Here is a 71,865-nt window from a genome sequence, read left to right on the forward strand (position 1 = left end):
GCGTTTATTGCAGGGCACCAAGCAAGGAGTACAGGTGGCTAATGCTCAAAAACCCCAAACTCCACGATGGCTTTCAAGGAAAGATTTTTAAAGACAGGGTGAGGGAGAGGTTGCATGGTACATGATCAACTTGTGGACATTCTTCTGATTGGTTGGCGGTGAGGTAATCAGGGATTAACATCATCAGCCTTCTGGTTCCAACTAGTCTGGGGTTACGTGCTTGTGGTCAGCATGTAGTTCACATCTTCCATCTGGTGGGGGTTTCAGTTATCTGTGAAATATCTCAAGGACATGGCTCAGAACATGATCTATAGCCCTTGAGGAGGGACTAAAGTTCCTTGACTTTGTTTAATTGCTAAGCTACTGTTATTTTGTCTTACTTGACTGTTTTCCCTGATTTTTGCATTTTCTCACTTCTCTAATTAAATTTGTTATTTCGGAAGGTCTAGGAGGCTGAAGTTTTTCGATAACTGAGAGGCAGGTAGAGGACATGTTGTGGGGGGAGGGGGGGTTGGTCTTCCCAGGAAGGCCCCACCGGGTCCTGCTTGGTTATAATCCCCCCTTTTCTTTGATACTCCTCAATCTGGAAGGGTAATAGGTGTAGGACAAGAAAGGGAGTGAAGTTTTGGATAAGGAGGTTAACCATAAGCTTGGCAGAAGAACTCAGTTTTAGGGGAATTCAGTTTTAGTTGCTGCTCCTTTCTGTCTCTGCTCCAAACTTTCCACAGGGCCTCCCTTGCCTCCCATAGTGCCCTCTCTCCATCTCCCACTGCCCTTTCAGAACCAGCTCCGATACCACACTTCTGAAGCCTTCCCTAGTGTCTGCACACAGGAAAGTTTGTTTCCCTCCCTTGACTCATGGGACCATGCATGTGGCCTTTGGTAGAGACAGTCAGTGCCTTTCTCTCCTCTTTCTCCAAGGGCCCAGGACCCCCTCCTCTCTGAGTGTGCTCCATTACAGGACTCTCAAACCGTCAGTAAGTGTTGAAGGAATGGGTGGAGATCTGTCACTGGCTCCTCCACCTCTATCTACCATCTTTTCTGGAGGAAAGGCAGTTTGTTCGTGTATTTCTGAGTAAGAGGTCCAAGAGGGAGCCAGGAAGAAATGTTCAGGGCAAATCCTGCCCCTCCCCCATCCCACCCCAAGATTTAGGAGAGCTGGAATCTTATCAGGGTTAGGGTCAAGGGCACCCAGTCAGGGTGATTTGAAAATGACAGGGCGGTTCACTGATCTGGGCAGGAGGAAATGGGCAGAAATCTTTGCCAGCAGGGTCTGGGCCCTGGAGGAATTTGCTGGCCTGGAGGCATGGGGGAGGGGAGAAGTCAGTTTCCAGATGAGGCCAGGGAGGCTCCATCCAGGTGTATTCCAGCTTCTTCTGGCTTTCTAGGGCCAGAGACGGAGGTAAATACAAGGAGCCAAGGTGCTGGGCAACCTCCAAGGGGGCCCCCTTTGACCCCAGAACCATGTTTCCAAATGGATAAAGCTCAGGGACAGAGTCAGTTCAACCACTAGTCAAATGTCCCAGTTAATTACCTACTTCCTTCTCTTCAACCCAGGGGAAGCCTAGGGTCCTAGGCCGCTGGCTGGAGACAGTGTGATGGGGATTCATTGGCATCCCTGGAGTCTTGAAACTGGAGGAACAGGAAGCATCCTGTTTAAAATGGACTTAAACAATCTCACACCTTTTGTGAAGTACCAAGGAGGAGTGGGTGGAGCCTGTGGTATGTGGGAGGAGCTATGAGGTACTGGACCCACCTTCCCATCCCCCGAGCTGGGCCCTCACCCTGAGGACCCGTCCCTCCTTAGTCATCCGAGCACCCGCCTCAGGGCTATAGCAAGTTGTCACTCAGCTTAGCTCAGCCCAGCAGCTGAATCTGTCTCCATCTCTTCATTTTGATGGCAGCCTGGGATTGTTTTCCTTCAAAGATCATCTCTTGGAAGGACACCAGCTCTTATTACATCTCCCAGCTTGCCTGCAGCCCAGCTCAGCTAATCCAGCATCTTTGGCCACTGGATTCGCTTCTGGCCTGGGTGTTACGACGCCACCTCTGGCACCAGTTGGGTGGGAAGACGGACAAAATAATTAAGCCCCAGGAGTTGAAAGGAGAATTAATTCCCCTGTACAGGCTTTTCTTTCTTCTCTTCCTGGGTAACTTCAGATGTGTTAATCCAGGACTGTTCTTTTTTTTCTTTTGTAACAGGTTTAATTTATAGCAGCACTGGGTTTTTTTTGTTTGTTTGTTTTGTTTTTTTTTTAACTGTAGTTTTTCACTAGAATGTAGTCCACGTGAACTTTATAACACTAAAGATATTTCCCTTGTTTATGGTGAAAATGACTTAACTGTACAAAACCCAGTTTTGCCAAGAGGAATAAAAGATCACCCCTAATCTTACAAACACACTGGATCTGGTTTCTGTGTTTTCCCTTCTAGTTTTTCTCTGGATGCGTATTTAATTGTACAGGAATATGATCCCAACATACATTTACTTTTTGAAAGAAACTAGTCTGAGAGTGTTGGCTACCCAGGTGGCTCAGTGGTAAAGAACCCACCTGTCAATGTAGGAGACAGGTTCGATCTCTGGGTTGGAAGGTCCCCTTGAGGAGGAAATGGCAACCCACTCCAATATTCTTGCCTGGGAAATCCCATGAACAGAGGGGCCCGGCGGGCTACAGTACATGGGGTCGCAAAAAGTCAGACACACATTTGAGTGACTGAGACAGAGGAAGCAATCTGAGAGTGTATGTATAGCCCCACCTTGTTACATATTCTTTCTTACCAGCATTAACTCGGAAAATACTTTCAGTATCATAATTTACTTAGCCAACCTCCTCTGGCTAGCAATTTCCTGGGCTCTGTCAGTCAGGGGTCAGGCAGAGAAGGTGGGCTAGCTTCAGAGCAGAGTTCAAAGGACTCCAATGAGCCGTCTTATGCTCCTCTGCCCCCTGGCCCTGGGCCTGACTCCTGCCAGTCAGTTCCTGCTGTGCTCAAGTACCCACCAAAAGGAGTGCCTCACTCATTGCTCTGTAGGGAGAAGGCCTTTCCAGGGCACATTTTTGCCATGTCTTTGATTCATGCAGGTGTGCATCCGCTGGGCTCTGACCATTTGGGCAGACATCTCCTCTACCAGACAAAAGGCAAGGGGTCATGTCGTGTTGGATCTTTATTAGTGGTGCCTAGGACTTAGCAGCAGCAGCAGCCGCAGGAGGATTCTTGGAACATAATAGATTTCAGCAGCTGTTTGTCAAGTGAAGGAAAATCAAAAGAATGATTGACAGCTCACAAGGAAACATGTAAGTCTCCAGTTCCCCATTCTTCCCCCAGCCTGGGCTGTAGAATCTGATACATGGCTCTGCTTTAGGGCTGAGAGCTTTGACTCAGGGCAAAGAGCCTCATTATTCAACAGCTTATTTCTCCTTGCTAGGTAACCTCTGTACCTCTTTCATCCCGGTCTATGTTGTCCCTTCCCCATCCCTGGACTTCAACCATAAAGTGATGACGACCATCATGCCCCTACAACCAGATTCAGGTCCCCATTTATTTAATGGTGTGGCCAGTGTATCTTAGCTTGCCCAGGACTTTCCCAGTTTTAGCCCTGAAATCCCTACTCAGTCCCAAGTAAAGGGGGCCGGTTTTGTCCTTGTTCCCAGCATCCAGTTCTTAACAATGTCCTGTAGAGGGCGCTGGAGGCACAGCACAGGTGTACGATGGATGGAACATCTGTCTGCTCTCCCAGTTGGGAGGTAATATCACTCGGAAACCATCGGACAAAGGGTTCTGCCTCCGGCCAGGGTGAGTCAGAAAACAGCCCATCCCTTCCCCTCCTGGAGGGGAGCGCCAAGTGTCAGGGAACCGACCCCTTTTGGAGAAGAGGGAGTTACGTGGTCCACAAGTCTCCTGCTCAGAGCCCTCTCTGTTTCTTGCTCCCGAGAAAGCAAATCATGGATAAACAAACTGCGGTTTAGTTTCAGGCTATCAAGCTTCCTAGCACTAATTGTCCTGATGGCAGGACACCCAGGTTGCATGGACCTAGAACACTTTCAGCCACAGCAGAACAAACCTGTCTGTCAACTTCCACCTGGATTATAGACCTACCTTAGGAGGGCTTCCTTGGTGGCTCAGATGGTAAAGAATCTGCCTGCAATTGAGGAGACCCAGGTTCCATCCCTGGGTCAGGAAGATCCCCTGGAGGAGGGAACTGGCACCCCACTCCAGTATTCTTGCCTGGAGAATTTCATGGAAGGAGGAGCCTGGTGCGCTACTGTCCATAGAGTCACAAAGAGTCAGACATGACTGAGCGACTAACACTTTCACTTTCACAGGAGCTTAAGTCAGAAATCATAAAATTTACCTTCAAAGTGGGTGGTGACAGTAAAAAGAAAATCTTGCTACAATAATTCTAGTATCAATACAAGGGGAGGTCTTTTTCCCTGGTGGCTCAGCGGTAAAGAATCCGCCTCCCAACAAGGGTTCAATCCCTGGTCCAGGAAGATCCCACCTACCTTGGAGCAGTTGAGCCTGAGAGCCACAACTATCAAGCCTGCGCTCCAGAGCCCGGAAGCCGCAGCTACCGAAGCCCATGCATCCTGGAGGCTGTGCTCTGCAACAAGAGAACTCACTGCAATGCGAACCTGTGCATCACAGCTGGAGAGTAGCCCCTGCTCGCTGCAACCAGAGAAAACCCTCACAGCAGTGAAGACCCAGCAGGGCAAAAATAAAATAAATTATTAAAAAAACACACACACAAGGGGAGACCTGTTCAGATCCTCCTTTTTGCATTAGCATGGCTGCAGCCAACTCAAAGCAGCTATTCTGATAAGCACGAGTTTCCTGGTGCCTCGTTTGCATCAGCCCCCCTGCTTCCACATATAACGCCTATTGCTGATGTGTTGAGTTCAGCTGAGTTGCAAAGTGTTTGGGACAGATACCATTTTGGTGGGATCTTTTACCAGTTATCTCACTTGCTCCCCGTTTGTTGTTAAGTTACATACTTTGGACGATGATTATAGTTCATTAGGTATGCTGTGAGAACTGTTGTGTAAGGCTGAAGATACCAACAAAATGATTTAAATACGCAGAGCTACTGTTTTTGACTTGGAATGCCATATGTGTGGATGTTTCCATCTACACAAATATCTGGGAGATGACTAGATTATCAGTCTGTTTGTGCATGTGTGTGTGTGTGTGTGTGTGTGTTAGTTGCTAAGTCATGTCTGACTCTTTGTGACCCCATGGACTATAGCCCACCTGGCTCCCTCTCCATGGAATTCTCCAGGCAAGGATACTGGAGTAGGTTGCCAGTCCCTTCTCCAGGAGATCTTCCTGACCTGGAGATCGAACCCTGGTCTGCTGCTTGCAGGCAGATTCTTTACTGTCTGTGTTCTTTAAAGAGAAGTTATTTTCTTCTAATCCTTTCTCCTTAAAAAATCATTTTAAGGTTTAGGAGAAAAGCGTTGGTGCTTAAAAAGAGTTGAAGAAGAGAGGAGGCCAGTTGGCAATGAGTCTGTATCTCACGGGTGGGATTTTACTCATCACCCATGGTAGTGGAGTCAGACAGATCTAGGTAGGAATCCCGTCTCCACCGTAAATTAACTGTGTGATCTTGGACGAGTTATTTAACTTCCCTGAACTTCAGAGTCTCCATCTTTAAAATAAGGATGATAAAATAGAATATCCTATAATTAGGGAGTTTGGGATTGACATGTACAGACTGCTATATTTAAAGTGGGTAACTGACAAGGACCTGCTGCTGCTAAGTCGCTCCGACTCTGTGCGACCCCATAGATGGCAGCCCACCAGGCCTCCCTGTCCCTGGGATTCTCCAGGCAAGAACACCTACTGTATAGTAAAAAAAGAAAAAGATATTATATTATCGTCTCATAAGGCTGTGGTCAGGGATAAACGAGATGATGTGTCCAAAAGTCCTAGCTCTGAGCCTGGCATCTGGTAGGCATTCAACAGTTTGAGTGGCTCATTTTTTCTTCACTCCAACATGACCGTGTGGTCTGTTAACCCAGCATTGCTTCAGCTAGAATCCTATTGCAATTGATCAAGTTGTGAGTTTCTTTGGATTTAGATGTACCTATCGAACGGGTTTAGATGTTTCCAAGTTTGCTCAGGTATTCTGTCTTGAATTATTACCATCATCAACACAGCAGCTTTTACTGAGTGTTTACTGCATACCAGGCATCAGGCAATATACTTGAACCCAAAACTGCATGAAGGTCTGTGTTCTTAGCCACCCCTCCCCACTGCCTTTCAACATGGCTAATTCCATCCTTTATAGGATGGAATTTAGGAGTTCTCCTAGGTTAGATTTTCCAAGTTTTGCTTTTGGAGAGTGTATCAAACTCTAGGCTCCCGGTCACTGGTTACAACTGGTTTTTGGATTTCTGATGACACTGGCAGTGATAAGACAAGTAATGGTTTAGCCATGTGAGGTCTACTAAGTCAAGTGGCATAAAGAGAAACATGAAAAAGTACCAGGCGGTGGGGATGTCAAACTCTTGGCAGAGTTCAGTCCAACTGGACTGGGAGGGGTTTTTGACTATCCTGAGGATCTGTTTCGAGGAACAATTCTTGTCCTGATGCTGAGACAGCTGGATCTTAGGTGAGTCATTTACTTCTCTTGGGCCTCAATTTCCCCTTTTGGAAAATGAGGGGATTAAACCAAATTGCTGGTTCTCAAAACTTTGATGTGCTAGATTCCTGGGCTCCACCCTGGTAGACTCGAATTCAGTAGGCTTGGGTGGGGCCTGGCAGCCTCCTTGGGGATAATCTAATCCCCATTAATCTGAGAAATGTCCACCTAGACTGTGACTGACATTTGATTTTAAAGCTAATGTCTCAGGAAATGTGAAGTGTCTTTTGAGGAGGAGGAAGATCCATTCAAGGCACCCACACAGGAAGAGACAAGTGAAGTTCAGAGAGTCCGTGTGTGTGTGTGTGTGTGTGTGTGTGTGTGGTTAATTGTTGTGTCTGATTCTTTGCGATCCTTTGGACTGTAGCCCATCAGGCTCTTCTGTCCACGGGATTTTTTCAGGCAAGAATACTGGAGTGGGTTGCCATTTCCTTCTCCAGGGAATCTTCCTGACCCAGGGATTGAACCCTCATCTTCTGTGTTTGCAGGCTGATTCTTTACTCGCTGAGCCATCAGTAAATCTGCGTAACAGACATCTGAGATTGGTGCTTGCTAAAATTCTGAGACTCAACCAAGAAGGTCTTCTAGAAGGTTCCCCAGGGCTCACAGATTGACAGGAAACCACAACAGGGGTAAAATGCAAACATAACACACCCTATCAGACTTGAGGGCAGTTCCGTATGTAGTACAATAACTCGTATCATGGAAAAGTTTATAAGTCATTTGTTTTAAATCTGTGTGTGTATCACTGCTATGTTAGGATCTACTGTAGAGCACAGGGAACTCTGCTCAATATTCTGTAATAACCTTAAATGGGAAAAGAATTTGAAAAAGAACAGATACATGTGTATATATAATTGAATCACTTTACTATACATCTGAAACTAACACAATATTGCTAATCAACTGAACGCCAATATAAAGTAAAAATCAGAAAAAAATGTGTGTATATGTATGTGTATTTTTTAATTTTGGGAGTATGGAGAATTCTGGAGGAAAAGGAGGTGAGGATTCAAACAAGATTGCTTTTTATATTTACATCTCATTTTATAAAAACACTGATCTCTGAGTAGATTCTCTTGAGTCTTTTTGATTACTAATCCACAGTGATGAAATCCCTAAGACAAATCTTCAATTTCCATAACATTTACTACATCGTGCTACAACTCGAGGCCAGGGTTTTTTTTTCACAAGAAAAAATATTTGTAGGAGTTGATTGAGTCCAAGATTGTAAATATAGATTTCATTGGTAAAGTGATCAACTCTTATATTGACTTCAGGAATTAGATATAAGATTCAAAAGCATGAAAAGCACAAGGGCTATAGTAAGTGCTCAACAAATGTTGGCTTTATTATTATTCAGCATTAGGTGATCAAGGGATTGACTTTCACTAATTTGCTCTTGAGCTATAAACTGCTATTGACCCAGGGAGAGTTTCTAAGAAAACAAAGTTCTTGACATTCCAGGGACTATAAGGGAAATATAACTTCATCACTGACTCAATGGACATGAATCTGAGCAAATTTTGGGAGACAGCGAAGGACAGGGAAGCCTTGCATGCTGCAGTCCATGGGGTTGTAAAGACTTGGATATGACTTAGGGAGTGAATGACAACAACAAAAATAACCTCCCTTTATCACACTTGAATCCAAAGAGCTTTATCCCACACTGCTATGTGGGATCCTTCAGCTGCTTTTATTTTTATTTATTTATTTGGCCTCTCCATGTGGAATCTTAGTTCTCTGACCAGGGATCGAACCCTCACACCCCCAAAGTGGAAGCATGGAGTCTTAACTACTGAACTGCCAGGCAAGTCCCTTTCAGGTTACTTTAGATGATGCTCTTAAATAATGTTCTTTAAAATACTTTATATTTAAGCATAAACATAATTGTGTTTATGCTTAAATAAATATCTGTGCTGAAATATATTTTTATGACAGGCAATGGTTTTGCATGTGTGCTGATATAAAATTTTCTTGTAAAATAAATTATTCAAGTGGAATAAATAAGTTGATTCAAAGAAAGCTGTTAAGTAATCATAGTACAGGCAGTACCCAGAAATGATAAAAACTGTGGCAGTGGAATGCAAATGATCAAGCCTTGAGAAGTGTTGTGTGATGAACTGAATCTGCCTGTTCCCTGTTTTGCTACATATGAAAATATTGACCCTCATTTTATAGAGTTTGCATATGTTACACAGTTATAAAATTTTCATTCTGGGCAACACTGTGAGATCATCACAGAACAACCCTCCTTGCTTCAGATAGGTGGATTCTGAGGTCTAGAGATGCTGTGCCTTGATTAAGTGCAGTACACTGCAGAGGAACTGGGGTTTGATCCTGTTAGAGAAAACGTTCGTACTTTCTGGTGGTCTAGACCTCAAGAGTAGAAGAGGGATAGTCCTTTACCCCTAGTTCATCAACAGAGACACTGGAAGAGAGAAATTGTGTTCTCTGGCAGGACCTCAAGGGGCATCAGTGTTGGAATATTCCAAGGTCTTTTGGTACACCTGAAACTAACATGATACTGTCAATCAACTATACTTCAGTTTAAAAAAAAGGAAAATAAGAACAACAAAAATACATCATCCTATCAACATGAAGATGCCCAAATGCCTAAAACAGTGTTATCATATGCATTCACTTCATTTTTTTCTCGCTTTTCTTTTTTTGTAGATTTATCTTCTCTTTGCTTTATTCATCGAAACCAGTGTGACTTCTCAACCACACCTGTCCACAGAAGTATTGCTAATCATTTGAGATGACTCAGGAAAAAAAAAACAAAACCATAACCCATCTAGACTCAACTGTCTTAAGAAATCCATAGGATCATATGTCTATTCAGTTATTTAGGAAGAAAAAAATAGAAATATTTAGAGATCTTTTATTTGGAAGAGGATTACATTTATTCTCTTTGACTCCAAGGTATAGAAGCAGAACCAGGAGGGTGAGATAATGGAAAGACAAGTTTTAGCTCAATGAGAGGAAATACTTTTAGTTAATTCAAGAAGTGAGTTGTCCTAAGAGAGGATGGACCCTCCTCCCTACACCCTCCCTCCCCTCCCCATTCCCCACCCTCCCCCCCACCCCCCCCACCACCACCACCAAGACTAGAGGTGTTCATTTTAGGTAACAATCCTAGAGGACTTGTGGAAGGGAATGGTCCTATCTAAGGATGGGTGGGTGAGGTGGCTGACCCAAGGTCTTTGCCACTTCTGAAGGTCAAGTCTGAGGTGGCCTTCCTTGCCTTTCAAATGGTTCGTATAGGGAGGTGGCCATGATCTGCAGTCACTGTCTCAGTTCTATGTAAAAAGCAATTAAATCATTTGGGAACTTTCCCTCCCTATATGTCTTGAATACATGCAAAAAATTACATGTTTTTGTTGCTAAATGGGAAAACATGTGAACACAAGCCAGCTAATTTAACTATCTGTTATTGTGTTGTATTTTAAAAATCAGGCTGTTAAATACTTAATAGTTTAGGATTTGCATCTTAATCTGGATTTTAATAATAGGCAGTAATTTTTAGAGAAGTGTCAGCCTGGAAAGTCCAAAGTTTTATCATTTCACACTCAGAAAACTGCTATTAAGAGCTTATAATTTGGACTATAAAATGCAGAATTATTACGTTAGACCAGGTGAAATGGTCATCTTGTAGATTAAAAACTTAACACTGGCAATTTCATACGGTTTAACCAGTCCATCCTAAAGGAAATCAGTCCTGAATATTCATTGGAAGGACTGATGCTGAAGCTGAAACTCCAATACTTTGGCGACCTGATGTGAAGAACTGACTCATTTGAAAAGACCCTGATGCTGGGAATGACTGAAGGCAGAAGGGGATGACAGAGGATGAGATGGTTGATCACCAACTCAATGGATGTGAGTTTGAGCAAGCTCCAGGAGTTGGTGATGGACAGGGAAGCCTGGCGTACTGCAGTCCATGGGGCCGCACAGAGTCGGACATGACTGACAGACTGAACTGAATATTAAGATGTTTATAAACAGTTTTATGATTACTAAAACCTGTAGACATTTTTGACTATACTCAGAATTTCCCCTGCCGTGTTGATCAAAGAAACAACATTGTAAGCCAGATGATAATCCGGCATGATTTCTTCTAAAAAGGCTCAAGAGTTCCTTTCAGCTTGTTACACAGTGGTTTTTTTTTGTAAAGACACTGAGCCCTCTAATGTGCAAATCAGTAAGAAGGTAATTGTTCCAGCAAGTTTTGCCCAGCAATGAGAAGCAACAGGATAAAACTCCTGCCCTTGTTGAAGCCAGGCAAGGAGACTGTGTGTGGTAGTGCTTTGGGGTAGAAGGGAGTGATTTCTGAAGTGACGGTTTAACACAGTATAATCCCAGCATCATTGCCTGTTCACACGAGAAGCCACAGCTTCAATTTAATGGCAGGCAATAGGAATTTCACACGGTCAGCACCAGTTGTTCAAAACCTAAACTAGTCTCTAAAAGGGAAGGATCAAAACTAAAAATTTGGAGGGATTTAAGCTCCAGATTCTCTTTCAAATATAGTGAATCAAGCATCTTATCTTTTCCATAGGATGTTTCTATGTTAAAACGAGCTTCCCTCCAGTTACTTTCCTGAAAGCTCTGCTTTACAGAGTATGTCATTTTCATGTACTGCAGGAGAGCTACTTAAAAAGTCATGCTTGTTGATGAATGGGGAGATATGACATTTCAAACTCCTGTAAGAAAACCGGGAGACTGTTGGGGATTCCCCTCTGCCATTTGTTAAAAATGAATAAAAATGTAAGCCCTCAAACTTTATATGCATTTTAAAAATAATGGCTGTGGGACTTCCCTGGTTGTCCAGAGGCTCAATACAAGGGGCTCAGGTTTGATTCCTAGTCAGGGAACTAGATCCCACCTGCTGCAACTAAAGATCCTGCATCCTACAATTAAGAACCAGTGCAGCACCACCCCACACCCCCGCCCCCCCAAAAAAATCATGTCTATGTGGAGAAGTAGGGCACTGAAAGTAGTTCAGTCTATTTTACGTTGAAAGAGGCTCAGAGAGTTTCGGTGACATGCCCAATGCCTACTGGAAACAGAAGACAAGGACCCTGACCACATGCCACCTTCTTAAATAAACTAGGAAAACAATCAAACATCAGTGTTTTCTGCATGATCACTCTGACAGGAAAGAAGTTTAATTTGATTTTCCTGCCCTGTGGTTAAAAGCTGCCAAATCCCATCTTAGTTTCTGCCTGTTGCTCTAGCATTGCATGGGCAGGCTCAGTCTAGATAGACTTGTTTTCCCTGCCATCTCCAGCTTAACAAAGGAACCACTTCCATTTAAGAGACTTTAATACCAGAGCAATCTTGACCTAGCAGTTTACCACCCACATTAACCACTCCTCTGCCCAGTTTTGACAATGTACTAAAAAAGATACCAAGTTTGTTGGGGCTGACCTGGTTGAAGTTCTTAGCCCTACAATACCCTACACCCAGAATATATTATTTAAAAAAAACTATTTTTGAAAATTTAGCTGTGCTGGGTCTTCACTGCGGTGCACAGGCTCTGGAGTGCGCGGGCTCAGTAGTTGCCGTGAGGGCTTGTTGCCCCAGGGCATGTGGGCCCTGTTTGCTGACCAGGGATTGAACTTGTGTCCCCTGCTTTGGAAGGTGGATTCTTAACTGCTGGACCACCACCAGAAGTCCCTGATAAATTAGTTTTTGATTCAGAAAGAAACAGGAGAAAGATTTCATGTGTTTTAAAGAAAAAACAGATACCAACGGGGTGTTCCCAGCTTTGTTTCCTTTCCTCCTCACTCTCAGGCAGCTGGACAAAGTCATAGTCACTGTGGGCTGTGAGCTCAGTCGCAGTGAATTCACTATAAATCAAGTCTTGTCCATACAGACAAGCTATCTACATGTAAGTAAAGGGTTTACCTTTACTTGGACTTTTTTTTTTTTCAGTGTAAAACTTTTTTCTCATATGTGAATGTAGAAATTTACTACTTTTGGGGTTGAAAACCATGTGACGTGACTACAATATAAGGAAACGAATTTTCTCAAGTGTCTTGTGCAAATGTACTTACAGTAGTTTACGTACTTTGGTGAGACAGGACCTTATCTGGATAAGCAAATTCATTAACAGCTGTGAAAGGCCACTCCATATTGTCCCTACATTATAATAACAAAATTATAAGCTTGCCTTGCATAAGAATATTTAGTGCATTAAAAACACTGAGACTCTTTTTTCCATTTTTTTATTACATTTGGACCTTTAAGAAACATATACCATCAGTTATACCACTATTCAGTAAAAATCTATTCTAGTTTTTAGAACGCATATGTGTCACAAACTATCTTGCTTCTAGTCTCTAAGACTTTACTAAGAGTTTATCAAAAAGGTTGGCTCTGACCTATGGGATCCTGAGCCTTGAGGTTTTAAATGTTTTGATTATTGTAAAACAACTTCCAGTGGATGAACCTTAATTCCCAGCTGTTTTCTTTCTAGAATGGGCTAATCATTTTGAAGTTACATATTCCTTTACAAGAATATTTACTTCCTTCAGTTTTCTGATCTATTCTGTCTTTGGAAAACTCAGGGAAAAAAAGTATTTTTCCCCCTGTACAATAAAGATGAGTTCTCACCAGAACATATCCAATATTAATGATAACAAAAGGCAGTATAGATAAGTGTATATGTGCCATGTTCACTTTAATGACTATTCATAAGCCAGTAACTAACTATGGAGACTATTTCTGGATCAATACAATCCAAGTGTGGTTGTAGGTACACTCAACACATTAACACAACTCTTGGTATCTGACACTGATGAAAAATAAAAAAGGGTAGGTGAACAAACACATACTCATACATTATTACGTTCTCCAAAAGCTGTTCTTTGTGGAAGGAAACAAGAAAGGGGACCTTCAGGAAGCTATTGACGGGGACTGGGAAGGCTTAAAGCTATGGCTTTGGTAAGCACCCAAGTGAGCTGTAGGAAGGCATTTGTACAAGTAGATTCTGCAGCATCAAAGGATAATTCTCTAAAAGAGGTGGGCATTTTCTCAGTTAATCTAAATTCTGAGGCTCTCAGCAGTTGAGGGCTAGAAACAAGATCCAAAGAACCATCTTTGCAACCGCTTACGAAAGGTGACTGTGCCATTCAGCTCGTGATGCTAAATGGTCCAAAAGCCTTTGGTGGTGTGATATGGACAAGAACAATATTAATACACAAACCACATAACACCATTAAAACTCAAAAAACATTTTTTCATTTAAAAAAGTTACTTAGAACACATAGAACAAGGCAGCATTCATTCCTTTTTCTCGCCCGCGGGTGCGGGGTCTGTCGGCGGCTCCTCCACGGCGGCGCTGTTGCTCTCTGAGCCAGTGTTGCTGTCGCTGGTGCCTTCCTCTGCCAGACTGTCCACCCCTTCCTGCCCACTCTCCTTGTCCTCAGGAGTAGACGTGCCTTCTTCACCATTCTGTTGGCTTTCTGTCGTATCTTCAAGGTGTGTCTCCTCTGTAATCACACATTTGTCACTGTTAGTTCCCAGACAAAAACGTACTCTTCTGTGCTGACAGTCCAGAGCTGCAGCATCCAATGATAAGGTAGTCGCTCAGTACAACTGAATACACATACCAAGCCCTGAGACGGGCTAGTGTGACCAAGGAACTTTCAGCATGTTTAAAACAAATTGGAATTTGGAAAAAAAAAAAAATCTACTTTTTAACTGTAAATTTTGAATCTAAATACAAATCAAGTATTTCTGCTGAAAATTTAGCTTCCAAATTTCAATGTGCTTTAAGTCTAAAGTGCACACTGGTGTTTGAAGAGTTATGAAAATTAATTTCATTTAAATTTCATTAAAAGGAGTCGGTAGCAGAACATTTCTAATTACACAGGGACATATTTCTTTGGACAATGCTGTGTGAAGTACTTGGATTTAATGAGTGAGAAAGCAGGTAAGGAAATGGTATAAGACTGATAAAGTATTTTGTTATAAGTCATGGTAGGCTGTTTTCTGTTATTGCTCCAATAGTCTGAAATGATTTTCTTCAGTTTTTTTTTTTTTTCTTCAGCTAGGAAGATAAAAATTTGAGTAAAGACCTATGGTGGTGGTGTTTTAGTCACTAAGTTGTGTCTGACTCTCTGTGACCCCATGTACTGCAGTCTGCCAGTCTCTTCTGTCCAGAGGACTTCTCAGGCAAGAATACTGGAATGGGTTGCCATTTCCTTCTCCAGGGCATCTTCCTGACCCAGCAATCGAACCCAGGTCTCCTGCTTGGCAGGAGGATTCTTTACCACTGAGCCACCTGGGAAGCCCAAATACCCTCTCCTGCAGGCGTACTCTATTCACAGATGACAGAACAGCGGCAGGGGACTGAGCACTGTCCCAGCTGCCGAGGGAGTGAAGGAACCATGCTGTCATTCTCATGCTCTGGCTTTAACCACAAAACGTGTTCATGCTCCAAATTTGTTAAGATAAAAAACACGTTCACACAAAACAGAAAAAGATTCAGATAATTAAACTTAAAATCTGACTATCTGAAATGTTAATATGCTGATACATTCTGTAGAAATATCTGGTAAAGATAGCTAGCATATTCCACTTCATGTTTTCCAGATGTCAAATCAGAAGCTGTCAGCAGAGCACCCAGGGTGACTCTGGGCCCTCTCAGCCCTTGTAATGACAGTCCAGGGAGCTTTTGGTTGTGTTTCCCATACTTCAGCTCAGTTCTGTTTACTATCCAGCGCACTGGGCAGGGTCAAAACAGCGTGCAGGGCGATCCCAAGATTTCAACCAATAATTGATTTAATCAGTACTTCACGTAAGCTTTACATGTTATTGTTTGCCTTGAGGCATGCTTTTAGTCAGGAAAATCAGTAGAACTGGAAGTATGAATTTTTCTAGGATGGAATCAATAAATACTTTCTGTAAAGACTAGATAGAAAATTTTCAGGTTTTTTGAGTCAGGCTGTCTCAGTTGCAACTACTCAACTACACTGCTGGAGCCCCAAGGCAGCCACAGATAATGTGTAAACAAATGGTTCCAATAAAACTTTATTTATAAAAATAGGTGGCAGGCAGGATTTGGCCTGCAGGTTTTATTTGCCCAACTCTGTTCTAGGACACCAAAGAGGACTGATCTTAAGGGCAAGGACCACATGCTGTTTAAACAATTTTAGCAATAAAGGTTAAAACACTGAGTGCCAATACCATGTCAAAGCCAGTAATGATGATTTTATGTACATCTGCTTCTTTATCCTTGGGAACTCAATTTCAAGAGGTGGGTGCTAGAATATTTACAAAGGAGGAAACTGAAATTAACTTACCTAGACTGAAGGTCACAGTGCTAGCATGGGGTGAAACAGTACCCAGATCTGTGGGCCCTCCAGGCCAGCACCCTTAACCATTAAACCACTACATTCAGTACTTTATATCCCAAGTCAGGGAATGATATGACTCAATCTGGGCAAATACCCAAGACCTCAAACAGCCAGACTAAAGGCAACACATCACTGCTATTTTGTACCAATACCAACACTTTAAGTGAATCTATTATAAGAGATTAAGATTTGGGAAGAAAGAATGCGCATGTAATATGGAGAATAATTCAAGAGGCAAGATTAACAGTACCTCCAGAAAGCACTGAGAAAGGAAAGTCAGAATTAAAGACAGCTGTAAAAGCCCTCAACATTTACTCTGTAATCACCTGGCAGGCTACCTGTCTCCATCGGCATGCTCTCGTCCTCCTTCTTGTCTTCGGTCTTGCTTGCTGCTGGCTCCTCCTCAGGGATGATACTGCTCTGGCTGCGCTCGGCTTGCTCTGCTGCCTCTTTTTCCCTTTCCTCCTGCCTTTTTCGAGCCTGCTCCTCAGCTTGTGCAATTTCAGCCGCAATTTTTTCCATATCCACTTCTACTTTCAAACCACACAACTAGTAGTCAGAAAACAAAACACTCTCTTAGTCATGTTCTTTTCTTACAATCTCTGAATCAGAGAAGTTATTTCACAAGTGGGTTTTCATGGCTAAGAACTATATTCATATATACGGCAGGAAAAAAACCAAGCTCCTGTGTCTACAGGAAGGCTGCCCTAGCAGCCATGTAGTACCAAGTGTTACGAATAGTTGGTGAAGCAACGCTGAAAGCACTGGCTTATGCTCAAAGCTTCTATTTTATATTTCAGGCTGCCAAACACTATGTTTACTTGTTTTCATGTGAAGTGCAAACTGTGAGCTACAGCTAATGAAGACATTTGATGAATAAGTTGCAATGAAAATAATTCACAAGTGTATGAGAGTTTAAAATATCAGAGGGTTCTAGAGTCTCAGGCCTAGTTCACTGAACGTGTATACTATACAATGTTTCAAACCTATTGCAACGTTGCCAGAAAATGGAAATTATTTTATAAAGTAAAGATCTTACCAGCTACAGCAAAGTTAACCCTGTTTCAAAGTGAATGACACTACATAAAAACACTATTTTGGAAAAAAGAATGAAAAAAAAAAAAAAGAATCTATACACAGCGATACAAGTATAGTTAACACATTAAATCCATACCCTTTTAAGCTCATTGTTAAATGAGTCTGTGCTTTCCAGGAATTTCCTCTTCTTTTCTTGGTGTCGCTCCTCTATTTGAAGAAGTTCAGCTTCTAATTTTCGCTGTAAAAGATAAGATCAGGTTTTGTTATTTACTATTAAATTATCTTCTCTAAAGCTAATGTCAAACACAGAAAATATGTCTCTTTTTTTTAATGGTCCACACTTTTTCACAGTGTGATAAGTGTTTTGCTTTTTTAATTTAACTTATTATATAATGTGCTAAAATTTAAAAAATGTAAAAAGGCAGCACAGAGAGAATGACTCATTAACAAGAGTAAGTTAGACAATACTGTCAGCTCTCAGCAATGTTTTGGAAGAAAAATATTTAGTATGCTAGTAAAAGTTGATAGGATGTCTCAAAATTCTTAACAAATACACTTTCTGTCAAAAGGCTCCCTGTTACAGTTTTAATGACAAACTTACTAAATCTCTGGGAAGGGTCTACTCCCTCCAGCCTCTTCCCTGAATCAGGAACAGGTTAGGTTGGACATAAATATTTAACAGGCACACTCATGCATGGTATACAATCAGGGCACCGAGCACCTACGGCACAGGCCCATCTTACTGTAACAAGTGTTTCTGTCTTTACCTGATGAACCATCAAGGACTGGACCTGTCGTTTAAGAACCTGCATTCTAGCTGTCGTGACAACTGACCGAACGTCTGGCACCACACTCTCGCTAAGGATTTCACTGATGAGGCGGTGGTTTCTCTGGAAACGGGCGGTGGCTGTATGCTTCATTGAAAAGCCATCATCATAATCTGGAATAAACAACATGATCTGGAAATCAGGTCGCCAACTGCCATCATCAGGAGAGTGTAACAATGTTAACACTTAGTTACCACGGAGCCATGGTCCTCACTGGTCTAATAAGTGGGTTTAAAGGGCATCAAAGGAGCACCAGGGCAGTCACTTGATAAAAACCATACACAGGATACAATGTGTTCACCGGCCAAGACGTTGGTTTTGCTCACAAAATCTTTTAAGTGAGGATGTGCATCTGATATTTGGCCGGAACTCAAATGAGATACAACTAAGTGTCTCTGGCCCGGAAATCAACACGAAGGCTGCACGTGCTGGCAGTACAGACTCTGCCAAGCACCTCACTCTGGATAGTAATTCAAAGCTCTTACAACTGATGCTGCACAGGAACTTTCTGGTGTCTCTGTCACTACAGCACTTCAAAGTAAGGAAAACGCCCACTGCAGAAAAGACATCACCTCTAGTAACAGCAGTTTCCCAGATGGGCATATACATATTTTATCAGATTAAAATAACACTAAGGCCTTAAAAAATGTTTAGTTCTAAATTTCACTTTGAATTTTTATCAATTTATACATGTATACATTTGTTATCAGTGTATAAAGGTATCACACATTATTTCTATTCACTCAAGTTCATATACATTTAGTATGGGTCTAGTTTACAAGCCTATTTTTAGTAGCTATTACCTTTGCTCTTACACTATTACACTTTGCCTAAGTGGGTCTTAGGAAGCACCACTACGAACAAAGCTAGTGGAGGTGATGGAATTCCAGTTGAGCTAGTTCAAATCCTCAAAGATGATGCTGTGAAAGTGCTGCACTCAATATGCCAGCAAATTTGGAAAACTCAGCAGTGGCCACAGGACTGGAAAAGGTCAGTTTTCATTCCAATCCCAAAGAAAGGCAATGCCAAAGAATGCTCAAACTACCGCACAATTGCACTCATCTCACATGCTAGTAAAGTAATGCCCCAAATTCTCCAAGCCAGGCTTCAGCAATATGTGAACCATGAACGTCCAGAGGTTCAAGCTGGTTTTAGGAAAGGCAGAGGAACCAGAGATCAAATTGCCAACATCTGTTGGATCATCAAAAAAGCAAGAGAGTTCCAGAAAAACATCTATTTCTGCTTTATGACTATGCCAAAGCCTTTGACTGTGTGGATCACAACAAACTGTGGAAAATTCTGAAAGAGATGGGAATGCCAGACCACCTTACCTGCCTCCTGAGAAATCTGTATGTGCAAGTCAAGAAGCAACAGTTAGAACCAGCCATGAAACAACAGACTGGTTCCAAATAGGAAAAGGAGTATGTCAAGGCTGTATATTGTCACCCTGCTTATTTAACTTATATGCAGAGTACATCATGAGAAATGCTGGGCTGGATGAAGCACAAGCTGGAATCAAGATTGCCAGGAGAAATATCAATAACCTCAGATATGCAGATGACACCACCCTTATGGCAGAAAGCAAAGAAGAACTAAGGAGCCTCTTGATGAAAAGTGAAAGAGGAGAGTGAAAAAGTTGGCTTAAAACTCAACATTTAGAAAACGAAGATCATGGCATCCGGTCCCATCATTTCATGGCAAATAGATGGGGAAATGTGGCAACAGCGGCAGACGTCATTTTTTGGGGCTCCAAAATCACTGCAGATGGTGACTGCAGCCATGAAATTAAAGACGCTTACTCCTTGGAAGAAAAGTTATGACCAATCTAGACAGCATATTCGGAGAAGGCAATGGCACCCCACTCCAGTACTCTTGCCTGGAAAATCCCATGGATGGAGAAGCCTGGTAGGCTGCAGTCCATGGGGTCGCTAAGAGTCAGACACGACTGAGCGACTTCACTTTCACTTTTCACTTTCATGCATTGGAGAAGGAAATGGCAACCCACTCCAGTGTTCTTGCCTGGAGAATCCCAGGGAAGGGGGAGCCTGGGGGGCTGCCGTCCATGGAGTCACACAGAGTCGGACATGACTGAACTGACTTAGCAGCAGCAGACAGCATATTAAAAAGCAGAGATGTTACTTTGCCAACAAAGGTCTGTCTAGTCAAGGCTATGGTTTTTCCAGTAGTCATGTATGGATGTGAGAGCTGGACTATAAAGAAAGCTGAGCAATGAAGAACTGATGCTTTTGAACTGTGGTGTTGGGGAAGACTCTTGAGAGTCTCTTGGACTCTCTTTGATCTCTCAAGGAGATCAAACCAGTCTATCCTAAAGGAAATCAGTCCTGAATATTCATTGGAAGGACTGATGTTGAAGCTGAAACTCCAATACTTTGGCCACCTGATGCGAAGAACTGACTCACTGGAAAAGACCCTGATGCTGGGAAAGATTGAAGGTGGGAGGAGAAGGGGATGACAGAGGATGAGATGGGTGGATGGGATCACCTACTCAATGGACATGAGTTTGAGTAAACTCCAGGATTTAGTGATGGACAGGGAGGCCTGGCATGCTGCAGTCCACGGGGTCACAAAGAGTTGGACACAACTGAGTGACTGAACTGAACTGAACCTTTGCTCTTATCACTACCAGTTTTTGACATATCTGCTAACAACATGTGCTATTATTTGTTAATATTTTTATTTAAATCAACTAACTTTTAAAATTACTGGAACAAAAGCTACCATTAAAAAATTCTGTGACTTTTTTTACTTCTTAAGGGAAAGTTTTTCATATTCACACTTAGGATTATGTACATTTGTGCTAAGTTATCCATCTAGGTTTCCTTTTTATTACTGTTCTTCTTTCATATGTCCCCAGTGTTGATCACTGGTAAATAAAGTCTTAGCAATATGGGCTTGTCTTTCCTTTTTTAAAAAATGTATTATTTTTTGGCCATGCTGAACAGCACGTGGGATCTTAGTTCCCTGAACAGAGCTCGAACTCACACCCCTTGCATCGGGAGGGCACAGACTTAACCAAGGAAGTCTGCACCTGTCTTTCCTTGCACTTGAGTTGGCTGATTCATTTCTGGGTAAGGGGAATGTAGGTTTGCTGCTGCTAAGTCGCTTCAGTCGTGTTTGACTCTGTGCGACCCCACAGACGGCAGCCCATCAGGCTCCCCCGTCCCTGGGATTCTCCAGGCAAGAATATTGGAGTGGGTTGCCATTTCCTTCTCCAATGCATGAAAGTGAAGTGAAAGTGATGTCGCTCAGTCCTGCCTGACTCTTAGCGACCCCATGGACTGCAGCCCACCAGGCTCCTCCATCCATAGGATTTTCCAGGCAAGAGTACTGGAGTGGGGTGCCACTGCCTTCTCCGAGGGTAGGTTTATATTTTCTAATTCACCAGGTATTTACTTTATCTCATGAATATTTTCTTTCTAAAAAAAAGAAAGCCTTCACTACCTTGTGAGGATAACCGCCTATGTCCTGTAGGCTTGCAGGTCTCTGTTAGAGTGAGCAGCTGCTGTACTTGTGGACCTTCTGCCTTCCTCTTGGTTTTATGTACATTTCCACCCCCAAGTCTTCCTCTTTCTACTCTGTTCTGAGGGATAAAGTCCAAAGTCTAAAGTCATCCTTATCCTGGCATCTTAATTGTTACTGTCCTTTCTTACTGCCAGCTCTAGTTCTAATACCCTATTTTCAACTTAAAACACATAATGGGCAGAAGCTGAGAAACAGAGAAGGGTTCTCTTTTCAAGACTATTCCTTAGTGACTCTCTTTCAGTCCCTGTCCATGTTCATGCTGTTTGTCGCTTCACCTAGTGAAAACTTCATCTGATTCCTACTTATGGCTTCTACGTTGCAAGTCTTTGTTCCCACTTATTACTGACCTCCCATCCTTCCAATTATTTGTAAACTGGATCTCGTCGATTTGTTTAGTTCTGTGCTTTTTTCTTGCATTAATCATTCAATCTGAGCAATTAAGAGTTTGCACGTGCTTGTGTGTCTGAGGCACTGCTGACTCTGCTTAATATGCTTTATTGTCTCTACTCCCTATTCTAGTCTCTATGTTTATTAGATTTGTATTTATGAGGATATTTGTCAATATTCCAGTCCTTTCTTTTAAAAACTCATTTTTGGTTTTCTCTCCAAGTATTTAAGTTTATTCATGTCTTTAGGTGGTATTAGTGCTTCTTTTCCTAAAGGTCTCTTCTTTAAGGCCCTATAAGCTTCTTCTTTGTTATTACTACTTTAAAATGGGATCTTAAATTATTTTCCTAATGTTTCTGTTGCTTGCAGCTAGAGCTTCCAACCTCTTCCACATCACAGCAGCACATGAGGAAAATGGTTTGTATAGCATGCGTGCTATGTGGATGAGTATACTCATAGCTGGAGGTGGCTAGCTCTGAAGCTCCTTGCAGCCTCAGACCCCGCCTGGCTGCAGAGAAGCAGAAGTGCACAAGCACACCTGCAAACTCTTCGTGGGAGGCCAATTAGGAAGCTCTGCTCCACGTGCACGTGTGTGTGTGTAACACTTGTAGGTGTGCACCCTCGCAGGGCTTCTTAGGTGGCTCAGTGGTAAAGAACCTGCCTGCCACGCAGAGACGTGGGTTTGATCCCTGGGTCAGGAAGATCCCCTGGAGGAAATGGCAACCCACTCCAGTATTCTTGCCTGGGAAATCCCACGGACAGAGTCTGGCGGGCTACAGTCCATGGGGTTGCAAAAGATCCAACGTGACTTGGCGACTAAGCAGTAAAGCACCCTTGTAAGTTTGGTGACTGAGCAATAAAGCATCCTTGTAAGTATCATTATCAGTTGTACTTATAAATTCTAGTTGGATTTCTGAATTAACTAGAGCTCAAAATGTCTCTTCCCACTCATTAACTTTCTCACTTAAGAGCCTTTAACTCAGCTGATTTAAGGAACCAATAACAATAACCTGAAGGCATTTAACTTTTAAAAGCAGCTGACGTAAAATTCTGATTATAACTAAAAAAACCTTTCATGCATTCTGAGTACAAAGATTTTGATAAACAATAGGTAGTTTTTGCTATTGTCTGCACTAAAAAGGGTATTTCTTTTTCTTTGGGAAATTTACACACAAATCTTAATCAAAATAATTATTTAAAATATTGAAATGGCACTGAAATTGTGCTGTTTTCCATTTCGGATAGGAAACAAAACTTCAACTTAAAGAGATTTCTCCTATTTTAATTCTCAGAGAAAGCATAAACAAAGCCCCACTTTTTTTTTACCATCTGGGTCTTCAGCAGGCTGAATGCTCATGTAAGGTTCTCCTTTCTCCATGCGAGACTGTCTCTGTCGACTTTCTTCCTCTAAAGCAGCTTCTGCACGACTTTTTGCATTTATGTAAGCAAGGTACGCGGGGGAATTATGGTAGGCCTTCATAGATTCATTGTATTCTATCTGAAATTCAAATGTTTCTCTGTTTTAGAATTAATATTTTGCAGGTTATAATGAATACTTACATTATCTCATTTGAACATCAAAAGACAGGATAACTATCTCCTTCTTACAGACAAGGACTCTGAAATCTATAGAGAAATTGAGTGACTTGACCCAGGCAGATGAAGCCTCAGCTGTCTGATTAGATTGTATGTTTCTTTTATAAGTAACAACAAAGTGTTTACGAACTTTACCTGGTACCTGTCCCACCGTAGTTCCCATCCTACCTTTTCTGCTTCGTATTCGTTTAAATATTCTTGTTTTTCTTCATCAGTGAGATCTCGCCACATGCCACCAATAATCTTGCCAATCTCCCACAACTTTAGGTCAGGGTTGGAAGCCTTTACTTGGTCCCAGACCTTGAAAAGGAAACAGTTCAGATTTTAGTATTGATGCCTAAAAATACAGACTTTTACAAATACTTTTTAATATAGAAACCTTTACTTTAATCGTCAATAAAGGCACAAGGAATAGTACCAAAACCCATGTCCCAATCAGCCTGCTGCAACAATTATCAAAGGCCCGCTGGGTTACTTTAAGGCAGATTTCAGAGACCTCCAAACACTACAGACACTTATGATGAGATGACTCTACACAGTCTGTCTTTCTAAAAATTCACAAGTTTAGAAGGAATGAGGTTACTGTGCGTAATACAACATAACATATTGTCAAATTACACATATAGTAATTATGACCAAAAATTTCAAAATTTCTAAGTAGTGGTGAAATAGGTAAATGCTCATCTTTAATAAAGATATCAGCTATACTTGTTATTTTGAGAGTAATGGAGGTTCATCATCTGTTCCACCCACCAAAAAAAAAAAATTCAAGAAAAGTATGAAGAAAATAAAAGTACCATAAGTTGATTGTTTAGAGATAACCATTGTCTTCTAGGCTTTTTTAAAAAAATTCAAACTAACATGTATTTCCTATTATTTTTATAAAAATAAGATACCAGTACTTGTAGTCTTGCATTCCTTTTTTTCACCTGTTTCTCGTCATTAAATATTCTCCAAAAGACTACACAATGTTGGCTACACAACTTTAAGTATTTAAACTGTTTATTGTATACACATATATATTATTGTTATTTTGGGGTTATGCTGGGTCTTCACTGCTGTGCAGACTCTTTCTAGTTGCACTGAGAGGGGGTACTTTCTAGCTGCAGCGCGCGGGCTTCTCGTTGTGGTGGCTTCTCCCGTTGTGGAGCACAGGCTCCAGGCACGTGTGCTTCCGCAGTTGCTGCTCGGTGGCATGTGGGATCTTTCCGGACCAGGGCTCGAACCCTTGTCCCCTGCCCTGGTAGGCAGATTCTCAACCACTGGAACACAAGGGAAGCCCTTAACTGTTTATTAAATCATTTTCTTGTTGGATTTTAGTTCTGGAATTTTGAAATCATAACTAATATCTTTAACAACTGCAATCCTGTATCCTCTCCTCTGACTATACACAAAACGGCCAGCTAAGTCCATTGAACCTTGATGTAAAGCAAAGAGCAAAGACTGTAGTCCTCATTCCTTTCTGGCTCCAGGGCACCTACCTTTCTGCTGTACCTCATGTAGGGCATCAGCGGCTTATCTGGTGGCTTTGGGGGTTTTGGAATCGTGATACCAGAGGACGCCTAGAAAAGAGTTAAATACATTCATTACTCAATTGCTAGAAGTTCACCAGCAAACTGAAAAGAGAGTCCCTTTAAAAATTCTAATGCGCCTTTCTTCTACTCGTCCATGGATACAAGATTCCTATATTTTCTCCACTGAAAATAGCTATCACTGCAAATTCAGAAACGTTCACATCAAAAGAAAATAAAGAAAATGACTTTAAGCACAGAGCTTTTTAATATGTTACTTAGCAGTTTATTGCCACTGCTTTGACAACCTGGCTGTAAGAACAAATAAAATATTACACAATTATCCATACAGCAAAAATATATGGTTATACATCAGATGTCCCACATTTAGGACATTACCTGGCATCCTTTTATTTTGCTTAATTTACCATTACATATACAGTCAACACTTGATTATCTCACCAGAAGCTGAACCCGATCAGCACTTACCACATCTCACACTGCCTACCGGGGACTATTTACTATTTGTACCATCTCAGGAACACGTTTCCACATGAACACCTGCCACCACCACAAAACCTACTCCCTAGATTCAAAAATGAAAAACAAACGAACAAAAAACCTTCTTACTCCTTTGTTATCACTAGAGATTTTATTTTTCTTTTACCCATATCTAGTTTTTGTTTTAAATAAAGGAGATTAGGAAGTGTGCACTGAAGTCATGTCTTTTTTGTACTCCTAGTCACAGCAGAGGAGTGAACAAGTTTACCAGGAACAGAGAAATGATAGAAACAGGGCCTGATTAAGTTATTTTGAGACCATATGTTAAGAAACTCCACTTAATTTTTTAAAAATGCTGATTTTTGTGGGGGAAGACAGAGAAAAAAGAAATGGGAAACAGAAGGTGAGGAGACTGAAAAATAGTTTAAAAAGGTAAAGATGAAAGTGGGCGAGAGAAGGCAAAAGGGCAAGAAATAGAGGAGATGAGCTCTTTCTAAAGGCTAAGTCCAGGCAGGAGACCAGGCAGCCCGTGGGCACCCCCCACACCTCCAGTACAGGAAAGCTGCTTCTGAACCTACTCACATCTCTGCACACCCTGCTGCATTTGCTCAAGGGCCCAGCATCAAATCATGGCTGAATTACATTTGTTTCCCCCACATTTCTGGAAGACTCCTGATATTGATTTTCCTGCCAGGCTGGGAAGGAAGAAGGCTTCCTTCTAATTATCAAAAGATAGGAATCAACAAATCTTTACAAGAAAACTAAGGTGACACTTTGCTCCCTTGCCCTTATGTGTTCTTGTGGTAAAACCAGAGGGAACCCCCCCCCGCAATTCTCAGCTGAGACCCCAAGTCTAACCTTATTTTTCATCCAAGGGCTCAGGGAAGAGTGTGCCTGTACCCCTTCCACCACTTTCAAACAATGTTTCTTCTTCCTACGAGGAGGGTCTCCCTCCAGCCCTATATACTTGTCAGTAACTCTGCTTCTTCATACATGAACTTATAAGAAAGCATTTCATCTCTGCAGCAGTATTCCTCTCTCTCCACATCGCCCACGTATTCTTACCACACAGGATGCTGATGCCTGTGTAGACAAACCCTGCTTTTAGCCAGCAGTGGTCAGCAGGGTGAAATGAGACATGGGGGATGGAAGCTGTCAACAGCGGCGGTACGAATAGCCAACAGGAGATCTGTCTTAGGGCTGTAGGAGTTTTCTGGTGGGTGGGTGTGGATTTCTACAAAGCTAACCTTCTGTCATGAGTTCAGAGCAAGAAACACACAAAAGTCTGATTCTTCATATATAAAGTTACTAGAAAGCACTTCCAACTCGCAGCCAACACAAACCTTCAGAATTTCATGAAGTGGGTTCTAAATGAATTAAAACACTAAAAACAAATTACAATAATATTTGCTCCTTGATATTTTTCAAAGAGCTGCATTTTATAACAATGAATTTGCTTCTTTTTTTTCTCCCAAAGGAAGGTACCTGGATTGTCTGCATGTTGAGGTCATATTTTCATTACACTGACCAGTCAGTTTACAAATACAAACAGAACTAAACCAAAACAATAACAACAAAGTTAAATTCTAGCTGGTTTTCATGACATTAAAGGTTAATATCACTCAACAGTCTTAATTCATTAACCATCTCAAACGGACATCTTTCTAAAATGACTCAAACATTACTTTTCCCCCCACCAAAAAAAAAGCAGTTTGCACTGTACATAATTATAACCACTGCTTTGCTATAATCCCCTGGCTTGAGGTAAGAAAAACTGTCGGTTCCTTTATTAAATGACCTGATAGTTATGATTTTGGAAGGCATGTCTCCTTTTTCAGCTGTTTCCTTCCTTGCTGCTGTCAGGAAACCTACCTCCAGCAGCAAGTGTCCCCCTCTCCAAATGGCAATGAGTCGGGAGAAGACAACTAATTATGCCAGTTAAAACTGCTTACAACAGAGGAAGGTCCCCTGTGAATAATAAAGTCTATGGTTTTGTGAAATTTTGGCTACTTGAGAGATTTGTGTTATTTCTTCCCAATTTTCAGCTGCTTCTCTGGTAAGATCTTACCCAAGGTTTTCTTCTGGGATGAAATTCCCATTAAAGCACAGAAATGAACTGTTCTTAACATTCTGTCTCAATCTGTTTTCACATAGGTACTTAAGAGAATGTTAATCAGCATCTGATGAAGAACTGACCAGAAGTGAATTCCACTTCATAGTTACCATAAGCACTCCAAAAGGTTTCAACATGCTTATACACATAAAGTGTTTATTGTCTGAAAACTCTTCAAGTTTACTGAAGTCATCGGGAAAACCACATGTTCGTAGATCCTATGGGAAGCTACTCCACAGGGTGTCATCAAATCATTCCTTCAAATCAACGACTTAAGGTAATTTGCGGACAATAATACCAGAGAAGCTCTGCCACAAAGTAACACATAAATGGGGTCATATTAAAATAACACTTTTATAAAGGTCAAAATCAGATCTATTGAGTCCTAACAGAGCTTAAATTGGATATACAGACAAAAAGAAAAAGGTAGTTTAAAATTTTAGGCATAATTTTTGTAAAGAATGATTACCTGAGAGGTCACTAAAAGTTGAAGGATTAACACAGGCTAAAAGCCTCCACATTTCCTAGTCCCTTCAGTTCAAGTCTACATAGCACCTGGATTACACTTCAATATGGTGTTGAGAGGACAATAATACAAATAAAACAACTATAAAGAACCAGAACATCAACATTTCCATGTCCAACAGCCTTCCCATACTAATCTACCCTAAAGCTAGTGCTTACTCCAAATACTGGGTTCCAACGTCCCCAGGAAGGAATGGGGAGAAACAGATAACTGCCCAAGGCCCTGAGACAGCAACTGTACTTTCCTATTCCTGGTATGTCTCCACTGAATGATACGGCTTTATTAACAAAGGATTCCCAGCTACATCCTGGTTGAGAATGAAATGCCTACAGAAAATAAAATACAAATTATTCTAATATTACCGTTACCACCATTACTTTTCCATCAACATAGATAATCAAGAGCTGACTGTATAGAGCTATTAAAATGTAATCATTCTTTTGATTATTACCCATGAATAATTTTCTGTATTAACATAAACAATCCAAAATTGATTCTGCCCCTTAATTAAATTAAAATGTTCTTTATCATTTGATAACTTTGCCACCCATTACACTTGTCAAACAACACATTCAGGCCAGGGAAAAACAAGTACCGATGCACATAAAAACTGTATGCATTGTAAAATGCATACATACACACACTTTGTCAGAATTCTTTTCAGATACCATGAAATATGCATGGCACATACAACTTGATATGCTTATGAAGTACAAATTATGCAGAAACAATGAAATATTTAGACAAACAAAACCTATCAAGCTAAGCAATATGCTTACCAAGATAGACATATAGTTTGGTAGTTACAAGCTTTCTGCTCTAGCTTGACTACAGGGTGAGAGGGCTTTTTTGAAGTCACACTAAATGAATTATTTTTGAATACAGCAAACAAAAATCAGGTATTAAAAAGTTTACAGCCATTCTGGGTTGTATAAATTCTTACCAATATCACATTCCAATGTATGTAGGCATTTGGCTTTTGGATTTATTTATCTATTTTTGGTAAATCATTTTTATAGTTATTTGTTTTTTGGGTACCTTAAATTTCCTTAAATGAAGTTAAAGATAATTTTAAAATAAAAAGTCTGAAGTTAAAAAAAAAAGTTTGAAGCACATCATCCAATTTTGGTATCTCAGGCTGATTATTTAAGTGAAACATCTAAGTTTCAGAAATCATATCCTTTACCCTCTGAACTATAAATGTACTTCTGGTTGTAAATATGTATAGTCTGGTAACTCAAATTAATTTCCTTCAGCTTTCATGCTGCAATTCTTTGAATTGGCACAAGTATCTTTTTAACTAGAAAGAAACGAATCTCAGTTACGTCAACTGTTAAATCCAAAAGACAAATAATTGTGTGCAGCAGTTCAAACTGGTAGGATAGCCCAAAAAGGCCACGTCTATAAGCCCAGTCTCTATTAAGAAAATAGTTATTGAACCTAATGCCAAATACCTTAAATCAAAGATACTCTTCGCCTCAAAAAGGACATCTTAACCATAGGAAATCCTAGGTTTGTCTACATAGAGTACTAGCATTAAGTGCCCAAGGCTTTATCTCTACCAATCACCAAACAGAATGGATTCTCCTTCTCTTCTATATACATATCCAGATCTCACTATTTTTTTTTGTTTTTCAGTATAAGATTGTACAATGAATATTTAAAATAATCTGAAAGCCAGGTTAAATTTTTTTTTAAATGGCTGTGCTGATGATTCAAAAGGACCTAAACCTGAAGGCATTTCTGGTCAATTCCAGTTGTTTGCTGGATGCTGTAAGAGTTGATTCTCCTACCGTGACCCGGCTGTTGGTGCCCGGGTTCCCTCCCAGCCTGTAGTTGTTGTAGGCGAGATGACTGTATGGATTGTATCCCACAAACCCTGGTGTGCTGGGCATTTGCTGATGGAAACAAATGAGACAAAAACACGAATGAGAAATGAGCTCAAACGAGGAAAACACAGAAATGAAAAATGATCTGCATATGGCATGCAAAAGCAACCTGAATTTAAACAAGCAATGATGTGTTGTAATTGTTCTTTTTTTTCATTGAAAAACCAGTCTGCAAGTGGTTTTTGTTTTTTTTTGTCTCTTTCTGTCTCTTTGCAGGGGCCAGTGGTGTTTGTATGTGTGAATGCGTGTTTGTCTTTCAGGATAAGCAATACACTTAAGTGTCTCAAACATTCAGGATCACTTTATGGTCAATATATGAAATAACAACTTAGCGATATATGTCTGAGATTAAAGCTTGAAATGTGATAAACTGGGAGTCTGAAAACACTTTACATGCAAAACAAAACATGATTTATTTGACAGTCATGTGAATGCCACCAATGCACTTATCTACCAAAAACAAAAACAAGAAATGGATTGCTTCCAAAGACAGCTTTAAATCATTTTATATAGTGTGAGAAATGAGAAGAGATTCAAATCAGGAAGCCAGAAGTCATCAATAGAAAAAAACATATGTGGGATTCAATGGATGTCACATACATGATTTCAAAACAAAGACTTGTAAGAAATGCATGGATTTCATTCTGGGGGTACTGTCTGATCTTTTTAACCCAGTCATTTTAAAGGCTTTCTCTTCCATCTCTTCTTTGATCCATCTTCCACAGGTCAATCACGAACAATTTCTGCATTTAGTTTTAATGTGAACTACTTCTCTAGTAGACAGACTTGAACTTTTTTTCCTCATCTGATTTCCTGATAGCCCTAGCTCTTTCCAACCACAATTGCTTGTTGGAGCAACAGAATTTTCAGCTTTTGTAAATTATGTGTTGATGTGATCACAAATGGGCTCTTACATAGCAGTGCCCTTCGTGGTTAATAAAATGACATCCAATGTTCATGAGAATCAGAATATAGTGCATAAAAAGGATGTAGCAAAGAGAGACCAAAAGTAAAGTATTCGACCTAATGAAATTCAATCAAAACAAGTGACAGTAATTTCATTTTAACATGCAATTAATACCAATGCTGAATTGGATAATGTAAAATAAACAACACATCCCAACTAAGCTGTAGCTATTATCAACACAATTTTCTAAAACATGCCACTGCACATATCCTTAGTGTCCAAAAAAGAGATATTCAAGCAGATCAATCATTGGATATTCTTTACAAGAGAACAAGTGATCAATTTCTAGTCTATGTAGTTATAGAAGACGCAAATCAAGCATATATAAGTAGGCAAAACACAGATGAAGTATCAAAGGCACAAAAGAAGTGTATATTACTTGGAGTGGTGGTACATTTGGGTGGTAGTGGTGGGTGGAGGTGGTGGTGGTGGTGATGGTGGTGGAAGAAGAAATGGAAATAAAATAAAGGAGGATAACTCATTTAATATCCATTCTGTTGGATGTACTAACCCCTAGTCTTCTGTATATTATGTGTAATGTAAAATTATAATGGTACAGAAGTATGATTAAAGAAAGGTAAAAATATCCCTTTCTACATTTAAGAAATCATAGGGTTGGTTTCTGAGCTATTTCTATCATCTCAAAAAAATTAATGTCTTCAAGATAATATACGCTGTTAGAGGCAGTATTTGCGTCAAAATGACACCTTCAAAGACTGCATACGCAATGATAATCACTGTTCAATATTATGAGGCAATAATGTAAGAAAATTAAGTAAGGGAACTTAAAAAAAAATTCAAACTAAAACACTGCAATTATACCATTTCCAAAAATGAAGTACATGGTTAGCTCTTTGAGGTCAGGAATCTCAATTGCTCAACTCCACCTGTATAGCCACTAGCAGAGTGCCAAGGAGATGGAAGTAAGAAATGTTCTTTAAGAAAGGAAATAAACCGAACACAGGACTTTACGATCTACTGGAAGTAACTTTAGAAACTGTACGTTATATAAAGTTGAGATGTGATATAGTATTCCTTTTTAAAAGCATCTTACTAAGGAAAAACAAATTGTTGATAAACTGAAACATACAGCAGAAGGTTAGTAAATAAAAGTTTATCTAGTGGAGAAAACAAAGTTATACAAGGCCCTAATTAGTAAGCTAGCCTGAAATTTAGGGGTAGGGAGAATGGAAGGAGGGCTAACAGCTTTAGTTAACTTCTTTTGTAGGATATGGTCAATGTTAACAGTGTTTTTTGTTTTTAAATAAAAAAATAACAAGGAGTCCATTTCAGCAAGGCTTGAAGAGTTACTGTTAAATCTGTTTTGTGGACTGGGCAATTATTTTACATGCTGACCAAGGTGGGCCAGAGCTTGCCTGGTGAAAAAAACTAGTTCACTATTATTTATACACTTTGAAACATATCAAGTCTCAATCCAATAAAATATTATTTATGGCATAAAACTCAATAGCAGGATCTGACCCACAGATAATGAAATCCTTACTTGAACAGCTTGAAAATAAAGATTTACAATAAGGTAGTATAGAACTGGAAGCTTTATTGTTTGATTTAATGTGAAAATTATATACAGATAGGAAGAGAAAAATGTAACCAATTGAAGGTTAGGTTTAAAAACAATAAATGCCAGAATGAGCATTTTTTTCATATTAGCTTTCAAGAATCTTAATAGAGATGAACAAGAAAAGTGTTAAACTTGCCACTTATTTCTAATTAAAAGAAGAACTGAGCATAGGAGGTTGGCATTTCAGTAGTATGTTTCTTTAAATGTTGGGGTTGGTTCAAGGTAAGATGCAGAGTTATTTTATTTAGTAGGAAGTGCTGTTTTTTAGCTGAATTTTTCATCCTGTTGCTGTGATGACTGAGTGACTGTCACTGGAAGACATCTGGGTTTTTGTATCAAGGCCAGACTCGGCTATTACATTAACAAGAAAATTAAAACTTACTGTTGCAGGAGCTGGGGTGGGAGGTGGGGCATAAGATGGTCTTTCTGTTTGAAAGAAAATAAATAACTTCTTGTAAACAACTGAGATATAATACTATGCAACAAAACTACCAATGGTCCTGTTTTGAAGAAAAAAAAATGAGAGTATTTTGGAATTCCCATTTGCTAGGGCATTCGTCTCTTATTAATATAGATTGATAAATATAAAAAATGAAACTTACTTGACATTTTGGAAGATTAAGTTCTCAGTTCCTTAAGAATGAATCTGAGACACTAAAATAAAAAAAAGGAAAAAAAAAAGAAAAATAAAGATAATCAAAACTCAGCAAGCATAAGAGAATGTTTTTCTAAAGAATAGGGTAGTTTGATATTTCTTTGTAAAATTACATTATCTTCTAGTAATCAAGCCTTTAAATATTTTCCTAGTTCTTTAGGTCACTTAGTTGATCAGAATTAAATGACTATGAGAGGGGATATTAAAAGTAAAATTAGACATGTACTTGCAAGCTTTTTTGTTTTGTTTTTTTGATTCTGAGCCACCTCTTGTATGGAAAACGTCTCGCTGATGCCATGTAAACGTTTAGTCAAACTGGTAAAAACAGAGTGACCAAAGAATATGATGTATTATTGGGGCCTACCTCAACAAGGCCTACCAGACACCGACAGCTCCCTGATCAGCCACAGCCCTGCCTTCCTTTTAAGATAACTTCTTTCTAGTAAAACAGCATTTTACTCCTGAAGGCAGTGGAAAAGGTAACTGGTGTGACAATAAACTTCACATTCTCTTATAGTGGTAAAGGGAGCTTCCCTGGTGGCTCAGCGGTAAAAGAACCCGCCTGCCAATGCAGAAGACCTGAGTTCAGTCCCTGGGTTGGGAAGATCCCCTGGAGAAGGAAATGGGAACCCACTCCAGTATTCTCGCCTGGGGAATCCCATGGAGAGAGGAGCCTGGTAGCCTATAGTCCATGGGGTCACAAGAGTCAGACACAACTGAGCGACTAAAAAACAACAACATAATGGTAAATAGCTTCATAACCGCTGGGAATAAATTTCCAGAGTCTACTGGAAAAAACTCTTATTGATCTTCCTTAGCTCAACTCAAAATACATCTCCTCAATGGAGATTTCTGGACATATCTGTACAAAATTAAATGTTTCCTCATGTGTACTCCAATTTACACAGATCAGTGATATCATATTACACCTGCTAAATGGGGGCTGAATGGCGACAGGGACCAGCTAATTCATTATTGCTGTCCCAGTACCTAGCTCAATTCTTACCAACTTCAGTCCTAGTAACACTAGCTCAGGACATGACCACACACACATGAACTTGTTCCTTACCTCACTATACACTACACACAGTGTGTACAAAGAGACGAACATTCATTTTCATAAAAAAGGCAAATAACTTCTATGACTACTAGAGTGTTTTCATCCAACATTATGAGAAACAAAACGTGATTTTTTTTTTGCTCCTGTTTTGTATTTTAAGGGCATTTCTGGAGCATTATGAGTAAGAGGCCTGGTGTGGAAAGGAAGAAATCATTTATTTTCTCAATGGCCCAACCTGGGTCTCCATTCTCTCCTTAAGGTACAGGCAGGAAACCAGTCTGGTGCAGATTTCCTTCCTGCTCAAGCTTGGGTGGGCTGTCAACATCCAGTAGGCCTTGCTGCGGGGGGCCCTGATAATAACTGCCACAAGCTCCCAGGTGTGTCACATTTTATTGTTAATACTTTAAAATTACTGATCTCTTTTGCTATACCATAAATTTCAAGAGTGATCTCGTACATTTGTCCACCACTGTATGCATCTCCGGTGCCTGGCATAAAATCCTGGAGAAGTTATTTGGTGAATACCTTATACGGGACAGGTTTACTACTTTAACACCATCTGGTTTAACAGTCACACTACCAACGAGATGTGTACTGCTATTGCCATTTTACAGAGGGAAAAAAGGAGTCTCGTTCAGTGTAAGTAACTTGACTCAAGACACAGAGTCAGGAAGTGTCCGAGATGGGTTTCAAACCCAGGCCAAACTGTTGCCGAGCTTTCGCTTTTCACTCCAAGCCACACCGTGAGTCCTCAGATAGCTGCCTGGACAAGGGGAATCCACCTTCCTGGGGTTGAGGACCACGGGCTTAGCTTGCCCCAAGGGCTTCCTCTGAGATCGATTCGTTTAGGTTTGATGTGAAGGTGCACTTTGCCCGCTACTCTACTGAAGAGGAGCATGCAGAAGCGCTTTGACCACTTCCGCGGGGTTAGTGGAAGGGGCACTTCTGGCCGCCCAAGAGGAGCCCCAGACGGGACTCTCTCCCCACCCTCGCTCCGCTAGGCCTCAAAGAGGCCGCAACCGGCCCCCGGCCCTGGTCCCGCGGCCAAGTCTGAATCCCAGCAACCCTCAGCAACCCCAGCCAAGCCGGGACCCCACGCCTCTCCACCCTCCCGACCCAGTCGGGCCCAGTCGGAAACACTCACCCGCGGGCAGAAAAAGCGCCCGCAGCTCCGGCCTCGCTTCCCTTTGTCCCGCGCACGCCCCGCCCCTCGCGTCCCGAGCTTCCGCGCTCGCACTTTCAACACTCTCCTTAATTCCTTTCCGGGCCCCAACCGACTCTCTTCAGAAAAATAAACGTTCTATTGGGGACGCGGTGGTGTTTAGTACAGTCAAGGATTTTTTCCAGGCTCCATACGTTCCTCAAAACTCCCCGAATGTCAGTACTTTGCCAGCCGGGCGCCGATTCGTCACTCCGGAGAGGGAGGAGGGGGCCCGACCGAGGGTAGGCCCGGACCGCGCGGCCCCCAAGGAGCCGGAGCGGGGACGGGTGACGCGGCGGGAGGTGCGAGGCTGAGCCGAGGGGAGGTGGGAGCTCGGCCTCAGCTTCCCCGCGCGGGGCCGGAAGGCGGCGGGAAGCGCGCCCAGTCGTGAGTCCCGGAACCACTGTGGCCGCGCGACCCGCGCACCACCCCGGCCGGACTCAGGCCGCGCACGCCCCGCGTCTCTGCCCCCTAGAGTTTCTGTTTTTTTTTTTCCTTCCGGTCTTTTTCTTTCCTCTTTCTCTGGGAGCTGGAGTGTATATACTTTAGCAAGCCGAGGATGGAGACGTGGAGAGCCGGGTTTACAGTTTCCGTCCTCCTGCGCGCCTCCCAGGGCTTCCTGCCTTAACCGCGGGCAAAAGTTTTGGCGAAAGCAGCACAGATCCTTCCAGTAGTTCCCAAGCGCAAGGCTGGTGTAATTGTCACAGGTTTCTGAGCCAAGGCCCGGAGATGTAAATCTCCTTGCCCCAGGTTATGTGTCCCAGGCAGCGCCGGGCAAGGGGTCTATGTCCCAAAGCGCCTTGGCTTATTCGGTTTCCTCTGCCAGGAACGACAGTTCTTCACTTTTGGGCTTAAACTCATCTGTCCTTCCGGATCCAGCTCAAATTCTGTCTCTGATGCCCTCCGGGAACTCCCCGCCTCACGCGCCCCTCCTCCCCCCGAATTTCTTCTTTTGAACGCCCAAGATTCTTTGATAACTATTATGGCCTTTACCTAATACCTTGTATCAGATAGTGTTTGTTATTTTCAGTACTCTATGAGAGCCTTGAAAGCAAAAGTTCAGCCGTCTGCATTGGCCATCTTCCTATAGCCAGTGTCCAGTAAGGCCTTGAACCATTGTAAGCTCAGTAAATGTATATTGAGGCAGGCTGCGGTTTAGTCCAGGACTCTTTTCACTAAATCATGACTACGTTGATGTACTAGATAGCAGCCTCTCCTTGGATATATAAACACTTGACCGATGTGGGCCACTGCAGAGGGGGAAGGATCTGAAATTACTTGAGAATGGTGTTGACATTTAGAATGATTGGATTCTTCAGCTACCCTTAGCCACCATCCTGGGTGTGCCAGCAGGGACTAGGGCATCTCCAGAAGTACGCAAAGCCAGGGACAAGTGACCCTCTGTCCAGTTCTTCCACCTCCAATATTTTCATGTTCATGAATAGAGATTAGTGAAACCAAAGAGCATATTAAAGGGAAACGAGGTCATCAAAGGATAATGAGCAGCCTGAGTGGGGCTTGAGATAATGTACCTGAAATTGCTTTTTTAAAATATAAAAGCATCAGATATATGGATTAATGTAAGATACACGAAGGCTTCAGCAGGGAATCCCGGTACCTTCTTCCACTGGCTTTTATGGTGGAGGATAGGGCAGGCACCATGCTGGGGCAGGTGCTTGGTTATTCATCTCTAGGCAGTCTTCTGCAGAAAAAGTTCTGGGTGTTAGCAACAAAGCATACTGTAGTGGGAAAGGGAGGACTCAAAAATAGTAGGAAAGGAAAGGAGTGGTGACACTGATACACTGTCTCATCTCCTGATCTTTACTCAAATGTCACCTTCTCAGCACGTTTTTCCTGATTTATATAAAACTGTAACCCATTCCCTAACCTCCTATTCATGTTTTTTTTCTATACTACGTATTACCACCTAACATACTCTATTTGTTGTATTTTTATGTTGGTATCTTTTTCTTCCCATCAAGAATGAAAGCTCTGTGGGCCGGGGGATTCAACATCTGGAACAATGCCCATTCTCGTGCCCATTATCTGTGGAGTAAATAAATGATCAGCTATCTCATTTTCTTCCCTTTAGTTCTGTCTCTGCTCTGAAGATTTGCAAAATTAAGAAAGGAAGAATATAGGCAAAATATAATAGAGAAAGTCCTAGAGATTAAGACTGAAGAGTGAAATAGCCAACAGGATGGACTCTACTTACACTGAGTTGCTGTTGATTTTTTCCCCAAGCAGACATTAGGACATGTGATCTTGCATGGGCAGGGATGTTTATGGGGCCTGCAGGACAGGATATTTTGAATGGTGATTATTCCTGGAAGATGTGGGATGAACAGTTAATATGACTGTTCATACTACACGTAAAGATATTGGGAACCCTCACAGGCACCTGATGGTAAAACCCAGAGATAGGACCAAGCAGTTTAGTTTTCTTTCTGGCAGCAAGATCCAGGAACTTTACCTGCATTGCTCTTTGACACTACTCATACTTCCTCGAGGTTCTTCTTCCTCCCCAAATTAGTAAGTGATTAAGCTGGGATTGAAGTCTCTTTGATTTCTTTCCCTCGTGTTGTGGGAAGATGCTGGAAAGGAAAAAACAGGGGTAGAACTAGAACCACGACTGGGAAGGAAGAAAGAGGAGAACATGGGAGAGAACAAGGAAGCAACCATAGTCCTTGGACACCTACTAGTCTGTGATTTGGCTCCAGGAGGTTTATTCCTTTATAACCTTTTAAGATTGTACACAATTTTCAGGTGCTTTCTCCCAACCCTCTTCCAGATAGAGGTTTTGACCTTTAACAGATTTTCAAAGAGGTTTGTGACTCAAAAAGATTTTGAATCCAACACTGAGCCATGCAGTTTGTCTAGAGTTTGTTCTAATGAAGCATTTTTAAATGGATTCCCCCCTCCCCTACCCCACCCCCCCACTTAAAATAGGGAAAGGGAGGACAGAACTCTGTCTGAACCACTTATAAAAGTCTGGCTAATAAAAACCAAAGTGTGGCTATAAGAAACATGGTGAAATAAGCTAGTTTTCTCAGCCCTTTCTGTGAAAGCAGAAGTTATGGCTGTTCAATTGCTATTACTAGAAGTCATCGTGAAATATTGAAGTATAGTAGATTTCCAGGTCTGAGTGATTCACCATGTTGTGTAGACTTTGACAAAGTATGGTTTGCTTTTACAGTCTTCTGCCTTATCTTCAAAATATCTGGGGATTTGGGACAGGAACATGAATTCTTCTCTCCCAGTGACTGTTTTCATCCATATATTCTTGTATATTTGAGTAGTGCTTTGCCAAATATTTTTACATGTGTATTATTTCAAACAGCTCTGTGAAGTAGGCAGGGCAGGAATGATGATCAAGTGCCACCTTTCTCTTCATTTTCAGGTGTGAAAACAGAGACCTAGAGAATTTAAGTGACTCCTTCTTGGTTGCATGGGTCATGAGTGACAGTCCCAGGGCTGGGATTGTGCAGTTGTTGGTAACTGAACTTATTATTTACTTTTCCCCCCCCAAACTTTAAACTTTTGATTTTGTATTGGGTTGTAGCCGATTAACAATGTTGTGATAGCTTTGGGTGAACAGTGAAGGGACTCGTAGTGTTTACTTTTGTATTTTGTTATGGAAGCATACATTTGAACCATTTCAGAGAGATTGAAGAATGTTAATTTCTATTCATCCATCAAATGAGGATGATACTGTTCATCTTGTAGGATTGCTGTGAGGATTAGAGATTGAGTTTGAGGATGCTGATTACAGGACCAGGAGCAGAGTGAGCCCTCTGCAAATGGTGGCTGCTGTTATTATACTTTTCCCAGGACTATGAGATTATTTTTATTTTTTAATTAGAGTATATCATATATTAGAATATACCATTCTTAATTTTTCTGTTGTTAAATAAAAGTATAACAATTGTGCTTTTATGCACCTTGGTTGTAGTTTTCTCCATTCTGCAATGAAGCTAACAATATTGGAATAATTCTACTCAATACAATGTATCAAACTCAAATACAATACAGGTTTGCAAGTTCATGTTTCATTTTTTTTTATTGTAATGGTATCCTTTACTTTGGTAAACTCATATCCCAATTTAAAATGCAAATACTGAAGCAAATAAAGCTGTTATAAATTCAGGTACTGTATTTTAAAATGTACATGTTATACATACAAGAGCTGCATAGTGGAATTACTATCACGAGCAGTTACATTCATGATGCCGGGTACTGTTTTTAACACTGTGTATAGATGATATTAGATATATTCCTTTATTTATGATACTGTTGCTTAGTACAGTAACTTTTAGTACAATAGCTTACATGATTGCATTTCCAAAGCTTTAATAAAGTTAGCATTTAACTAATATTTAATGAGAACACTTTGATGTACAGGATGTATTTTAGGTCAGATGCTTATGCAAAAAGACGTACTTCACATGCTGTTGTGTCCTTGACGAAAGAAAATCATCCCTTTCACGAAATAGAATAAGCCAGGCTAAAATAAAGCTGTACTAACCGAAAGAACATTTGAATGTTATTCCCTGTATTATGTTAAAGATTATTTAACATAATTTTCTTCTGGTTAAAATTACTTTTTTTTTTGGTTGAAAGAAAGAAGAGAGAGAGAGTTCCAAAGGCTGTATTAATATGCTAACAGCTGTAGCCCTTTAGGTGATACTTTAGCTGGGAAAAAAAGTATGGAGAGTTGTACTCAATGTTTTTTCTGCTTAGAAAAAAATTGATAGCCTATAAATTTCTAATGTTTTAAAACAAGTCTTTATTATTTAAGGTCTTTAAATATACCTGTATTAAACAAATTAGGCTGTTTAAAAAACTTTGCAACAATACTTGACTTATTCACAAATATATTTTCTCCATATTTATTAGGGTTTGAACAACTTACAAACATAAATCCTGCAAATACTCTTTGCTTAGATAACAATACTGTTATCTTAATTCACATGAATGTTTGCAAGAAATATTTATAATACTTTATATAGTATCTTTATCTAATGCTCACATCAGAGACTCAAATTAAAATCATATTTAACTTTATACAGGTGGAAAAGTTGGAATGATGAGAGGTTGGATCCAGTTCCAGTAATTGTAGTAACTAGATTTCCTCTTTTGCTTGTGCAGCTGGCCCTCTGATTTTTGTGTGGGAGGATACAACCTTTACAGTTCTTCGAGTAAAGTTACTCTTCAGGAAATCAGATAATGATGACAGAAAACTTTCAGATGAAGATTAATCATCAGATGCGCCTGGGGGTGTCTTCTATTGTTTGCTCAAAACATCTGGTAGAAAATAACTCTTATTTTCTACCTGCACAAATTATTATCTCAAAAGGAAAGAATTCGGTTAAGTGAATAGTGATTCCTCTTTAAAGGTTTGTTTATAATTGCTTTCTTTTTTAAGTAGAAAAATAATCAGTCATGGAATAATGATGACTCAATGTGTTTCTTGATATAATACAATCATTTAAACTGACCCTTCCCTTTTCCTTAGAATGTTCAGCCATTGAGTGAAATTTTAAAGACTTAACTAAACCATCTTAATGCTTACAGTTTCTGACAAAAATTCAAGGGAAAAAGAAGACTATTTGGATAATAAATAAAATAGAACCTGTACTTAATTTCTGATTTTAAGCTCCCTTTGTCCAAAAAAAAAAAAAATACACCTACAATTATATTCAGAGGCATTTTGTCCCTCCCTCTTTTTTTTTCCTGATGAGTCACACATTGGTCATAACATACATACTTAATAACTTACATTTTGGAACAGAAGGTGGCCAGTAGGCCTACCCTGGTCCATCTGAATGTCATTTTCACATCAAGTCAAATACTGTCTTTGGATTAATTAGTTGTTGATGGACGTTTGATAGAGGGGATACTGCATGATCTTCTCATGATAAGCCTGACTTCTATATCCGGTAGATTATCCTGCTTAGTCTGTGAACACCCTTCATCAGTGGCTGCTAAATGAAGATCAAATCGAAGAGAAACTGATTTTTTCCTTAATCGAGGGTTATCTTTAAAGAAAGAGCCTTCCCATTCTTTAATAACTTCATCCACTTTCTCTGTCCTGAAATGATAAAGTAAATCTTCCTATATGAAGAAGTACAGCTATAGTAAAAAAAAACATGTAATATGTATTGTATATGAAAAATAAATCAAGAAATATATATAATTTATATTAAAATTTAAATTACAATTTATAATTTACATTGTGACAGTTAAATGTGTAGTCTTTAAAAATCATATGAATAAAATTTCTAAGGGGTTCTATGGAATTTTCATGTTTTGGCTATATTTTTTGGAAAAATGATGAATTAAGGATTGAATACTTCATCTGAGTTTTTATATATTTATTAACGTCTGATTAGAAATCACAATATGTAAAATTATGTTTAGACACATTCAAAGATTACTGAGATTATTCAATTGAAGTTAATTTTTTTTGCATGTGTTCATTATTATTTCTAAGTCAAAATTATTTTACTTACTGAATAGTGCCATGAGCTTCAGTGCTTTCTTTCACAATATTTCCATTTAATATTGCCTGTTTGGTCACTGTTTCCACTTTTTCATCCTCACACTTTTGTGGGACTTTTGTTGAAAAAGAGATTTCATTTATAATGGCTGTGAAAATATTATTTATGAAATATTAAATTACAACATTCACAGTACTATTCACAGTACTATTATATACTAAGTACTAGTCACAGTCAATGTGTATGTCAAACTTTATTAAAATATTTCTGGTTTTGCTACTTTAGAATATTTATAATAAATTCTTCTTATTATACATTATATAATATATTATAATATATAGTATATAATTGTATATATTATTATTATATATAAAATTATATATTATTAATAAATAATAATAATTAAATATAATAAAGTGAAGTGCCTATAAATGGCACTTCACTTTTCAGGTTAGTTAAATCAGAAACTCACCTGAAGGTAAAACAAAACCGACTCTACTTGTGGTAGGTTTTTGTTCTTTTTTCCCACCTTGGATACTACCATAATATCTGAAATTGGAAACAAAATTATAGAAGCAACATTATATTAGCATGTAATTGAAACAAATGTTCTCCAATAAGAGAATGGATAAATTGTAGCTTAGTCAGTAAAGAATCTGCCTGCAATGCAGGAGACCTGGGTTTGATCCTGGGTCAGGAAAATCCCCTGGAGAAGGAAATGGCAACCCACTTCAGTATTCTTGCCTGGAGAATCGCATGGACAGAGGAGCCTGCCAGGCTACAGTCCATGGGGTCACAAGAATCGGACAGGATTTAGAGACTAAACCATCACCAATACAAAGGAAGTACTATCTAGCAGTGAAAATAAGTGAACTAAAGATACACTGTTTATCTGTAGGGAACAATCTCCCAAATATAACATTGAGTAGGGGGAAGAAAGATTGTAGCTAGCTAATTTTACAAAGATTAAAATATATGCAAAACAATTCCCCATTTTGCTTAGGGATATATATATATATATATATAATGAGACTTACAAGCATCAGACCTGGAAGCCACGTTAGACTGATGGAGGGGGATAAGATGGGTGGGTGGGGGTGTGGTTTAGGTGCTGGGGTGGGGATTAGGGGGACTTCAGTAACATTATAAATATTTCACTTCTTAAATATAGGAGCTCATTATATTTTTCTTGATAACTTTTGTAACTTTATCTTAAATAAATTTAAGTGAATGTCGTTCAGTCATGTCCAACTCTGCGACCCCATGGACTGTAGCTTGCCAGGCTCATATGTCCGTGGAATTCTCCAGGCCAGAATACTTGAGTGGTTAGCTGTTCCTTTCTTCAGGGGATCTTCCCAACCCAGGGATCGAACCAGGTCTCCCACATTGCAGGCGGATTCTTTACCAACTGAGCCACCAGGGAAGCCCAAATACCTGTGTATCTTAAATATAGGATAATAAAACTTTAAAAATTGTGTTAAAAGAATGTTAAAGACCACTTTATCAACATCTTGAATGATTAGGCATTAAACCAAATCTATAACCATTTTATTTCATAAAAAATGAATTATATGTATACAGCTATATAATTTATTTACATAGCACTATTTTAAGCACTTTACAAACATTAATTCATTTAATCCTTAGCAATTCTGAGGTAAGCATTTTATAGATGAGAAACTGAGACAAAGAGATTCAATAATTTGCCCAGCATCACTTAGCTACTAAATGGTATTTTTAATTCAATTTGTGTTTTTCAAAGATTTGGTAAATGTCAAGACTTATTATAGATGATGGTAGTTTCACCCAGTTTTATAGAGGACTCAGAATTCTGACGGAGCAGGCAATGGCACCCCACTCCAGTATTCTTGCCTGGAAAATCCCATGGATGGAGAAGCCTGGTAGGCTGCAGTCCATGAGGTCGCTAAGAGTCAGACACGACTGAGCGTCTTCACTTTTGCTTTTCACTTTCATGCACTGGAGAGGGAAATGGCAACCCACTCCAGTGTTCTTGCCTGGAGAATCCCAGGGACGGGGGAGCTTGGTGGGCTGCTGTCTATGGGGTTGCACAGAGTCCGACACAACTGAAGCAACTTAGCAGCAGCAGCAGCAGAATTCTGAAGCAAGCACAAATAAGGCTTTATTTTTCTGGGAATATTGAAAATTGTAGGTTGTGCTGTGCTCCAAGTCACTTACAAGTGATTGCAGATTATGAAACTGTGTGTGAATTATTAAGAATCCCTCTTTTGATGCCTTTTGTTGTCAGAATATCTGGAAGTCTTTCAAACCATGTACATAGAACAATATTGCTTTCCACGGTTGTAATATAATAATAACAGTAACAACAGTATTACTAATAGTATTATTATTATTTTGGAGTTTGATGTGTGCCTGGAGTGGGCCATTATGGGAGGGGGAAAAGCAGTAATGTGTGAATTTTTCAAACTTTCTTCGTGGGTGGTCTATTGGAGGCACTAATTCTATAAGGGGTGAATGACAGGGAGAGTAAGAATGTTAAGGAAGGTCTTCTCTTGTAGTGATGGAGGATCATTTCATTTTCTCCAGGCTTGCTTGTACTCTTTCTTGTAGCTCAAGTCTCTGACTTTGGCTCGTCTATTCATAATTTGGTGTGTGCTTAGTTGCTCAGCCATGTTTGACTCTTTGCGACCCCACAGATTATAACTTGCCAGGCTTCTCTGTCCATGGGATTTTTCAGGCAAGAATACTGGAGTGAGTTGCCATTTTCCTCTCCAGGGGATCTTTCCACCCCAGGGATCAAACCCATGTGTCCTGCATTGCAGACAGATTCTTTCCCTGGCTGAGCCATCGAGAAAGTCCCTGATAATTTGAGGGGGCTGGAACTAGTTCTCCCACTTATTTTTTTGCAGTGCCGATTGTGTGGTAGGAACTCAGTGATCATGCCTTAGTAATGATAGGTTTTTAGATTTAATTTTTCCGACTACATCAGTGACCTAAGTGGCTCTGTATTTCTGGTCATTCACTATATGGAAATTAGGTACCTGATTTCTTCCTTTTCTAGGAGGCGGCGATACGTTGCGATTTCCTGTTCCAGCCTCATCTTGGTGTTGAGGAGCATTTCATGCTCTTGAAGCTGCCTTTCAATGCCACGCCTTACTTCCTGTAGCTCTTTTTCTAGTCCTTCAATCACTGCCTCTAGGTCTTGCAGCTGCATCTGGTAATGTTGCTCACTGGCATGTAGGGAGTTTTCAAGACCCCTTTCCTGTTTTATACATATCTTCATCAGTGAATCAAGAAAACAAACTGTGTCTCTGAAATCTGATTTGCAATGTCTTCATTCAGTTGAGTTCTTTCTTTAAAAGGTTGCAATAATTGTATAGCACTTACGCAAGAGGTATTTCCTTACAGCTTTAGGTATGGCCCAACTTTTAAAAATTTTCTATCTACAGCTAGAGAGTTTTCTATTTCCAAGGAAACCTATGATCATTCTTATGCCCTCCCCCAAAGGAATCTGCAGTATGATTAGTTTATTGTCACCCTGATTTATTTGATTTCTTAAATATTGAAAAGTATAGAATATTGAATATTAAAGCCAGAGCAGACTCCTTATAAAAGGCATTTTTGGAAAGTGTTTTAATATTTTTCTATTAGAAGTCTTTGTAGCATGGATAAAAGAATCCTCCACTGTTAGGACTTTGGATGATGACAAAAGCTCTTTTCCCCCATTCTAACATTTAGAGAACCCCAGGGTTCTGGTGTAAGGATTATTTCATTATTGTAAGTGTGAACTAAACCTTCAGTGAACTGATGATAGACATTGCCATGATGGAGGCAGGGCGCTAGTTGAACTAGGTCAAATGGATAGAATTCAGTGCCCTGATTTTTAGTTTGTCACTGTCCAGTAATGGATATTACTCCTTCCCTCTCCTAATCAGATAACAAAATCTGGGGACTCAACGGGCCGGCCGCCTTGAGGTCGTTCTCACCACGGCATGGAGAGATTCAATTTCCACTTGCAGGTGGTGCCACTGGCGTCGGGCTTCCTTGAGTTCTGCTTGAGCTGCCTTTAAAGCCTCTTCATCTTTGTCCATTTTTTTGCTTAGATCTTCTTCCAACTAGAAGAAAGCCAACAACAACAACAATAGCAACAGCAACGACAAAAAGAGCACTTTTGAAAATGAGATCTTAAAAGCAGTTATGGACAAATAGTATAGGAATCAAATCTTTTTTCTTTAAACTACAGATGTATGTTCTGGTTGGTGCTCAGTCACTGATAAAACACATGCGTGAGTTAACTGCACTCTTAGCCTCGGGTTTCTCAGATGTAAAATGAACCTTGAAAGTCCTTTCCTACCATAACAGTCTATGAAATGCAGAAAAATACATTTTAATGAGAAGTAAGTTTGCAAGGCCTAAGTTTGAGACCTCTGATTCTTAACTTTCCATTATTTATGGCATCATTAAGGAAGAAAGATAGAAAATTAGCTACTACTTCCCCCTTCCCCCACTTTTTTCTTATAAGCTGCTTTATGAATTGATTATTTCTGGGACTGGATATATGAACAGGAAGTAAATACTACTAGAAAATATATTATGAATAATTTAGGGAGTTAAGTTATCATAGGCATTAGGGATTCTAAAATAGACTTCTATATTAAAAGAATCCACTGTTGATTCACCTTTTTAAAAATGATCTTTTTAGAAGGCATGCTAACTTTGGATATCTAGGGTGGTAGCAAAATGACTTCTTTAAGAACTGCTCTCTAAATGTTCTCATATTAAATAATGAGTGAATTAGCTTATATTCAACTTTAAGTGTTCTTATGCTGATGCTGGGATTGAATAAAAGTATCTTTTGACAGAATTCTCAACACTTGGCCCCAGGAGCTGTAGGAGCAATGTATAGAATTGATTGTACTATTTTGAGGCAAAAATTATAATTTTTTAATGTTCATATAAAAATACATTTTAAAACACACAAAAAATTAATTTGGTGGTACAATAGATTTTTTTTAAAGGAAATATTATATTAAATGAAAGTCAATAAAGTATAGTTCAAGGAATTAGATGACAAAATTCATTTGTTGTGTCACTTATTCTTAGTTTTAGGTTGGAAAAACAAAGCAGCAACACATATTAGAGAAACCACAAAAGAGGAGAACAAGAATTTCAGAAATGGAAGAGCATAAAAATTCTGGTATCTACTGGGTTTTGAGTGAGGAGCTGGCAGCTAGGCTTGTGTAGTAGCTAGATTCCAAAGATGGCTCTCAGTGAATCACCCACTCCTCCCCAAATCCATGTCCTTGTTCGGTCCTGTTCCACACTGAATCTGGGATGACTCGTGTCTTGCCTTAGTCAGCAGAATATAGAAGATGTGCCAGTTGTAGGCCTAAGCCTTAGGAAGCCCTGACAACTTCCACTTCTGTGCTTTTGGGGCCCTGGTATACATTGGGAGCCTCAGTGGATAAGAGGTCCAGATACCCTGTTGGAGAGATTGTGTAGAAGCCAGATGGAGAGAAACAGGCCCAGCTGTCTCAGCTGAGCCAGCGTTCCAGAAATGTCCTGCCAAGGTGCCAGACGCAGGAGTAAGCCACTTGGCTGTCCCAACCTAGTTGTGCCCCAAGATGCCTGTGGTCCTGGCCAATGCCATGTGCGGTGGAAGAATCACCCGCACTGAACCCAGTTAACCCATAGCAATATGAAAGACAATACAACTGTCTTTTTAATTCACCAAGTTCTAGAGTGGTTTGTTACATAGCTGTAAATAACTAAAATAGCTTACATTTATTTTGTAATAATTAAGTAATCATGCTTTGTCAAATTTATTCTGGTTGATTTTCTGAATTCTTTGGGAAAAAAAGAAGTCCCCTAAAGTAGTTTTATGTTAAAAGGAAACAAAACTTACTGTAGTCTTGCTTTTTCACTTTAGTCTTTCAGCATTGTGACTTGTAAACTAAGTAACTTGTATTTTTATTATTGCAAAATAAAATGTTTATTTGGTTTATAATTTTCAGAAATTGTCATCTATTAATTGTTTCCTTCTCTTTGTAAAAGGTGAGTGAATTCTTGCAACACTTCAAATATCTCAGTGAAGTTGCTTCATTTGAGATGCTGATCATTCTTTATTAAGACTGAAAATGTTACCTAGAGATTATATTTATGATGTTACTAAAAATGAATTACTAATGCGATAACATCCTATGATTTCCCAGCAATATTTTTTTCCCTTTTGGTGATGTTCTTAAGTAAACTCTTTGCTGTGTTTGGATGCTTGGAATAGAACTTGAACTCAGATATGATAGGTAAACTAAAAAAAAAATAAATAAACAAACCCTGAATTTCTGAAGCTTTGTTTCTAAAATAGATGTTTTTCCATTTGTTTAGAGATGAGATCTTAACTAATTGCTAAGGGGTATTGTCATTTTAAAACAAAGTGTCCATGAAACGAGGATTTAGCCCTTATTTAACTCGGCTGTCTTTCTAAACAATACTTAAATATTACATGCTTAGTATTAGAGATAAACATTTCTCACCTTTTAAAACAAAAGCAAAAATAATCTATTGTCAAAGTGAAAAGTCCTTATTGATTTGGAGAATTTTGATTGTCCCAAATTACATCATTGTTTCTGAATACCATGTTCACATACTCACATGATTTCTGTTTGTAACAGTCTGGTATAGAATCAGACTCATGAAAAAATGATAGAAACCGTTTAGAAATATTTTACTTAGTTTTATCTTGCAAAGTGTACAAGATAATAAATTCACTATAAAGCTTGTCATTTTAAAGGTGTTATTTAAATTATTTCTATAAGTAAATCCGTGATATCTTCCAAGGGTATCTGAAATGCTTCCTTCCTATAAGATGTCTAAAAGAGATTATTGTGCATCATTTTATTGTATACTGATCCCATGTTTTGTTAATGACAGTAACCTCATGATTTATATAAAAATAAAATGCATCAATCAACATTCATTTAATGGTCATTTAACAGTAATAAATACAGCCTTTCCCCCTATAGTCCCTGTCACATTGCAGTAAAACCTAAATTCCTTCCCCAGTATATGCTGCATTGAAAAGGAAATACTGTACCTCAGAGAGGCCGGGACAGGAATTGGATAGACATGGATTGTCTCCTTATCCTGGAAGATGCCTGTCTGTATGAAATCATTACCTGGATCCTTGTTGAAAGCACGGTCTCTATCTGATTTCTGGTGAGGAGCTTTTCATAGTTTGCCCTGATCTCATTGAGTAGCTGGGACAGCTCCATTCTTTTCCCATCCTCCACCTTGGCTAACAGAACCTTATCGATAGGATGAGTCTCTGCGGCAGAACCTGCTCTGTCTGCATCGCGAGCAGAGAGAGCGCCATGGAGCCTTAAAGATACAGAGCTCCCTTTTTTCAGAAGCCGTGTAAACCCCTGGGTTTCTCATCAATTATGCAGATATTTGGTAAACCCTTTTCTCCTATTGTTGATCTGGTAGAAGTGTCAGTCTCTCCATAAAGGAACCAAAAAATGAAGACAGTTTCAGTATTCCTGAATTGGGTCTCTGTAAAATTGAGCACATTTGGCAGAGGGAAGTTAATTTAGCTTGTGGAAAGAAAATGGGGCATAACATAAAGAAAATTGTGTTTTGTTTTCCCAAAATATTACATGGAAATAAACCTGGGCTTAAAACACGGTACCTAAGCTTTTCTTTTATGACTTTCCTCGCCATTTGGATTATTTAAACAGAAATGCTATGGGAGGGCATTAGAATATGTTGTAAACCCATTCTGACAGTTACTGGAAAAAGTGACCATTATATTCAGCTGACAGATGTCATAAGCTGCAAGACTGACTGATTGTATTTCTCTTAAATACATACTGCTTGACTTGTGGGGGGTGGCTGGCCTGATGGCAGAGTTTGATATATTGAGGTGAATTCCTGAAGGCATATTACAGATGAAGCTATGGCTGGAGATAAGTGCTAATAGAAGATGAGAACTGACAGTTAACATTTCCAACATTTCCACAAGGTTGAAGAAATACGACAAGACAGACCAGACCCTGTGCTGGGTGTATTCACTGAGATAAGATGTATTGTCGGGTTACTCTTTCATGAGTAAAAGTAGAGTTGATGACAACTCCTGCGTACTTATATAACATTTGTGCAGCTCTTATAACTTTATAAAGCACCTTTACATCTGTCATTCTATTTAATTGTCACAATTCCTGTCATTTTGTACTGTAAAGATGATAAGTCTGTGCAGGAGGGGTTAAGGTGTCTTTCCCAAGGTCATATGGTGATTAGTGATGTAATGGCATCCTTGGGACTGGGCTTTGATCCCTTGGCTATATTCCAAATACTATCTAGTCTGCCTCTGCGTTATGTCTCTCCCCATGTAAATTCCTTGTTTAGCCTGAAAAGCTGGCTGCTGGATATGACTGAAATATTTTAAAGGCTAGATCTATCACTGTTATTTGTAGAGTGGCTTGGCTGAAGTTGTATCTGGAGTGTAGTTCAGGAAATAATCAATCTTTGGCTCTGGTGCTCACGGGGCCTTTGAATATACATTATGCTCTTTTAATTTCTGAATTAACTCACCGCTGGATAGTCCAGTCTGTGCTGGGCATTCTCACAGTCCCCTCCAAACAAAGCTGGGCACCCAGAACTCCTGCTGAGAGGTGAGGTTCCAGGTCATTCCTGTGCTCTGTTTAATTTGACCTTCGCCTCTTCCATCCTCCCCATTGGTCACAGTGGACTGGTCTAGGGGTGGACCCTTTACCCAAGGAGAGTCAATCTGTAGGTCAGAGACCTGTGAGGTAGCCTGACCCAAAAGCTCTGACTAAAGAGCATCGCTTATGATTATTTAGGCCAAACTGATTCTTTTTTTTTGGTAATTGCAACTGAGAAATGGGAAGAGAAACAGGCATTGATAGTGGGAGAATCAGGAAAGAATTACACTCTTATTACTTCATGTAGTTCCTGCGATAGTGAAGTGATAGTAAAGTCGCTCAGTCGTGTCCGACTCTTTGCAACCCCATGGACTGTAGCACGCCAGGCTCCTCCATCCATTGAATTTTCTAGGCAAGAGTACTGGAGTGGGTTGCCTAATCTCTGCCTAAAATACAGAGAGCTGAACTAGATTCCAGGCCTGGCAATCTGTATCTGAAACAAACCTCTCAGGTATTTCTTCATTATAGCAGTGCTTTCCAATAAAGAAACAGAATGTGGGCCACCAATTTAAACCGCATATGTAATTTAATACTTTCTAGTCATCATATCAAAAGAGAGAAACAAATGAAATGAATTTTCAAATATTTTATTTAACCTTAAGTACATGATGTAGTTGTTATTGTTGCTGTTCAGTCGCCAAGTCGTGTCCGACTCTTTGCAACCCCATGGACTGTAGCACGCCAGGCTTCCCTGTCCCTCACCATCTCCCAGAGTTTGCCCAAGTTCATGCCCACTGAATTGGTGAAGTCATGCAACCATCTCATCCTCTGTCACCCTCTTCTCATTCTGCCTCCAATTTTTGCCAGCATCAGGGGCTTTTCCAATGAGTTGGCTCTTTGTGTCAGGTACCCAAAGTGCTGGAGCTTCAGTTTCAGCATCAGCCCTTCCAATGGATATTCAGGGTTGATTTCCTTTATGATTGACTGGTTTGATCTCCTTGCTGTCCAAGGGATGCTCAAGAGTCTCCTCCAGCACCACAGTTTGAAAGCATCAATTCTTCGGCGCTCTGCCTTCTCGTTAGGAAAGCTATGACAAACCTAGACAGTGTGTTAAAAAGCAAAGACATCACTTCGCCAACAAAGGTCTGTATAGTCAAGGCTATGGTCTTTCCAGTAGTCATGCACGGATGTGAGAGCTGGACCATATACCATATAATAAATATAAAGTTTAATGAGATACTTTACATTCTTTATTTGTGATACTGTCTTTGAAATCCAATGCATGTTTTTATGTGCATTTCAATTTGGGCAAGCTACTCTTAAAGTGCTTAGAACCCGCATGGCTAGTAGCTACTGTGTTAAACACTGCAGCTTTAATATTTGGGCCCTGCTGGCCCACACAAATGGGAGTTCCATGTCTGGAACATTCCATGTACATACTGGATTAAAAGAAATAGTGCCAGATTTTTTTTTTTTAATGAGAGAGACACATTTAAAAGTATTCTATAAGCATGTGAATCATGAAGTTATTTAATTCAAGATCTCAAAACATCACTTTTCAAGGAAAATTTTGCTAATTTGCTTGTTAAAAATACTGTCTTTTATTAGAGAAATCAGTAATAATAGCTCATTAAAGACTGTGGCATACATAAAATTGCAGGATCCATGTAATTCTCAGTGCATTAATTAGAGTTGCATGCTATTCTTTATGTTTTAGAAATCATAACAGAGTACAAATAAGCAAGGACCTCCTTCCTTCTTATAGGGATCATCTTGAATCTACTCTAGTTATGAGAAAAATAAATCATTTGGAAATGTTGTGTTTTGTTACTAGAAACAAATTAATTATAACATAACTCACAAGAACCAAAATGCTATGGTTGAGAACACCAGTTGTAGGGACATTCACGAGAGTGAGCCCCCAGACCCTTCAGAATTAGAATTCAAGACTGAAGGTCATTCATTCATTCAGTTGGTTATTGGATGGTTACTGTTTGCACAGAAGTGTGTTGGGTAAAGATAAAGTTCTGGAAGAGTTCTGAAGTGGAGAGATGACCTTTTGGGCCATATTGTGGGGAGAAATGGTGGAGAAGGCATTGTAGAGGAAAGAGAAAAAAAAAAGAGGGAGGTTCAGGGTCAGATCATAGAAAAGGGAAACTACAAAGCCTAGATTTTATTTGGTTGGAAATGAAGAATCATTCCCGGTTTATGAAATGGAGAGTCACACGATCAGATTAATTGGGGAGGAGTGCAGAAGATTTCAGAGTAAGGACATCAGTTTGAGAACAGTGTTCATGAAGAAAGAAGTAAAGTTGTTTTCAAAGTTCTGGCTGGGCAATCATAAGAAACAGGATGTGAATAATGCCATGGGCATAGAGGAGGGGGAGCATGCATGCAATCAGTGAGTTTTAGCAAACTGATTTTGAAGGGAAGAGGAGGCGAGGGCAAAGATGATACAGATTTACACTCTCTGCAGCTAGAACATGAGCGCTTCTGTCCCAGGTTTCGAGTGAATCTCTGGGACTGGCCACCAATTGAGGGTCCTTGGCTTTGAGCAGGAAAGAATTCAAGAGCGAGCCACAGTTAAGTTGAGAAACAAAGTGAAAGTGTTAGATGCTCAGTTGTGTCTGACTCTTTGGACCCCATGGACTGTGGCCTACCAGGCTCCTCTGTCCATGGGATTTTCCAGGCAAGAGTACTGGAGTGGGTACTCTTTTTCAGGGGATCTTCCTGAGCCAGGAATTGAACCCAGGTCTCCCACGTTGAGGGCAGATTCTTTACTGTCTGAGCCATCAGGGAAGCTCACAAAGTAAGGTGAAAGCAGGTTTATTTAGAGAGATACACATTCCATAGACAGAAAGCAGTCTGTGTGAGAAAGTGAGAGGAGCTCTGAAATGTGGGATGTTTAGTTTTTATGTGTGTGTGTGTGTGTGTGTTAGTCGCTCAGTCATGTCTGACTCTTTGTGACCCTCATGAGGGGTCAGGCTCTTCTGTTCATGAGAATTTCCAGGCCAGAATACTGGAGTGGGTTGCCATTTCCTTCTCCAGGGGGTCTTACCAACCCAGGGATCAAACCGGGATCTCCTGCACTGCAGGTGGATTCTTTACCATCTGAACCACCAGGGCTGAGTAATTTCATAGGCTAACGAGTGGGAGAATTATTTCAACTATTTTGGGGAAGCAGTGGAAATTTCTAGAAACTGAAGTCCCGTGAAGTGCAGAGCCAAGATCCAAAGCCAGGCAGTCTGACTCCAGAGTCTACCCTTTAGAACATAAGCTGGTAATGTCTTAGTAATCGATGTAAAACACTGGGCACATAAGGTGCATTCATGCTAAGTCACTTCAGTCGTGTCCCACTCTTTATGACCTCATGGCCTATATATAGTTCACCAGGCTTCTCTGTCCATGGGGTTTTCCAGGCAAGAACACTGGAGTGGGTTGCCATGGCCTTCTCCCAACCCAGGAAATCTTCCCAACCCAGGGATCGAACCTGCATCTCTTATGTCTCCAGCATTGGCAGGCGGGTTCTTTACCATTAGCGCCACCAGGGAGAATAAGACTTCCTACTTCTTCACCATCTCCTGGAGTTTGCTCAAACTCATGTCCATCGAGTTGGTGATGCCATCCAGCCATCTCATCTGTTGTCCCCCTCTTCTCCTTCTGCCTTCAATCTTTCCCAGCATCAAGGTCTTTTCCAATGAGTTGGCTCTTTGCATCAAGGGCCAAAGTATTGGAACTTCAGCTTCAGTATCAGTCTTTCCAATGACTATTCAGGATTGATTTCCTTTAAGATTGACTGCGATTTCCTTGATGTCTAACATGCAGCAAAGTCTGACAATCACTTGAGAATCACTGTTACAAATGTTAGGCTTCCTTCCACTCTTTTCCCTCTCTGCTTCACCCAGAGGAAATGGGTTTTTAGCACAAATGTCTGAAATAGAACTCCCAAAGTTAAACATTGGCAAGTCCCATTGTTTGCTATAGTTGATATAAATCTGAGTCCATAGGCTAAGGTAGACAGGATGTATACGTTACTATATTTTTCTATAACAAATTAGTCTTTACCTTGAGCTTTAATTCTGCACAGGATGTGTAATTAAATTTCATCATATGGACTTCCCACCTTTTTCCCCCCAAATTTTGTGTCTAAGTTTTGGGGAACTTTGTAGTTGTGACTATAGGGCCCCTGAGTCAGAGCCCCTGCAAAGCAGCAGAACGGGAGGTAAGCTTGGGGACCTGATGGCTTAGGAGCACTACATCCTGCTTCTTGATGTCATCTGTCTAAGTCTGGGTTCCCTGAGTCAGTCTCTATCCTTCCTACTGGTTCCATTTGTGTTGTTGGGGGTTGGGGAAAAAATTAACACAAAGGCTCCCAACCCAGAAATCCTCTCCACAAAGATAGTAGAGAAAGAAAACACGTTGCTGTATCTTAGAATATGATGCACATCCCAGGAATCACTGAGTGCAAAGACAGAATAAAATCTTCCCCTTCTAGAATCAAGCAGATACAATTTGTTACACCCCTGTTCTCAAGAGAAGCGGTAACTAGTCCTCCAGAAAGAGGACTTGACATCGCCATTTGTCACACACAGTTCATCTTGTAACTTTACCTGGTAATTGGGGTTACCATCTGTGTTCGCTAATGGGCTTCACATAAAGGAAAACTACACTTGTAACAAGAGGTAGTTTTGGAGAGAGGCTCCTACTTTCCCACAGGAACTGGGAGACTGGGGTGCTATTTTCCTTGAATGTTTACATTTCAAAGTCAAAGACAGGTTGCAAAGCTGGACAAAATCTTATTTAGCTTTTAAAAAGATTCACTTACATTTCAAAGACACAAAGAAAGACTTTACAATGACAAGGTTTCTAAAGAAAATGCTCTAGAAAACGGAGTGTGTGTGTGTATCTTACCTTATTTCAACAGGGAAGATTAAGCCTCTTGGTTTGAATTTGTATTTATGCTTCTAGCTGCTTGCTTCCTGCTTGAGGCCTTGAGAACCAATCTGCTACATTAGTGTGCCGCTGGCATGGAAATACCAGGTGGGTTGTTTGTAGCTCCAGCTGCCAGACACCTTGTTCAACCATAACCTCTTTGGCTCTTGTCCATTTCCTGCGGCCACAGTCCAGGAAGCAGGATGTAGTGCTCCTAAGCCATCAGGTCCCCAAGCTTACCTCCCGTTCTGCTGCTTTGCAGGGGCTCTGACTCAGCAGCAGGGTCTGGGGCTCCTCTCTTGGAGACTCACCACTATTCCCTGTCACTTCATTCCTCCTTTCTCCCCTCTCCCTTCAGTCCCAGGGAAGCTCTTCTATCTAAGGTTCTGTTCTAGAATATAAGCCCCAAGACCTGTCTGTCCTGTTCACGGCTTTTTCATCACTTTCTAGCTTTGTGCCTGGCAGTGAGGAGACAATCAGTTCAGTTCAGTTCAGTTCAGTCACTCAGTCATGTCCGACTCTTTGCGACCCCATGAGTCGCAGCACGCCAGGCCTCCCTGTCTATCACCAACTCCTGGAGTTCACTCAAACTCACGCCCATTGAGTCGGTGATGCCATCCAGACATCTCATTCTCTGTTGTCCCCTTCTCCTCCTGCCCCCAAATCCCTCCCAGCATCAGAGTCTTTTCCAATGAGTCAACTCTTCACATGAGGTGGCCAAAGTACTGGAGTTTCAGCTTTAGCATCATTCCTTCCAAAGAACACCCTGGCTGATCTCCTTTAGAATGGACTGGTTGGATCGCCTTGCAGTCCAAGGGACTCTCAAGAGTCTTTTCCAACACCACAGTTCTAAAGCATCAATTCTTCAGTGCTCAACTTTCTTCACAGTCCAACTCTCACATCTGTACACGACTACTGGAAAAACCATAGCCTTGAGTAGACGGACCTTTGTTGGCAAAGTAATGTCTCTGCTTTTGAATATGCTATCTAGGTTGGTCATAACTTTCCTTCCAAGGAGTAAACGTCTTTTAATTTCATGGCTGCAATCACCATCTGCAGTGATTTTGGAGTCTCAAAAAATAAAGTCTGACACTGTTTCCACTGTTTCCCCATCTATTTGCCATGAAGTGATGGGACCAGATGCCATGATCTTAGTTTTCTGAGCTTTAGGCCAACTTTTTCACTCTCCTCTTTGACTTTCATCAAGAGGCTTTTGAGTTCCTCTTTACTTTCTGCCATAAGGGTGGTGTCATCTGCATATCTGAGGTTATTGATATTTCTCCTGGCAATCTTGATTCCAGCTTGTGTTTCTTCCAGCCCAGTGTTTCTCATGATGTACTCTGCATATGATGCATGTAAAATGAATGATGCTTCTTCTGTTGTTTGGACTCTGAATCCTCTTTATTCCAAGACCAAGGATTTTGCATTCTACTTCCCTGAGGCAATGAACAGAGTCACTTATTTGCCTGAAGGAGGTGGGAGTGGGGGGTGATGAACTTTACATTCCCCACGTTTTTAGTGTTTATAAATCCAAGCAAGTCAGGCACATACCCATCCTCCATCTTGATGGATTTTTACTGAGTGATATGTGGGGATTTTGGCCTGAACCTTTGAAGGAAGCAGTGTCTCTTCTAACCTGCTTGTACTTAAGACTGGATTTTTGCTTTCAGGATGAAAAAAATATTGAAACGAAAATCATAGGTTCATTTATTTTCAAGTAATGTACTTGGGTGCATGTGAATGTGCTTTTAATATGATGTACTTGGGCATCTGTTCAAGTGCCTAATTTTGTTGCCTGTGTGGGTCCTGAATCTTAATCCACTTACTATTTGCCTGTCCTACACATAAAAGTTGTGATCAGGTTTTATTCTAAAAACTGTACTGCAGAGCACAGGGAACTCTGCTTAATGCACTTTGGTGACCGGGATGAGGAGGAAGCCCAAAAGGAGGGGTTGGCCGATTCACTTTGCTGTGCAGTGGAGACTAACACAACACAGTAAAGCAGCTGCACTGCAATAAAAATTAATTTGAAAAAAAAGGTAAAAACTGTACCAGAGAGAAACGATGGCACACAAGTTTCTATTCAATGGGTTTCTCCTCCAGGCAGTTGTACATACGAATATCTTTTCTTTAAACAGTGTAACTGATCCTTTAATTAGGGGGCTAATCTCATAGAGCTTGGGTATTATTTTGCTTATTAAGAGTAATTTCTTTAGCCGCTTAAGATAGTGTGAGTTTCTTTTTTAATCAATCATACCATTTGATAGGTTATAGATGCATAATTCATCAGCAAATAAAAATGTATTTTTTTGTACTTTAAAAAAATTGGCATGTGACAGACCTTCACTTTACTATTTTGTCCTCTTTCTGTTATATTGTTGATTTTTCTCACAGGAGCACGCCTCCACATGATCTGGTTTAATCTTGTGTTTCATGTATCAATTAAGAATATAATTAGACAGATTTGTGTTGGAACATGTTTGTCAGCATTTCCCAGCCTGTTTTAAGGTGTGTGAGTGATACTGGCATTCATTTCTGTTTGTCCTGCACATGCATTTCACATGGAGTGATTTATCAGAGCATCATACACACGCCAGAGTGTTCTTATTTTTCTAATCAAAGATTTGGCATTTGGGTCCTATTTTTTCTGGCATTTTCCATAAGTGCTTCCCCTTCCTGGCTTGTTCATTGTAGCCCAGTACATGGATGTTTCATGCTCCCAAAATGAGCATTATTAGCGGGTGAGGCCAATTTAGGATACCAGTTATGTAGAGTTTCAGTGTATTACCAATATAACTCATGTTATATTGTTAGCATTGCAGACTGTAAGCACTAAACGAGACTCCACAAGAATTCGATTTCCTGTTCTCCACCCCCTTTTCATTAGGAGGTCCCAACCTCTGAAGTTATAATTCTTAAGCTAAAACTGTGCACCCATCCATTGGTCCCATTTGAGTCACAATATTAGACTTTCTTTGTTGGGTCCCAGTACATCTTCTTTACCAGTTTGACAGGAATTCTTTTAGCTTCTCTTCCTTCCTTTGGAGAACTGATTTTTCTAAACCTTCTTTCTCTAACTCATGACATTGGCCCTGCTGTCTTCTAGTAAGTGTCCCAGGGAGTCTTGTCTTAGTTAACTTCCCTTTATCTTAGTTTATTAAAATAAATCCTTTTTATTTTCATTCATCCTTTCTTGGATATTATCTTCTTGCCTTCTTTTTGGCTCTCTTTAAACATTAAAGATATATATATATATATATATATATACACATTCTTTTTCATAATGATTTATCACATGATATTGAATAGAATTCCCTGTGCTATACAGTAGGACCTTATTGTTTATCCCTTCAGTATATAATAGTTTGCCTCTGCTGTTCCCAAACTCACAATCCATTGCTCCCTCACCTCACCCCCTTGGCACCCACATGCTTAGTCTCTACATCTGTGAGTATTTCTGTTTCATAGGTAAGTTCATTTGTGTTATATTTTAGATCCCACATATAAATGATAGAATACAGTATTTGTCTTTGTCTGACTTACTTCACATAGTATGATAATTTCTAGTTCATCCATGTTGTTAAACATTTTAATTTTGTTAACTTTTTTTTTTTTTTGACCCAGTCCATTCTCAAGCTTTCTGCTCTGCACAGCAGTTTTTAGCATCCTGGCTGATAGTCCCCATAGTAACCTAAAGGCATCCCTTAATTCTGCTCAACTCTTCCTCTGAATGCACCTGTCAATTTTCTTCCCTTCAGTCTGGCTTGTATTTCTCTCTATAGTATTCTGTAACTGTTATTTGACAGTTAGTAATTCACATGTTTATTCATTCAAGGACATTTAAAATTTTTAATTAAAGTTTTGAGATAAGTATAGATTTAGTTGTAAGAAATAGTATAGCGAAAACTCACATGTCCTTTATTAAAATCCCCCAATGGTAATATCTTTTTTGGCCTTTTCATACTGTTCATGGGGTTCTCAAGGCAAGAATACTGAAGTGGTTTGCCATTCCCTTCTCCAGTGGACCACGTTTTGTCAGAATTCTTCACCATGACTTGTCTGTCTTGGATGGCCATACACGGCATGACTCATAGTTTCATTGGATTAAACAAGGCTGTGGTCCATGTGATCAGTTTGATTAGGTTTCTGTGACTGTGGTTTTCATTCTGTCTGCCCTCTTGGATAAGGATAAGAGGCTTACGGAAGCTTCCTGGTGGGAGAGACTGACTGTGGGGGAAACTGGGTCTTGTTCTGATGGGCAGGGCCATGTTCAGTTCAGTTCAATCACTCAGTCATGTCTGACTCTTTGTGACCCCGTGGACTGCAGCACGCCAGGCTTCCCTGTCCTTTACCAACTCCCTGAACTTGCTCAAACTCGTGTCCATTGAGTCGAAGATGCCATCCAACCATCTCATCCTCTGTCATCCCCTTCTCCTCCTGCCTTCAATCTTTCCCAGCATCAGGGTCTTTTCCAATGAGTCAGTTCTTCACATCAGGTGGCCCAAGTATTGGAGTTTCAGCTTCAGCATGAGCCCTTCCAGTGAATATTCCGGACTGATTTCCTTTAGGATTGACTGGTTTGATCTGTAATCCAATTTTCTGTTGATGGGTGGGGCTGTGTTCCCTTCTGTTGTTTGACCTGAGACCAAACTATGGTGGAGGTAATGAAGATAATGGCGACCTCCTTCAAAAAGTCCTGTGCATGCACTGCCGCACTCAGTGCCCCTGACGCTGTGGCAGGCCACCGCCAACCCATGCCTCTCCCAGAGACTCCTGCACGCTCACAGGCAAGTCTGGGTCAGTCTCTTGTGGGGTCACTGCTCCCAGATTTCTGGGAGAAGGAACAATAACCTCAGATATGCAGATGGCACCAACCTTATGGCAGAAAGCAAAGAAGAACTAAAGATTCTCTTGATGAAAGTGAAAAAGGAGAGGGAAAAACTTGGCTTAAAACTCAACATTCAGAAAACTAAGATCATGGCATCTGGTCCCATCACTTCATGGCAAATAGATGGGGAAACAACGGAAACAGTTACAGACTATTTTCTTGGACTCCAAAATCACTGCAGATGGTGGCTGCAGCTTTGAAATTAAAAGACGCTTGCTCCTTGGAAGAAAAGCTATGACCAACTTAGACAGCATATTAAAAAGCAGAGATATTACTTTGCCAACAAAGATTCGTCTACTCAAAGATATGGTTTTTCTGGTAGTCACGTACGGATGTGAGAGTTGGACATAAAGAAAGCTGAGCACCAAAGAATTGATGCTTTTGAACTGCAGTGTTGGAGAAGACTCCTGAGAATTTCTTGGACTGCAAGGGGATCAAACCAGTCAATCCTGAAGGAAATCAGTCCTAAATATTCATTGGAAGGACTCATGCCAAAGCTGAAACTCCAATACTTTGGCCACCTGATGCAAAGAACTGACTCATTGGAAAAGACCCTGATGCTGGGAAAGATTGAAGGCAGGAGGAGAAGGGGATGACAGAGGATGAGATGGTTGGATGGCATCACTAACTCGATGGATGTGAGTTTGAGCAAGTTCAGGGAGTTGGTGAAGGACAGGGAAGCCTGGTGTGCTGCAGTCCATGGGGTCACAAAGAGTCGGACACGACTGAGTGACTAAACTGAACTGATGGTAATATCCTATAAGCAATGGGACAAAATGGCAACCAGGATATTGACACTGATGCAGACAAGGTACAGGACATTTCCATCACCACAAGGTTCTCTCCTGTCATCCAGGGCCTTTTCTGAGTGTTGGCTCTGGGCAGAGTGCTGGGCACCAGGAGGGGTGCAGAAAGAAAACAGATACTGATCCTGTTGAGATTACCTCAATTCAAAATACTAAGTGGGAAGTGCCACAGAAAGGTACCTTGGAAGAGGGAGTAATTACTTTTTGCTGAGATCAGAGAAAATAAACACAAATTAAAAATGAGAGATTTAATTCTCCTTCTTGAAAATAAGGAAAGAGATACCTCCCCTATCTCTCTTTTCTTGAAATAATTGCTTTAGAAATCTTGTAGATTCTTTCTCTTCAAAACATAAGTGCATATTTTAAAAAGGTCAATAAACCATTGGTCAGCTGCATGACCCAGGAATGTTTTCCTCAGGGACCTGGGAACCATACTTTGGAATATAAACATCCAAGGAAAACAGCGCCCCGGTCTTCTAGTTCCTGAGGGAAGGAAGGAGCCTCTTTCCAAAACTACCTCCTATTACAAGATATGTACTTTTCCTCTATATGAAGCCTATTAGTGAACACAGATAGTAACCCCAATCCCTAGGTAAAGTCACCCGAATTACTAGGTGAACTATGTGCGACAAATGATGACGTCATGTCCTCTTATTTAAGGACGGGTTTATCTTGAAAACAAAGATGCAATGGGTTTTAACTGCTTGGCTATAAAAGGGTAAAAGATCCTTCTGTATGTGGTTTTCTTAGTGGATTGAATGAAATGTCCATCACATTCTGGTTTAATGCTTATTCAATGCAAAAATGTCTTCTTTCTCTACTACCTTTGTGGAGAGGCTTTCTGAATGAGGAGAATATTTTATTTTTAATTATATTTCCCCAACAAGTTCCAGTGAGTTTCCCTGGTAGCTCAGATAGTAAAGAATCTACGTGCAGTGGAGACCTGGTTTGATCCCTGGGTTCGATCCTTGGGTCAGAAAGATCCAGTGGAGAAGGGCTTGGCAACCCACTCCAGTATTCTGGCCTGGAAAGTTCTATGGACAGAGGAGCCTGGTGGGCTATAGTCCATGAGGTCGCAAAGAATTGGATACTACTGAGTGACTAACGCACACACACACACACACTAAGCTTCAAAAAGCAGGTAGTGTCTGATCTTGGCTTTGAAAGACAACCTACATGTTACTGACAATCTATTTTAAACTATCTAACATTTCCTATTTGTAATTTAGCCCACACATAGGAGCCTGATTTAGGCAGGTGGCAATGGAGGCTTTGACTTGCACTTAAAAAAAAATTAATCGAGGGGAAATTCACATAACATAAAATTAACCTTTAAAAAATGTACAGGACTTCCTGGTGGTGCAGTGGTTAAGAATCCTCCTGCCAATACAGGGGACATGGGTTAGATCCCATGTCCTGGTTCAGGGAGGTTACACATGCCACAGAACAACTAAGCCCTCATGTGGCAACTTCTGAAGCCTGCACACCTTGGAGCCTTTCTCTGCCCAAATCAAGAGAAGCCATTGCAGTGAGAAGCTGCACACTGAAACTAGACTGAAACTAGAGAAAAGCCAGCGCAACAATTAAGACCCCATGCAGCCAAAAGTAAGTAAATAATAAAACTGTACCTGTCATTTAGCACATTGACAATGTTGGGTAACCCACACATCTATCCAGTTTCAAAGTATTTTCAGAAGAAAAACCGTACCCATTAGGCAATCACTCCCCATTCCTCGAGCCCCAGCCTACGTAACCATCAATTTGCTGTCTGTCTTTATGAAGAGCAGCACTAATCATAATACCCCCAAAATGGAAATAACTCAAGTTTTCATCAACAGATGAATGAACAAACTGTGGTATATCCATTCAATGGAATATTCAGCCACAATAAGGAATGAAGTACTGATACGTGATACAACACGGATGAGCCTTGAAAACATCATACAAAGTCAAAGGAGCCAGACCCACAAAAGGACACATACTGTCTGTAGTAAACATCCAGAATTGGTTAAAAAAATTTTTTTTTGGAAGGAACGTTTTAACACATGGAAAGACATTATATGCTAGACTTTGAGCTCTTATCACACGTGATGTGGCCTTCATGTGAAGTGGTAAATGGTAGCAGTAAAGAGGGAGAGGTGGGAGGTAGAAAAATCAGAGGGTGGCTGATGGTAGGGGATGCAAAAGTTTACAGAAATTCCTCTCTTTGACATTGAACATCCATCTTGCCTAAGCAAGCTGTGTCTCTGTATAAACCTTCTCTGACATTAGTGCTGGTTGCTTCCTAGTTCTGGATATATGCCCTGCATCACTATTATAGGTGTAATTGTCTAGTCCTCAGAACTGAGCATGTGTTTCAGACACCTTGAATGCAGGACTCCGCTTGAGTTTTCCTCTTTTGTTGTCTCCAGCAGCTTCCCCAGGACAGATTGTGTGGGCAGCAGGAAAAGTGTGGATCATATTCAGAGGTACAACATAGTTCTTCTTGGTAACCCAGATTTGTATATCTTTGGATATTATTTTGGTTTATTGGTCTTCACATAATAGCTTGAATTACTGAGTGCTGTTTTCAGGCTTAAATGCACACTGCACAAACTGGCTAAATGAACATGCCTGCTCCAGAAGCAAGCTCTCCATGTGCCATGTCTCCCTCTGGCTTCTTACTTCCCCTTGGTGCTTATCACTTCCTCAGTTCTGTGCTGTCATGACAGACTTTTTCTGGGCTGGACTCTGCTCCCTGACGGCTGCTGTCAGATGCGTCTGTTTCTGTCCATACCTTCCTTCTCTTCTTCCCTTGCTTTCAATTTTCCAGTCAGTTTCTGAGTGTCTGAGCACCCTCAGCTTCTTGGCATTGTTGTATAGCTTTGAAGGATGCAGTGTGCATGGCTGGTAGTATGGCAGATCGTATTTATACATGGATCCCTTTCTAAGTAAGTTTATATATAAAAACCTGAGTCTCAGGAGTGGTACATTTAGGCTGTTTATAAAAAGATATTTTACAAGAGAAATTTTTAGCTGTACAGTTTTTTTTTTTTTTAATGATATTTCCCCACAGGCTTGGAAGAGGTAAACTCTGGCTATTAAATAAATGGAATGTTCCTTGTAAGACTCAGGTATGTTTTGACTTTCTTATTGTATAACCAGGAGGGGAATTGCTCCTTTAGGGATTACTGTTGTCTGTTTAGGACTGAATGATAATCTCTTCCTCTTGGGCGTGGGGCTGTGTTCTGATTAAAGACGTTAATTCAGCATACTGGCAATTTTTGGTATAATGTGACTTAATTACACCTCTAGATTGTATCATTTTATATGAATATACTGCTTCTACTTCTGTGAACAATTTTGAGTGTTTGGAGGAAATAGTGGAGTGTGTAGATTTTAACCTTGAAAAATCATTATCTTTGAAACCTCTTGAAGCAGCCACAAGACTAACTACCCATGTCTTGAAAGAGATGTTCATTGAACTCAGCACTGTTTGAAAATTATTTTCTATTCTCTTTGATAAATTCTCAGTGTTAATCTCAAAGATTGAGTAAAACAGAACCCACTCTGCTTTCAACTGTATACTCTTATATGATACTATTGATGGTTTAGCTGGGCTACCTTTTTACTTTTAACTATAACTTGGTATATAGTTCATAATAATTTCTGAGCTGTCTTTGAAAGATAATCTGGTATTAAGGTAAGAGTGTTCAAGAATCATTTTCTGATTTTGTGCGTAACACAATGGTTGATTTCTTTTTAAAGGCTTATTTGTTTTTATTTTTGGCTGTGCTGGGTCTTCATTGCTGTACAAGGGCTTTCTCTAGTTGCGGAGGGTGGGGGCTTCTCTCTACTTGTGAGGTGTGGGCTTCTTGTTGCAGTGGCTTCTCTTCCTGCAGAGCTTAGGCTCTAGGCACATGGGCCCAGCAGCTGTGGCCCATGGGCTTAGTTACCCTGTGGCACGTGGGGTCTTCCTGGACCAGGGATCGAACCCATATCCCTGCATTGGCAAGAGGATTCTTAACCACTGGCCCACTATGGAAGCCCAGCTGTTGATTTCTGGAAGACCGTAGTCTGCAATACTGTTTGTGGTATTTGTGAACACTTGAAGATTTCCTTTTCTTTTTTTTGGCCTCTCAATTTGACTTTTATTTCTCTTCTGGTTCTTACACCATTGGTGCATTCAGTAAAAAAAGAAATTCAATACATTTAAAGATATCTTTTGGCTTAAAATACAAACCATTACATTGGGAAATTAATATACTTTCTGAAAATTTGTCCAGCCTATATGAAAAAAAAATTGTCGGTTGGGCAAGAATAGTTGCCTTTTAGTGATTCTATGTTCTGCTGCACCTCTTAGAAATATTTCCACACTGTTGCCCTCAGAAAATTCATTATACTAATCCATTAAGCTTTAACTCCTTTGGAATCACTTTTTTCAAACGTCTCATCTTCCCAGAAGCTCACTTCATCTATAATTTCTGACCCCAGAAATGAAATTGGGTGACATGTGGACCTACAAGTACCACAAGCTCAGTTACCCCCAAAAATCATTATCTTTGAAACTTCTCCAGGTTGTTAGAAAACTGATGACTTTTGCCTTGAAAGAGATGTTCACTGAGATCAGCACTGATTGAGAATTAGCAAATGTGTTCAGTTCTCTTTTGAGAATCCTATGTGTTAATCTTTTAGGATTAACTTTGATCTTTTTTTAACTGTATGATACCTTTAATAGTTTAGTTGTATTACCTTATTACTGTACTTGCCTATTCTGAACAATCAGTAACTGTTTTTTGAGTTGAGTCGAATACCTACAAGACAGACATGATTCCATTCTGAACGTGTGTTTGAATGTGTGACTCACTTCCAGAAAGGACCTCTCTCTTGTGGTTCTTGAGTTGAGATATTTCATACCTCAAAATATATTTAGCTCTGAATTTCTAGAGTTGTGTGAATTGTAGAGTAATTCTTAAAATGTACTCTACAAATTTGACAGTTTATCAGTTGGTTAGGATTTTTGCAGTACATAATAAATTTTGCATAACAATGAAAACACAATTGTTTTTCATGCTCTACGGATTTATCTCAGTGTAACTTGTAGGCAGTGTCCATTTGTATCTCTGGTTTTCTATTGGATATTTCCAGTTGGGTGTTCCATTGTTACATCAAATTCAATTTAAGTTCAACTTGCTCTATTATCTCTTCTTGCTCTCCCTCTCAACTTTCCAATTTTTATTCTACTTGGAAAACTAAAAATTTTTGCTTACCCTATTTTAGCTCTTTAAAGTCTAATAACTGACTAAATCCCAACTTTCAGATTCTTTACTACTCCCAGGATCATCTCCATCCAGAAAAATTTCAATTTATCCTTGAGTTGCTGTAGTAACATGCTCACTTTTTCTCTAGTTTCTGTTCCCACCACTTCAAACCATCTTACATACAGAGGTCATATTAATTTCCTTCTTCAAACCTTGATAGGTTACTCCTAAGCCTAAAGCTTCCAAGAGTTCCTTGTGAAATTTAAGATTAGTGTCTTCTCAGAGAAGTTCTTAAGACGCTCCTGATTTGACCCTGTATGCTGTATTCTATGGTTCTCCTGGTGAATTCTTCAATCTGCCAGATTCAGAGTCATAAGTAAGTAAGTAAGTGAAGCCGCTCAGTCATGTCTGACTCTTTGCGACCCCATGGACAGTAGCCGGGCTCCTCCATCCATGGGATTTTCTAGGCAAGAGTTCTGGAGTGGGTTGCCATTTCCTTCTCCAGGGAATCTTCCCGACCCAGGGATTGAACCCAGGTCTCCCGCATTGTAGACAGACGCTTTACCATCTGAGCCACCAGGGAAGTTCAGCGTCCTAGTCCCATATAAATAATGGTCAGTCCTATTGCTTTTCCTTCATTCATATTGGCTGCAAGTCTGCCTATTCAAATCTTTCCTTCAAAATTCAAGCCCTGTAACTTTATTGAACTTAAAAACATTTTTGAGTAGATAAAAAGTAATAATTATAAGCTATGTACAAAGTATTGGGAAAAATGATGCAACAGATACCCGTGAACCACACTCACGTTAGAAATGAGGCACTGTCACTACCAGTGTCGTTGAGCCGCTTGTGTGCTTCTTCTTCCTGCCCCTGAATTTTGCGTTTTTGTTTTATTTGCTATTCTTTTTAGTTTCACCTCTTTTGTTTGCATCACTAAACCATACATCATTTCATAGTGGTACATGTTTTTCAACTTTACATAATTGGAATAATTCCTACTTATGCAGCATTAATTAGGTAATGACTCTTTGAACATGAAGCATTTTTGTAAATAATGACCTTCTGGAGAAGGCAATGGCACCCTACTCCAATACTTTCACCTGGAAAATCCCATGGACAGAGGAGCCTGGTGGGCTGCAGTCCATGGGGTCGCTAAGAGTCGGACACAACTGAGCGACTTCCCTTTCACTTTTCACTTTCATGCATTGGAGGAGGAAATGGCAACCCACTCCAGTGTTCTTGCCTGGAGAATCCCAGGGATGGGGGAGCCTGGTAGGCTGCTGTCTATGGGATGGCACAGAGTCAGACATGACTGAAGCGACTTAGCAGCAGCAGCAGCAGCATAGTGTATTCAGCTAAAGTGATCTTTCATTTTTAGGATTTCATTTATTTCTAACAGAAAAATACTCTTTTCATAACTGGTGACTCCAGTATAAAAATGAGGATGGCTTCATGTAGTGTTTCCCTCATTGGCTGTTTTTTCCCTTATGCCCAATAAAATAACCACGTCTTACTTTTGTCTGGAGCCCTTGGCTACTCGTTTTACATTGTCAGTCTGCAGCAGGAATATGGTGTTGTTAACGGTTGTATCTGATATCTGGGGAAGCAGGACCCCCAGAAGCTGTGTTTGTTACACTCACATTCTGAACTTCTGTGCACTGATACTTAGCAATGCCAATTTCAGGGTCTTCAAAGAAATTACATATATATATGATTCTCTAAAGACAAATACATTAGAAAATTGACTAAATATTTATTTACAGCATTTATCTATTCTTTTGAGAAGGAAAAAGTTGTATGCAATTTGCTTAGTCTAATTTTATTGAAACATTTGGAAACATTTCTATAGCTCTTTCCATAAAATGAACTATATAAAAGTGAACAAATTAGAAAAAGAAAGCTAACATAGTTAAGAGGTAGATTTTGTTGCTTGTTGAATTCCTTAATCTGGTTAAATTGAGAAATGTATAGATTATGTGTAAGATGTTCCCAATCATTTAGTATTTTGTGATTTTTTAGTGCGGTTCTTTTGTCCAGCAGTAGCAAAATTTCTTATCTTGTTTTGAAATTCCTCAATTATCTGATTAATACTTCTTGTAGAACTGTTTTACTTCTTTTTCCCTTTTTCTGGCCATGTCATGTGTCTTGAGGGATCTTACTTCTTCGACCAGGGCCCAGACTCTTGGCAGTGAAAGTTTGGGGTCCTAACCACTGAACTACGAGGTAATTCCCATGTAGTCCTGTTTTTCTCCTTGACCATTAGCCCCAGATCCAAAATTTTGTATACAATGCTTTGATTTTATATTCAAGTGTACTGTTTGCCTGCTCCAGAGTCCCACCTGGTCTAGGTAAACTGTGAGATGGACATTTAGATTTCTCTAAATGTTGTTCTCTCAATTACTCCTCAGTTGGCACTCCCAAAGTTGGTGGAAAAAGCTCCCAGTTTAGTTCAGTTCAGTCGCTCTGCTGCTAAGTCACTTCAGTCGTGTCCGACTCTGTGCGACCCCGTAGACGGCAGCCCACCAGGCTCCCCTGTCCCTGGGACTCTCGAGGCAAGAACACTGGAATGGGTTGCCATTTCCTTCTCCAATGCATGAAAGTGAAAAGTGAAAGTGAAGTCGCTCAGTCGTGTCCGACTCTTCGAGACCCCATGGACTGCAGCCTACCAAGCTCCTCTGCCCATGGGATTCTCCAGGCAAGAGTGCTGGAGTGGGGTGCCATTGCCTTCTCCAAAGTCGTGTCCAACACTTTGCAACCCCATGAATTGCAGCATGCCAGGCCTCCCTGTCCATCACCAACTCCTGGAGTTCACTCAGACTCACGTCCATTGAGTCAGTGATGCCATTCAGCCATCTCATCCTCTGTCGTCCCCTTCTCCTTCTGCCCCCAATCCCTCCCAGCATCAGAGTCTTTTCCAATGAATCAACTCTTCGCATGAGGTGGCCAAAGTACTGGAGTTTCAGCTTTAGCATCATTCCCTCCAAAGAAATCCCAGGGCTGATCTCCTTCAGAATGGACTGGTTGGATCTCCTTGCAGTCCGAGGGACTCTCAAGAGTCTTCTCCAACACCGCAGTTCTAAAGCATCAATTCTTCAGTGCTCAGCCTTCTTCACAGTCCAACTCTCACATCCATACATGATCACAGGAAAAACCATAGCCTTGACTAGACGGACCTTTGTTGGCAAAGTAATGTCTCTGCTTTTGAATATGCTATCTAGGTTGGTCATAACTTTCCTTCCAAGGAGTAAGTGTCTTTTAATTTCATGGCTGTAATCACCATCTGCAATTATTTTGGAGCCCCCCAAAATAAAGTCTGACACTGTTTCCACTGTTTCCCCATCTATTTGCCATGAAGTGATGGGACCAGATGCCATGATTTTTGTTTTCTGAATGTTGAGCTTTAAGCCAACTTTTTCACTCTCCTCTTTGACTTTCATCAAGAGGCTTTTGAGTTCCTCTTCACTTTCTGCCATAAGGGTGGTGTCATCTGCATATCTGAGGTTATTGATATTTCTCCCGGCAATCTTGATTCCAGCTTGTGCTTCTTCCAGTCCAGCGTTTCTCATGATGTACTCTGCATAGAAGTTAAATAAGCAGGGTGACAATATACAGCCTTGACGTACTCCTTTTCCTATTTGGAACCAGTCTGTTGTTCCATGTCCAGTTCTAACTGTTGCTTCTTGACCTGCATACATGTTTCTCAAGAGGCAGGTCAGGTGTTCTGGTATTCCCATCTCTTTCAGAATTTTCCAGTTTGTTGTGATCCACACAGTCAAAGGCTTGAAGCCACTTAAGCCACATTTTCCCCTACAATTCTTCTTTTCCCTTGAAGAGAGTCTGATTGCCATACACTTGATTTTTGGGCAATGTGTGACATGAAGAAAGGCTTCAACACTGCAAAACCCAATGTTTCAAGGGAGTGTTGAGAGAATGATCAATTAGTAACTCCTATTATAGTGGATAAAGTGGATGTTTCATCTCTGATGGAGTTACCTTAAGGATTTTTAATGACATCTACAATATTAAATTATTGTTTCGGTAATTATTTGTTAAACTCCATAGAATTTATTTACCTAAAAGTACAGAAAATACCTTCAGATATCTATTATCTAATATTGGAGAAATGGAGCTGAGAATATTTACATGATATCAATCTAGTAAAACTTGTATTTTCCCTTATGAATTTCTGCCCTCGTGCATTTTTTTATGACTGTGATTATTAGACTTTATTTTGCTTTGGAATTGTGTGATAAGTGCTATCTTTTCAGATGAAGTTATTTGAAATCAACTTTAGGGATTTCTCTGAAGGAATAGGAAGTGGCCGATCCTTAGCTTATGCACCCTGTACAGTATGTAAAAATAAAACGTAGGAAGAGAAAAGGGTCTAAATCATTTTAATATTCTCTTGTTATGTTTTTCTTAAATTTTGTCAATTGTAGAAAAAGAAAATGTGAAGTTTCAAAATTTTCTTGAAGCCTGCCTTGGACTTCTGAAGCGATTAGTGCTAATTTTGTGGTCTTATTTTATTAAAGTTTAAGACCCTCAAATAATTAAAGTGGAATAGATACAATATAGTGTACTGAGTTAGTATTAAACAGCAAGCTTATAAGTTTCTCCAGGTTCTTATAAACCTCTGCAGTGGCTGCTTCTTGTTTGTTTTGCAGTTAAATTGTTCTATGCAGATCCTGAATTGTAGTGGAAATACTCTACTTGGAGATAATAACCATGCTATGCTGCACTTCCAGCACCACCCCCCCAATTTCTTACTAACATAGGGAAGCCCCTTCCCCCATGATTTCCATATTACAGAATGTATTGTTCACGTATCTATCATCTTTTTTTTTCAGTTTTTTGGTTGATTTACAATGTTGTGTTAATTTCTGCTGTACAGCAAAGTGATTCAGTTACACATATATGCACATTCTTTTTTCATATTCTTTTCAATTATGGTTTATCATAGGATATTGAATAGAGTTCCCTCTGTGTATGGTAGGACCTTGTTGTTTATTTATTCTCTACACACAACCATTTGCATCTGCTAACCTTAAACTCCTAATCCATCCCTCTCCAACCTGCCTCTCCCCCTTGGCAACCACAAGTCGATTCTCTACATCTGAGTCTGTTTCTGTTTTATATATAGTCTATCTATCTTTAATGAAAGCTGTCCGACTAGAAAGACAATATTTTTGGTCAATAACCTGGGTGTTACTTGATGTTCTCTCTCTGCGTGGCCTTGGCTTCACTGTACTTAAGGTGGAATCTGAGCCTGTTCCTGTGTCTTCGAACACCCCAGCCATCAAGTAAACATCCCTTAAAACTTCTGTTAAAGTAGAAACAGTTGCACACAGAGTAAAGTCCTCAAATGGCATATTTAGGAAACACAGATGTCAGGCTGATAGCTATTATTGGCCTGTGTGGGGCCATGAGGGTGATGATATCTGCATTTTTAGGTTTCA

The 71,865-nt window shown here is 40.3% G+C and overlaps 2 protein-coding genes across 6 annotated transcripts; both read right to left on the bottom strand.

The window, feature by feature from the left end:
• Positions 1-13,865: 13,865 nt before the first annotated feature.
• Positions 13,866-35,837, bottom strand: SMARCE1 (SWI/SNF related, matrix associated, actin dependent regulator of chromatin, subfamily e, member 1). Of its 4 annotated transcripts, none has more exons than XM_061391735.1 (11): positions 35,348-35,837; positions 33,091-33,142; positions 32,871-32,914; positions 29,844-29,948; positions 24,881-24,961; positions 23,568-23,699; positions 23,130-23,301; positions 17,814-17,986; positions 17,183-17,284; positions 16,335-16,557; positions 13,866-14,139 (listed from the first exon to the last, which is right to left on the bottom strand). In XM_061391735.1, exons 2-11 carry the CDS (start codon positions 33,095-33,097, stop codon positions 13,931-13,933), a joined length of 1,248 nt encoding a protein of 415 aa, XP_061247719.1. In that variant the 5' UTR covers positions 33,098-33,142; positions 35,348-35,837; the 3' UTR covers positions 13,866-13,930. The 4 variants fall into 4 exon arrangements, with proteins under 4 accessions (XP_061247719.1, XP_061247720.1, XP_061247722.1 ...); XM_061391736.1 differs by having other exon boundaries at positions 16,347-16,557; positions 35,348-35,757; XM_061391738.1 differs by lacking the exon at positions 29,844-29,948 and having other exon boundaries at positions 16,347-16,557; positions 35,348-35,446.
• Positions 35,838-39,445: 3,608 nt separating this feature from the next.
• Positions 39,446-49,239, bottom strand: KRT222 (keratin 222). 2 transcript variants are annotated; one of them, XM_061391739.1, is made up of 6 exons: positions 49,059-49,239; positions 45,870-45,998; positions 44,925-45,145; positions 42,377-42,453; positions 41,917-42,052; positions 39,446-41,495 (listed from the first exon to the last, which is right to left on the bottom strand). In XM_061391739.1, the coding sequence occupies exons 1-6, from the start codon at positions 49,152-49,154 to the stop codon at positions 41,267-41,269; spliced, it is 888 nt and encodes a 295-aa protein (XP_061247723.1). In that variant the 5' UTR covers positions 49,155-49,239; the 3' UTR covers positions 39,446-41,266. The 2 variants fall into 2 exon arrangements, with proteins under 2 accessions (XP_061247723.1, XP_061247725.1); XM_061391741.1 differs by having other exon boundaries at positions 48,977-49,147.
• Between the last annotated feature and the right edge of the window lie 22,626 nt (positions 49,240-71,865).

This window comes from Bos javanicus, chromosome 19 (genome assembly GCF_032452875.1).
Source record: "Bos javanicus breed banteng chromosome 19, ARS-OSU_banteng_1.0, whole genome shotgun sequence".
NCBI classification, from domain to species: Eukaryota; Metazoa; Chordata; class Mammalia; order Artiodactyla; family Bovidae; genus Bos; species Bos javanicus.

What these genes read in the sequence shown, in the direction of transcription:
- SMARCE1 (XM_061391735.1), bottom strand. An exon ending in CCACCCCAGCTCCTGCAACA is followed by an intron (nt 29,949 to 32,870) that starts GTAAGTTTTAAT and finishes TGTTTCCATCAG; the next exon opens with CAAATGCCCAGCACACCAGG. An exon ending in ACATGAGGTACAGCAGAAAG is followed by an intron (nt 23,700 to 24,880) that starts GTAGGTGCCCTG and finishes TTCCTTTTCAAG; the next exon opens with GTCTGGGACCAAGTAAAGGC.
- KRT222 (XM_061391739.1), bottom strand. Translation starts at nt 49,154, where the DNA reads ATGGAGCTGTCCCAGCTACTCAATGAGATCAGGGCAAACTATGAAAAG. An exon ending in TTGAATCTCTCCATGCCGTG is followed by an intron (nt 45,146 to 45,869) that starts GTGAGAACGACC and finishes TGTATAAAACAG; the next exon opens with GAAAGGGGTCTTGAAAACTC. An exon ending in CGGTTTTGTTTTACCTTCAG is followed by an intron (nt 42,053 to 42,376) that starts GTGAGTTTCTGA and finishes ATATTTTCACAG; the next exon opens with CCATTATAAATGAAATCTCT.